We start from the raw sequence: 72089 nt of genomic DNA on the forward strand, positions 1-72089 counted from the left end.
GAAAGCAGTGGAAGATGGCCTAAGTTTATTTCTTAAGTTGTTTTTTTTTTTTTTTTTAAGATTTATTTAATTATTTTAAGGGCAGAGTTACACAGAGAGTTAGAGATTTAGAGAGAGGGAGGAGGGGAGAGAGGGAAAGAGGGATCTTCTATCCTCTGGTTTACTCCCCAAATGGCTGCAAGAGCCAGAGCTGGGCCATCACTTCTTCTGGGTATCCCACATGGGTACAGGGGCCCAGGTACTTGGAGCATCCTTTGCTGCTTTCCCAGGTGCATTAGCAGGGAGTTGGATCAGAAATAGAGCAAATTGGACTGGATCTTGTGCCCATACAGATGCCAGCACTGCAGAAGGCAGCTTTACCCACTATGCCACAGCACTGGCCCCAAGTTTTCAAACTGAACAATTTTTAACATTCTGCTACATAAACCACAAATGTAGACATCATGTATATAAGGTTGTCATTTTTTTAAAAGTTATTTTTCAGCCGGCGCCGCTGCTCACTAGGCTAATCCTCCACCTTGCGGCGCCGGCACACTGGGTTCTAGTCCCGGTCGGGGCACCGGATTCTGTCCTGGTTGCCCCTCTACCAGGCCAGCTCTCTGCTGTGGCCAGGAAGTGCAGTGGAGGACGGCCCAAGTGCTTGGGCCCTGCACCCCATGGGAGACCAGGAGAAGCACCTGGCTCCTGCCATCGGATCAGCGCGGTGCGCTGGCCGCAGCGCACCAACTGTGTGGCCATTGGAGGGTGAACCAACGGCAAAAGGAAGACCTTTCTCTCTGTCTCTCTCACTGTCCACTCTGCCTGTCAAAAAATAAAAAAAAATTTAAAAAAAGTTATTTTTCTAGGAGGCCAAGGAAAAGAGTGTGAGAGGCTTAGAGAGGACTCCCACTTGCTGGTTCACTCTCCAAATCCTTATAATCAGAATTAGGCTGGGCCAAAAACATGGGCCAGGAACTCAATTCAGGTCTTTCACATGAGTAGCTGGAACCTAAAAACTTGGGCCATCACTGCTGCCTCCCAGGGTCTACTTTAGCAGGAAGCAGGAAATAAGAAGCCAGAGGTATATATTGAATTCAGGCATTCTGCCGTGTGGTAATGGAGGCTTAACTGGGGTCTTAACCCCTAGGCCAAATGTGTGTCCTTACAAGGTTACTGTTTTAAGATGAGGAGCAACTTATTTACATTTTATATCTGGGGTATAAAAATGTAAGTGTCAATGAAAGGCACAATGAGAGAGCAAAAAGGAGCACCTGTACCTTGTGACCTAAACAACTCCTTGTCCTTCCTGTTATAGTATATGCTGTCTGTACAGCAGAAATAAAACAAATGACTTGAATTTTTAAAACATGAGTCCAATTGATTGTTCACAGTAGAAATCAAGAGCTTGCCACCTTAATGTTTAGTTCTCTTCTTCTCACTTGTAAAATCAATAAGGGCAAGTAACATAAACAGGCCAGTGATACTCCTGACTTTGCAAGATAATTAACACAGCAGGAAACGCATTCTGGGGCAGACAGTTCCAAGAAGAGTAGGTGGAATCTTCGTGGGAGACTAAGGATGAGTAAGCAAGTTAGTGATTCCAGACCTTATATAGCTCTCACATCATTAAAGTCGCCAAGCTATTTTTAAGTAGCTAAGAACCTGAAGAGGAATTTTTACCTTTTCTTTAGTTTCATCAGTAGCATACACTTCCATTATTGTTGTTTTGTCTGGTAGTGTTGTTTACACAGACTTTCTAAAATTGTCTAAAAGACAAACTAATTGTTAGCCTTGTATAGCTTCCAAGGCATTATTTAAGCAATAATGACCTTCAGATTAGATATGTTTGTGGCATTAATGATCAGTTTGAAAGCATTGGTGTTCTCAGGTGAAGCTAGGGGCCTTTAATGGAGCCTGCTGTTAAGGGGCAGAAAATGCCTAACTGGAAGGTCATTAGTGTGATTATACATCATAACAATGTAAATAAAAAAAGCAAAGTGTTCAAAATTTACAAGCTGAACATCAAGTTGCCATGGAGACTGTATTTTCGTAGATATAGCAACCCAGACAACTAAGCAAGGGAAGACAGTTCTCAATTCTTACAATTCTATTTAGGATTGTAATTGCTATTTGTATACAAATATTGATCGATCGGAGTATCTGACACACCAACATTCTTGCTGTAGTAAAGAAAGAATTTTTGGATTTTAAGGGACCAAAGGAGCTTTTCCATTCTAATTTCTACACTATAATTATGGTAAGGTAAATTTCTTTAATGACTTCTTATGCTTAAGATAACCAAGCAAGGAAAACACATATGTCCTAAGTAGGGACAGATCCAGTTGTTTAGCCTGAAGCTCACATAATTTTGGAATCCTTTACAATAATATGAATATAAAATGTCTGTCTCTTAAGTGATCCTGAAATTGGAGAAGACCCCCTCAATTACACTAAAATGTGGCCCCTTAAATTTCCCTAGAAATGCTATCCGGGGTGCCACATGTACTACCGGAATTTGGGGTGCCTTACGATTTCACCACGGGCTTATTACTAAATCCCCAACATTAATAAGCCCAAGATGGTTCTTGCCTAATATTTAGAGAAGAATTCTAAATACTGGCACAGATAAATGAGGCAGCATGGTACGTTTTAAGCTTTTATTTAGTGAGAAAGAGGCATAGGAGAGTGAGAGCTTTATTTAAGAGAGAGAGGTAAATAGGGGTTCATACTGAGCACCGGGAACCAGCCACGTGGAAGAGCATCTAGACCAGGAAGCCTAGAGCACATGGCCCGAAGGCCATGCGCCCTGGAGGCGCAGGGCTACTGTAAGCCCCTTACTAGCAAGAGGCCAGGGAAAAAGAGCCCACTGGGCCATACTGTGGCCCGGCTTTTAACCCACTTCCAAAGGGGAGTAGTTAATTACCTGATTGGCTGGTGGGCACCCAGGTGTGGCTAGGTAGAGGAATGAGGCCACTCAGGGGCATGTCAAAGGCATCAGGTAGGGGCATGAGGTCACACAGGGGCGTGGCAAAGGCGTGGTCTTCCAGTTCACAAATTTAACAATTTTAACCTGTATTTCTGCCTTCTTCAATCCCAACATTAGGGAAAATGCACAAAAGACATCTATTCTACTGAACACAATTAAAATAACTTACTTTGGGAAAGTATGCAAGTATAGAATGTGTTGAAAGGTCCTCCCCTATGGAAAAGATGAAAGATTTTCTCAAATTTATTCTTGATTCATCTGATTTCCCTCCAAGAATCCTGGAAGTTTAGATAAGGAAAGAGATCAAAAAATAACTCAGGGTAACACCCTAAATTGTATATGAGAACTTTGAAACTCATAATACTGAAGGAGGCTAAGACAACCCAAGTGCCCTATCTCACACTTTTCCAAGCCTCATTCAAATTCTTTAATCTTACTGGCTTTCTGCTAGGGAGAAACTGGCTGGACCTAAAGTGATATTTTGTGGGGAAGTTTTGATGGTCCAGTGATACAGATCCAAAGGGAGTATGGTTGCACAGAGCTTCCTTAGGGAATAAAACATCCTAGGAAAAGAGTCTTAATTTATAAAAAGAAAATTGTATGGGGCCTGTTCTGTGGCACAATAGGTTAATATTCCATATGGTATGCCATATGAGCACCAGTTCTAATCCTGGCTGCTCTGCTTCCGAGCCAGCTCTCTGCTGTAGCCTGGGAGAGCAGTGGAAGATAGCCCAAGTCCTTGGGCCCTGTGCCTGCATGGGAGACCTAAAAGAAGCTCCTGGATCCTAGCTTCAGATTGGCCCAGCTCGGGCCATTATGTCCATTTGTGGAGTTACCAGCTGATGGAAGGCCTTTCTCTCTGTCTCTCCCTCTCACTGTTTGTAACTCTACCTCTCAAATAAAGAAATGAATATCTTAAAAAAGAAAAGAGTATTGTATAGTTGAAACCTCTAGTTGTTAAATCTTCTCCCTTTCTTTTACAGTAAATGAACTATGGCAGGAGCATCATTACATAGTTTTCAGCTCCCTCTTACCTCCGGATATTATTGTGATTTCTGAGAGTCAATGACAAAGCAGAGAAAAACAATTTCTGTATTTCCATATTCTAAACAAGTGACTTACATATTTGAAAGGACAGAGCTAGGGCACTTCTTATACAAAGTATGTAAAGATTATTTTTTGTTTAAAACTGCCAATCAATAGATGTTTCCCTAGACCATTTCAGAGTATACTAGTAAGTGATTGAAATATAGAGTAGGTCAATTGCAAAGGGATGAGTATCCAATAAAAAGTAACCTGTAAGACTAAGGTGTTCAGTATAGTGGTGAAGATGCCCACATGCCACATTGGGAACCCGAGACTGCTACATGCCTCTAGCTATTCACGCCAGCTTCCAGGTAATGTAGTCCCTGGAAGGAGGCACAGATGGCTCAAGTAATTGGGTTCCTGCCAACAACATGAGACACCTAGATTGCACTGTTGGTTCCCAGCTTTATTCCAGGCCCAGCTGTAGTTGCAGGCATTTGGAAAGGGAAACAATCAATGGAAGACTCTCTCTGACTCTCTCTCTCTCCCTCCTGCCTTTCAAATAAATAAAAATAAATAAATGAACTTTAAAGAGGATAAAAGAAACCTGTGATACTACATATTATTTATTAAATCTTAATTCATTAATGCTTTGAATATCTTAGTTTTAATTTTTAGATGGACATATTGGTCCTGTTACAATTTATTAATTAAAGGAGCAATTGACAAAGAAATATTTCCAAATAACATTATCCAATTATCCCTTTTTCCCCAGTCAAGTGTGTCAAATATATTCATTTGTGTAACAAGTTCACTATAATCCCCAAATTATTTTATCATAAAAAACTTATATGATACTTGTATACAAAGATAATACATTCATGAAAATGAACTAAAAGTTAAGTTGATCTTGGTGTAACATTTTTTGAAATACTTTCATGTGAGACATCTTCAAAAAGTTCATGAAAATGTGTATTATGAATAAAGTTATGTATGGATTTCAGATTTTTTGTACCAAAATAAATTTAGTTTTTAATTCTAGTTTCCATAAGAAGTACCCTTGTATATATTAATACACTAATATATCGATTTTTACTATTTAGTCAAAACTAATTTGTATGACTTGCATTTCTTGTTTGAAGACATTTTGATATTGACCTCAAGGAAAGAAAGTCAATAACTGCATAATACACCTCCAACTATAGAAACCACATATTCAGATTTCTGTTAGCATCATATCATGACTAGCATGGATGCCCATGAAATTTACAGCTCTGCATGGCTTATCTGATGGGGAAAGAGTTATAAAGATTTATAAAAAATCAGGAAAAATGAAAATTAAAGAGTGAAAGCTGATTCTCATATGTCTGAGTATATCTCTTAATGGCTAAAGAAATGGAAAAGTCATTTTCAAAAGGGAGGATTGCCACAAATATTTCTGCTCCCTTCTCTTCTGTAGCCTGATTCTTGTCCTTTCAAAACTGGACAGTTTTTGAATGTGACTTTTCCTGAGAATAGATTTTAGAGAAATTATTACCTTGTACCTTTGCAGTTCTACATTCCAATCTAATTCATTATCTATTCCACCAGCTCTTTCAGATATAAGGTAACAACCACTGAACTCAGATCAAAAGGAATATTTTTTTACCCACAAATTCATCAGACTTAAAAGTCAAATCTTGTACAAAATAGTTCCCTTTGAACATGATGTTCTTTACTTATTTTGGATTAGTGTAAAAACTAGAACTGGCTCCTGGTGATATGAAATAGTCACTTTTGATCACTGTTTCTTAAATTGCAATGACATTTCTAAAGTTCTAACACCAAGGGCACTAACCTGCAGCTGATGGGTTCTATCTAAGAAAGCACAATATAGGACATCGATAGAAGTAAACACACAGGGGCTAGTTAATGCAGAGGGTAAAACAGAAGCCTTGACACCCTACGGATCCAGATTTATAACCAGCTGAGCTCATTGCTTTAAGGAGTTTAAGGTCAGACCCTCTCTGTCTCCTACACACTGAAAACCATACCACTATTCAGCATAACTAACAAGTTACTCATCCAAGGAGGCTGTGAACTAAAATAAAACTTCTCCATCATTTTTCAAAAAAAATCAATATCCAAATACTAATATAATTTCAATAGGTTTTGGGTGTTGATTGTATGGTAAAGTCTCAGAAAATTCTTTCAAGTATGGCATGGCTTTTGAGACTTTTACACAACATGCAAAATAGAAATACTCTTTGCATGTTTATGCTTTTGCATCTGATGATGCTTGAACACTTTTATACACTATAATATTTTATCATTTTGAATCCCAAAGAATTGATCATAAACATAACAAGGATATTGAAAAACTAAAAAATATCTTTTGGTTTGTGCAATCTGGAACTTTATTTGCGTTACTAGTACTTGATAATTAATAAACATAATATCTGTATGAAGCTAACAATAAAATATCTGGAAAACAGTAAAAATAATATACTCCAAAACAATAAGCCGGGGCTGGCGCTGAAGCATAGCGGGTAAAGCCGCTGCCTGCAGTGCCGGCATCTCATATGGCCGCCGGTTCTAGTCCCGGCTGTTCCTCTTCCGATCCAGCTCTCCGCTATGGCCCAGGAAAGCAGTAGAAGATGGTCCAAGTCCTTGGGATCCTGCACCTGCATAGGGGACCTGGAGGAAACTCGTGGCTCCTGGCTTCAGATTGGCTCAGCTCCAGCAGTTGCGGCCAACTGGGGGGTGAACCAGAGGATGGAAGACCTCTTTCTCTCTGCATCTCCTTCTCTCTCTGTGTAACTCTGACTTTCAAATTAAAAAAAAAAAGCCATAACATAGATGTCCAGACAAGAAGAATCTTGAAGCCTCATTTGAAAATATGATAATGAACCAAGCCAGTTTTCTATAGTGCTAACTTCCTATATTATATTTTTCTAAATAGCATCTTTGCTTGGGAGTTTGGGGAGAAGGGTACCCTCTACATGTTGTATTAGACTCATACCTAAACAACTTGTTTTTTTTGGGGGGAGTGTTCCTTTAATGACATTATTTTGTTTCTAGTACTTCATAAGCTGCCTTCAATTTCTTATGAAGTACTCAATTTCTTATGAAAATTTTTATTACTACTATTATTTCTTGAAAATTTCCCTTTAGAACCTATTTTTCCACCTTCATTTCAACTTGGAAGTAAGCTCAAACAGTACAATACATAATATGGCCTCAATATAGAGCAGATCTAAATTAGGCTTCTTGTAATTTTCACAACATGACATGCTACCTCACTTTTACGTAACTTAGAAAGCGTTTCTTAAACTTGGCACAGCTGATCTTTTGGTAGTCCAATTTGTTGTAAGGAGCTGGTCTGAGCATTGTAGGAGGTTTAGCAGTATCCCTGGACTGTATCCACTAGAAGCCAGTCTACTTTGTTGTAACAACTTCCAACAACCAGAAGTGTCCTGATATTGACAGATGTTCCTTGTGGCCAAGATTTCTCATGGCTAGCATACACTGTTCTTTGTGTGAAGAATGACTTGTCATTACCCCTGCCCAGTTATATATTATTGTCTATACATTCTGCAATCATCTTGAAGTGTCACCCTCACTATGAAGCCTTAATTGAGTCACCCAGCAGAAGTAGAGACTTATTTATCCCGCTTATATAAGTTGTTTCTATCTCTGCTAAAATTCTTAACAGAATATATTATACTTTTCTGCTTCTAAGATATCCTTATTACATGTTTGTTATGATACTTGAATGAAAAATTAAGGGTAGGTATGTTTCCTTTTCTATGGCATACGGGGCCACAGAAAAGGAAGAGACGATGAATTCTCTATTTTTGAGACAAGAGATTCTCCCTTTCATGCTCTCGGAGATCAGAGCTCCTAGTTCTCAGGACTTTGAAATCTAGGACTTACTTGAAAACCCTCAAGAACACTCTCAGATCCACTCTATCAATTTCCTGGGGTTTTGGACTCAGAGTTACATAATTGGTTTCCTTGGTTCTCAGGCCTTCAAATTCAGCTGAGCTACTACCAGCCTTCTTGGTTCTTTGTTTTGTAAGTTGTATACTGTGGAGCCTCTTGGCTTCTTTAACTGCATGAGCCAATTCCCATGATAATTATTCTCTTACATATTTATAAATTTCTTTTGAGGACCCTGCCTAATACAATATCTATCTGGTTACATATTGGTACTTGCATATTGAATATATGTTGCCTTGCGTACCTAATATACATGTCAAACTTAACATACTGAAACTGAGCTCTTGATTTTATAGCTTTCTCCAATTTTCCTAGCATAGTAACTATGTTCCACTAAAGAACTGTATTTTGTTGGGGCCAGTGCCGTGGTGCAGTAGGTTAATCCTCTGCCTGTAGTGCCAGCATCCCATATGGGCACCAGTTCTAGTCCCAGCTGCTCCTCTTCCAATCCAGCTCTCTGGTATGGCCTGGGAGAGCAGTAGAAGATGGCCCAAATCCTTGGGCCCCTGTACCCATGTGGGAGACTGGGAAGAAGCTCCAGGCTCCTGGCTTCGGATTGGCACAGCTCCGGCTATTGCAGCCATCTGGGGAGTGAACCAACGAAAGGAAGACCTTTCTCCCTATCTTTCCCTCTCACTATCTGTAACTCTACCTCTCAAATAAAATCTTTAAAAAAATTGTATTTTCCTAAATTTTTTCTTTCATTTGTTGCCACATCAAATTTGTCATAAAATCTTGCTGTTCTACTTTCCAATTATTCCACAATAAAACAAAAGCCATTTAACCATCATATATAATTTGAAGTATTTAGAGTTCTCTTTGAGCTCAAGAGCAAGATAATATTTCTTGTTAAAACCATTTCCATCCTTAGCCAGCTCATTAAGTCAAGATCAAGAAATAAGAGGAAAGAGAATGGTACATTATTTTCTTATATACATAGAAACTCTTAAATAAACTGGTAAGAAATTACCAGAATTTACAAGAAGGTTATGTTGCTAGGTTCACACTCTATTCCTACATGTTAGGAACAAGTAACAAAAAATAACCTATTTATACAAAAAGTAAGTAATATCTAAGAGTAAATCAAACAAAAGATATGTACATTCTCTTTATAAAAAATTATAAAAGCTTATTAGATACAATAATGAATATTCAACATCCAACATTATAGATACTTTCCATTTCAATACATAGAAACATTTAAACATCACATGAAATCCTGAGGAATATAAAAAAAAAAAAACGGATTAGTCCATAGATAATTTTAAATTAAAAAAAGTCTTCTAGATATTAGTACTTATTAAAAACTTATTTTTCAGACAGATTGGCATAGATGAAACCCCTTTCACATGTGCATTGAGATTAACAGAAAAGATTTTTTAGCAATATTTCTGGAATAGCTGAACATTATCCAAGTGTATTTCACCTCTAGAATAGAGGATAATTCTTCATGTTCATGAAATGGTATATAACCTTGAGCAAAATTAACCCCCAGAACGTGAAAGTATAGCACATAAACATATTTCTGTCGCCACTGAATCTAATTTCCACAAGGTTAGTGGCTTAAAACAATGAATGTGATACCGTTATCATTTCTGAAGTGGTACGTCTGTAATCAGTTTCATTTGGCTCCAATCAAAGTTGGCTTTACTGGTCTTTCCCATCTTCTAGAGTCTAGCATCATTAGTTCAAGGCTCCTTTTTCTCTACTCAAAGCCAGTGGCTTTGAAAATAGAAATCTATTTGCTTTAATTACCATGTTTCTATCTTTCTCTTCTGCTGCCCTCTTATCAAACCTCCTTGATTATACTGAACTCAACTGGTTAATCCAGAATAATCTTCCCATCTCAAAATCCTTAACTTAATCCAATCTATAAAGTCTTCTTTTCCATGTAAAGTAATATATTCACAGGTTCTAGAGATTAAGACATGCACATTTGGGGATTGGAGGCATTATTTATTCTACCAAAATGATGTACTAGAAAGCACTGACTACAAAAACACTTAAATGCTCTCATATTGAAGAGGAATATTTGCTTCAAAGTAGTTGATCAATGACTATGTGCTAATAGCAAGAATACTATTTTTGTTCAAAATTTGCATTTCATCACTAGCAAATATTAATTAGCACTTCAGGATTGTTGAAGAAAGGAACTAGTTGTAAGCTTATGTCAGCTACCAATGTCTTCTGTGTAAGTGATAATCCCATTAAACAACACTTCAGGAAATTTGAGATATATATATATATATATATATATATATATATATATATGATTCCTTTTTAACTTACAAATCTTTTAATGAGTTTTATACTCCTACACTCAAGGTCTACCTGGTAAATTTCTATATTTTTGACTATTCTTATTTGTTCACTTATTTTATCATTTCCCTTAAATATCTATCACGTCTATTATTATATACTAGGAATTGTGGTAGAATATGAGGATATGTCATAGAACAAGAAACATTCCTACCCTTAATTTTTCACTCTAGTAACATAACAATAAGGAATGAGGATACATTTAGAAGTAGAAAAGGATAATCCATTATATTAAGAATGTAACAGAAATACAAACAAATTTTGCTGTAAACATGATAAGTAAGTCATTACCTCTTCTGAGTGATTCAATTCAGGCTTTATAGTGAGGATGACAGTTCAAAATGATTCCAGAATGTATGGACAATAATATTTAACACACAAGGCCAGTGGCAAGTCATCCTTAACACAAAGAACAGTGTATGCTAGCCATGAGAAATCTTGGCCACAAGGAAAGTTTGACAATGTCTAGATACAGTTCTGGATATTTCAAGTTATTTGAGGAGGGTGAACTGTCTTCTAAGGAGTACAGATCATTTATGCCTACACATAAAATGTATTCATAAAGAACAAGAAGACAAAGTTGTCATTTCTAGTCATGGGATTGGACTTGGGATTTATGACTACCTTCTTCTATTATCTATTCTGTATACCATGGTGTTTTATTCCAGAAGGGTATGCAATACTTGTAGTCCTGGCCTGACAGCTTGTTGTAGTTTTCTATGAGCCTTAGTTACAGGACATGACAATCCTAAGAGATACTGTAAGGGCCCTTGCACTGTTACTATAAGATACTATAATTTATCTATAACTGTGACTGAGTCTAAATTGCCATTGTACAATATTAAATGAACTCTTTGGGATGGTAGAGAACACAGTGAGGCCAGTGAATTCCTTGGACACAGGCCAATTGCTGTACCTCCTTAGCTATCAATGAGTTCCTTGGTCAGAAGCAATGCTACATGGAATATAATAATAGTCAAGAAGGCATTCTTTAAATCCATGGATTCTAGTTTTGTCAAAAGCATTCCGTGCACAGAAAACTAATCTTTTTACAGAGTAGGTGTCTACTGCAGTGAGTACAAAATGCTACCTCTTCCTTGGTGCAAGTGGCCAAAAGTTATCAATCTGTCACCAGGTAGCTGATTCATAAACCTAGAGAAAACTGCTATATCAAAGCAAGAGCTTAGTTTGAGTCTCTGTTTCTGGAAGATGGAGCACTCAAAAGCAGCCATAGCCAAACCAGACATCAAAAGTAGAAATTTTTGTTGCTGAGCCCCTGTTGAACCTCATCACTTCCACTATGTTCCCTTTGTTCATGAGCACACTGGGTAGTGATAGAGGTACCTGAGGGAAGAGGCTAATTGTTATGCACAGAATTGTTGATCCTATTTACCTGAATATTAAAATCCTCTCCTGATAAGGTCACCCTTGTGCATAGACACAAATATCTTCCCTCTTTTGTCCATTCTAAGAGGTCTATACACATACTTCTTCCCTCAATTTATTTTTCACCAGTTTTTCTATTATGCAACTTCTAAGTACCTGACCGTCCAGCCAAATCATAGGCTATATAACACAGATTGGCATACAAGCACATATCTGGCCATTTCTCCTCCAAGTCTGGGTACACTGCCCTAAGTTATGCTTAATAGGAATATTTCCCTTCACTACTATTCATCATGGATGTCCTACAGAAGAGCTGTCATCCCTGAAGATGCCCACTAAGGGTGGTACATTCACACCATGCAGAACTACTTGCAAACCAGGCATGAGTCTTTTCCTCTGTCAGACATTTGTATGGAACTCCCAGTAGAACTGGAAACCATGAGCATTAGGGCTGCTTCTTTATGTATCTTTTGCCTTTGGAACATGATCAAACACACATACTATTTTTACTTGATGGTGGAGCGCTGTAGTGCACAGACAATTTTATGGATCAATAGGTCAAGTAACACCCAGTTTAAGCCAAGTATCCTAGGTTACATGGTAACTTAGTAGCTCAAGGTTAAGCATTCAGGAGCAGGCAGAGATGTCTCTTAACTGCCAACCCAGAATATTATATCCTGCAAAGCTCTCATTTGTGAATGAAGGTGAAATAAAGTCCTTTCACAGCAAACAGAAATTGAAAGAATTTGTCGCCACTTGTCTAGCCCTGCAATCGATGCTTAACATGTGTTACACACAGAAACACAGAAACAAGGTCATCAATATGAAAGAAGGTAAAGGAAGGAAATCTCACAGCAAAAGATCACAGGAAGTTCAAAGCATATATTAGAAAATATCTTTGGGAAATGGCAGGGCAAAGTTACTACTTTTTTTTTTTTTAATTTTTGACAGGCAGAGTGGACAGTGAGAGAGAGAGATAGAGAGAAAGGTCTTCCTTTTGCCGTTGGTTCACCCTCCAATGGCCGCCGCGGTAGCGCGCTGCGGCCGGCGCACCGCGCTGTTCCAATGGCAGGAGCCAGGTGCTTCTCCTGGTCTCCCATGGGGTGCAGGGCCCAAGCACTTGGGCCATCCTCCACTGCACTCCCTGGCCACAGCAGAGAGCTGGCCTGGAAGAGGGGCAACCGGGACAGGATCGGTGCCCCGACCGGGACTAGAACCCGGTGTGCCGGCGCCGCAAGGCGGAGGATTAGCCTAGTGAGCCGCGGCGCCGGCCCAAAGTTACTACTTATCAATAGTCATATTGAACGTTAGGCCTCAATGTCCAGTTAAAAGACACAGATTGGCTGATTGGGATAAGGAACAAAACCCATCTATTTGCTGCTTACAAGAAACACATCTTTTCGGGAGCCAAGATGGCGGAAGAGTGAGGGCGCGCACCAACAGTCCGGGAAAAGATAGTTTAACAAAAGTGGAGTAACTGTACCCTCAGGAAGAGACTCAGAAAAAAAACTGCAGATGAAACTCTTCCGGATCTAGTGGATGTGACACAGAAGACCTACGGGGAGAGCAAGGTTGCCCACTGCCGTGCTGAGCCATGCCACGGGAGAGGAGCCGCGAAAATGGGGAACCGAGGGAGCCCAGCCACAGAAGCCCAGCCACAGAATTTGAGCCCCAGGGCTGGAAGGATAGGTAACCCGAAACATTGGCAGGGAAGGTCAGAACGTGGTCTGAGGTCCCACTAGGGAAAGTACACCAAGCTGACTGGAGGAGAGGAAAAAAAGCTAATAAATAGGGGGAACCAGCAGGGTCACTAGCCTCTCTTTCCACTCACCTTACAAAGCTGAGCAAGACAAAGAGCAGGCACCATTTTACATATGTAAAACAAACTCCTAGGCAACCTGGTGAGCTGTGTGGAATTTCTTCCCAACTGAGTCTAAAAAAATAAAAACAAAAATAAAAAGAGAGAGCAAGAGAGCAATCCAGAGAACAATCTGGGTGAATCACCTTGGGCACACCCTTAACCCAGAAGAACCAAACAGAGCTCTCTGGCCACACCCATCATAGCCTCTAAGAATCCATCAAAAGCAGACAGTCCACTTAAGCTAGAGTCATATTATAACGAGAAAAAACACCACAGCGAAGGAAACAAAGAACACCTCCAAGATGCCAAACAAACATAGAAACCAAGGTAACAAGAGCAGGGAAGACACTATGATGCCCCCAAATGAAAAAGACACCCCAATTCAAGATTATGAAGATGATGAGATAGAAGAAATGCAAGAAGCAGATCTCAAGAAATTGGTAAGATCATTAAGAAGTTCTCAAAAACAAGTTCTTGAACTACAGAAATCCTTAATGGACAAGATAGAAAATCTCTCTCGTGAAAATGAAATATTAAGGAGGAATCAAAATGAAATGAAACAACTAGTGGAACAAGAAACTGTGATAGTGATGAGAAACCATAATGAAATTAAGAATTCAATAGATCAAATGACAAAAACATTAGAGAGCCTTAAAAACAGAATGGGCGAAGCAGAAGAGAGAATATCGGACTTAGAGAACAGGAAAGGAAACAGGCAAACCAAAGAAAAGAAGAGGAAATTAGAAATCCAAAAAAATATTGTCAGGAATCTACAGGATACTACTAAAAAACCTAACAATCGGGTTCTAGGAGTTCCTGAAGGCATGGAGAGGGAGAAAGGATTAGAAAGCCTTTTTAGTGAGATACTAACAGAAAATTTCCCAGGTTTGCAGAAGGACAGAGACATCTTAGTACAGGAAGCTCATAGAACCCCTAATAAACATGATCAAAAGAGATCCTCACCACAACACATTGTAATTAAACTCACCACAGTGAAACATAAAGAAAAGATCTTAAAATGTGCAAGAGAGAAATGTCAGACCACTCTCCGAGGATCCCCAATTAGACTCACAGCTGACTTCTCATCAGAAACCCTACAAGCTAGGAGGGAATGGCGAGACATAGCCCAGGTACTAAGAGAGAAAAACTGCCAGCCTAGAATATTATATCCTGCAAAACTCTCATTTGTGAATGAAGGTGAAATAAAGACTTTTCATAGCAAACAGAAATTGAAAGAATTTGTTGCCACTCGTCCAGAACTGCAAAAGATGCTTAAAGATGTGTTACACACAGAAGCAGAGAAACACAGTCATCAATATGAAAGAAGGTAAAGGAAGGAAACCTCACAGCAAAAGATCACAGTATTCTCAAAGCATATATTAGAAAATATCTTTGGCAAATGGTAGGACAAAGTTATTACTTATCGATAGTCACATTGAACGTTAATGGCCTGAACTGTCCAGTTAAAAGACACCGATTGGCTGACTGGGTTAAGGAACAAAACCCATCTTTTTGCTGCTTACAAGAAACTCATCTTTCCAACAATGATGCATACAGACTGAAAGTGAAAGGCTGGAAAAAGATATACCATGCCAACAGAAATGAAAAAAGAGTGGGCGTATCCATCTTAATATTGGACAACATAAACTTTACCACAAAAACTATTAGGAGAGACAAAGAGGGGCACTATATAATGATTAAGGGATCCATTCAACAGGAAGATATAATGATTATCAATGTATATGCACCTAATTACAGGGCACCGGTTTATTTAAAAGACTTGCTAAGGGACATAAAGGGAGATTTAAACCCCAATACAATAGTACTGGGGGACTTCAATACTCCACTCTCAGAGATAGACAGATCAACAGGACAGAAGATCAACAAGGAGACAGTAGATTTAAATGACACTATAGCTCAAATGGACCTAACAGATATCTACAGAACTTTTCATCCTACACAGAAAGCATTTACATTCTTCTCAGCAATGCATGGAACCTTCTCTAGGATTGACCACATACTAGGCCATAAAGCAAGTCTCAGCAAATTCAAAAGAATTAGAATCATACCATGCAGCTTCTCAGACCATAAAGGAATGAAATTGGAAATTAGCAACTCGGGAATCCCTAGAGCACGTGCAAACACATGGAGACTGAACAACATGCTCCTGAATGAACAATGGGTCATAGAAGAAATTAAAAGAGAAATCAAAAATTTTCTGGAAGTAAATGAAGATAACAGCACATAATTTCAAAACCAATGGGATACAGCAAAAGCAGTGTTAAGAGGAAAGTTTATATCAATAGGTGCCTACACCAAGAAATTGGAAAGGCATCAAATAGATGAGTTTTCATTTCATCTCAAGGACCTAGAAAATCAGCAGCAAACCAGACCAAATCTAGTAGGAGAAGAGAAATAATTAAAATCAGAGAAGAAATAAACAGGATTGAATAAAAAAAAATTACAAAAATTCAGGCAAATGAGGAGCTAGTTTTTTGAAAAAATAAAATTGACACCCCATTGGCCCAACTAACTAAAAAAAGAAAAGACCCAGATCAATAGGATCAGAGATGAAAAAGGAAACGTAACAACAGACACCACAGAAATAAAAAGAATCATCAGAAATTACTACAAGGACTTGTATGCCAGCAAACAGGGAAATCTATCAGAAATGGATAGATTCCTGGACATATACAACCTACCTAAATTGAACCAGGAGACATAGAAAACCTAAACAGACCCATAACTGAGACAGAAATTGAAACAGTAATAAAGGCCCTCCCAACAAAGAAAAGCCCACGACCAGATGGATTCACTGGTGAATTCTACCACACATAAAAAGAAGAATTAACTCCATTTCATCTCAAACTATTCAGAGCAATCGAAAAAGAGGGAATCCTCCCAAATTCTTTCTTTTTTACATGTTTTTAATTTCTAAGATATGTGCATTTTTAAATTTTTTTTATTTAATGAATATAAATTTCCAAGGTACAGCTTATGGATTACAAAGGCTTCCCCCCCGTAAATTCCCCCCCCCCGCAACCCTCCCCTTTACCACTCGCTCTCCCCTTCCATTCACATCAAGATTCATTTTCAATTCTCTTTATATACAGAAAATCAGTTTAGCATATATATAAATATTTCAACAGTTTGCCCTCACATAGCAACACAAAGTGAAAAAATACTGTTGGAGTACTAGTTATAGCATTAAATAACAGTGTACATCACATTAATGACAGAGATCCTGCATGATATTTTTTAAAAAAGATTACTTTTCTATATAATTTCCAATTTAACACCAAGGTTTTTTTTTTTTTTCATTATCAATTACCTTTATATACAGAAGATCGCTTCAGTATATACTAAGTAAAGATTTCATCAGTTTGCACCCACACATAACCACAAAGTGTAAAAATACTGTTTCAGTACTAGCTATATCATTATTTCACCTTGGACAACCCATTAAGGACAGATCCCACATGGGACGTAAGTACACAGTGACATTTGATGTTGATTTAACAATTTGACACTCTTGTTTATGGCGTCAGTAATCTCCCTAGGCTCTAGCCATGAGCTTCCAAGGCTATGGAAGCCTTTAGGGTTCGCCGACTTCGATCTTATTCCGACAGGGTCATAGTCAAATTGGAAGTTCTCTCCTCTCTTCAGAGAAAGGTACCTCCAACCTTGATGGCCCCATTCTTTCCACTGGGATCACACTTCCTGAGATCCTTCATTTAGGTCTTCTTCTTCTTTTTTTTTTTTCAGAGTGTCTTGGTTTTCCATGCCTAAAATACTCTCATAGGCTCTTCAGTCATATCCAAATGCGTTAAAGGCTGATTCTGAAGCCAGAGTGCTATTTAGGACATGTGCCATTCTATGAGTCTGCTGTGTCTCCCCCTTCCCATGCTGGATCCTTCTCTCCCTTTTTTTGGTTTTATCAGTTAGTATTAGCAGACATTAGTCTTGTTTGTGTGATCCCTTTGACTCTTAGATCTATCAGTGTGATCAATTGTGAACTGAAATTGATCACCTGGACTGGTGAGATGGCATTGGTACATGCCACCTTGATCTACCAAATTCTTTCTATGAAGCCAGCATCACCTTAATTCCTAAGCCGGAAAAAGATGCAGCATTGAAAGAGAATTACAGACCAATATCCCTGATGAACATAGATGCAAAATTCTCAATAAAATTCTGGACAATAGAATGCAACATCACATTAGGAGAAGGGTACCTCCTTCTTTGATGGCCCCATTCTTTCCACTGGGATCTCACTCACCGAGATCATTCATTTAGGTCTTTTTTTTTTTTCCATGATATCTTGGCTTTCCATGCATGCTATACTCTCATGGGCTCTTCAGGCAGGTCCGAATGCCTTGAGGGCTGATTCTGAGGCCAGAGTGTTGTTTAGGACATCTGCCATACTATGAGTCTGCTGTGTATCCCACTTCCCATGTTGGATCTTTCTCTCCCTTTTTGATTCTATCAGTTAGTATTAGCAGATACTTGTCTTGTTTGTGTGATCTCTTTGACTCTTAGACCTATCAGAGCTATCAATTGTGAGCTGAAATTGATCACTTGGACTAGTGCGATGGCATTGGTACATGCCATCTTGATGGGATTGTGTTGGAATCCCCTGGCACATTTCTATCTCCACCATTTGCGGCCAGTCCGAATGAGCATGTTCCAAATTGTTCATCTCCTCCCTCTCTTTTTCCACTCTTAGATTTAACAGGGATTACTTTTGAGTTAAAATTTAAACACCTGAGAATAATTGTGTGTTAATTACAGAGTTCAACAACTAGTACTAGAAAAACAACAACAAAAAAATACTAAAAAGGAAAAAGTATTACATTGTACATCAACAGTCAGGACAGGAGCTGATCAGTTCATTGTTGCTTATAGTGTCCATTTCACTTAACAGGTTTCCCCTTTGGCGCTCAGTTGTCACCGATCAGGGAAAACAAATGATATTTTTCTCTTTGGGACTGGCTTAATTCACTCAGCATGATGTTTTCCAGATTGCTCCATCTTGTTGCAAATGACTGGGTTTCGTTGTTTCTTACTGCTGTATAGTATTCTATGGAGTACATGTCCCATAATTTCTTTATCCAGTCTACTGTTGATGGGCATTTGGGTTGGTTCCAGGTCTTAGCTATTGTGAATTGAGCTGCAATAAACATTAATGTGCAGATGGCTTTTTTATTTGCCAAATTAATTTCCTTTGGGTAAATTCCAAGGAGTGGGATGGCTGGGTTGTATGGTAGGGTTATGTTCAGGTTTCTGAGGAATCTCCAGACAGACTTCCATAGTGGCTTAACCAGTTTGCATTCCCACCAACAGTGGGTTAGTGTCCCTTTTTCCCCACATCCTCTCCAGCATCTGTTGTTGGTAGATTTCTGAATGTGAGCCATTCTCACCGGGGTGAGATGGAACCTCATTGTGGTTTTGATTTGCATTTCTCTGATTGCTAGTGATCTTGAACATTTTTTCATGTGTCTGTTGGCCATTTGGATTTCCTCTTTCGAAAAATGTCTATTGAGGTCCTTGGCCCATCTCTTAATTAGTAATCCAATGGTAGTTTTTTCACTTGATGTTGCTATATGGGCAAAATGTTGAAATCTTTACCTAATATATACTAAACTGATCTTCTGTATACAAAGAGAATTGAAAATGAATCTTTACATGAATGGAAGGGGAAAGGGAGCGGGAAAGGGGAGGGTTGCGGGCGGGAGGGAAGTTATGGGAGGGGGGAAGCCATTGTAACCCATAAGCTATACTTTGGAAATTTATATTCATTAAATAAAAGTTTAATAAAAAAAATGGAAAAAACTTTCATGCTCCTGGATTGGAAGAATCAACATCATCAAAAGTCCATTCTTCCAAAAGCAATTTACAGATTAAATGCAATACCAATCAAGATACCAAAGACATTCTTCTCAGATCTGGAAAAAATGATGCAGAAATTCATATGGAGACACAGAAGACCTCGAATAGCTAAAGCAATCATGTACAACAGAAACAAAGCTGGAGGCATCACAATACCAGATTTCAGGACATACTACAGGGCAGTTGTTATCAAAGCAGCCTGGTACTGGTACAGAAACAGATGGATAGACCAATGGAACAGAATAGAAACACCAGAAATCAACCCAAACATCTACAGCCAACTCATATTTGATCAAGGAACCCAAACCAAACCCTGGAGTAAAAACAGTCTATTCAATAAATGGTGCTGGGAAAACTGGATTTCCACGTGCAGAATCATGAAGCAAGATTCCTACCTTTCACCTTACACAAAAATTCACTCAACATGGATTATTAAAGACTTAAATCTACGACCCGACTCCATCAAAATATTAGAGAGCATTGGAGAAACCCTGCAAGATATAGGTACTGGCAAAGACTTCTTGGAAAATACCCCAGGAGCACAGGCAGTCAAAGCCAAAATTAACTACTGGGATTACATCAAATTGAGAAGTTTCTGTACCTCAAAAGAAACAGTCAGGAAAATTAATAGGCAACCGACAGAATGGGAAATAATATTTGCAAACTATGCAACAGTTAAAGGGTTGATAACCAGAATCTACAAAGAAATCAAGAAAATCCACAACATCAAAACAAACAACACACTGAAGAGATGGGCCAAAGACCTCAACCGACATCTTTCCGAAGAGGAAATCCAAATGGCCAAAAGACACATGAAAAAATGTTCAAGATCACTAGCAATCAGAGAATTGCAAATCAAAACCACAATGAGGTTTCACCTCACCCCAGTTAGAATGGCTCACATTCAGAAATCTACCAACAATAGATGCTGGAAAGGATGTGGGGGGAAAAGGGACACTAACCCACTGTTGGTGGGAATGCAAACTGATTAAGCCACTATGGAACTCAGTCTGGAGATTCCTCAGAAACCTGAATATAACCCTACCATACACCCAGCCATCCCACTCCTTGGAATTTACCCAAAGGAAATTAATTTGGCAAACAAAAAAGGCATCTGCACATTAATGTTTATTGGAGCTCAATTCACCATAGCTAAGACCTGGAACCAACCCAAATGCCCATCAACAGTAGACTGGATAAAGAAATTATGGGACATGTACTCTATAGAATACTATAAAGCAGTCAAAAACAATGAAACCCAGTCATTTGCAACAAGATGGAGGGATCTGGAAAACATCATGCTGAGTGAATTAAGCCAGTCCCAAAGAGACAAATATATGTTCTCCCTGATCAACGACAACTAACTGAGCACTAAAGGGGAAACCTGTGGAAGTGAAATGGACACTATGAGAAACAGTGACTTGATCAGCTCCTGTGCTGACTGTTGTTGTACAATGTAATACTTTGTCCATTTTAGTATTTTTGTGTTCTAGTACTAGTGGTTGAACTCTGTAATTAACACACAATTATTCTTAGGTGTTTAAATTTTAACTGAAAAGTGATTCCTTTTAAATATAAGAGTGAGAAAAAGTGAGGTTGGAGTTGTACAATTTGGGACATGCTCAATCAGACTTGCCCCAAATGGTGGAGTTAGAAACGTGCCAGGGGATTCCATTACAATCCCATCATGGTGGCATGTACCAATGCCATCTCACTAGTCAAAGTGATCAGTTTCAGTTCACAATTGATCACACTGATAGGTCTAAGAGTCAAAGGGATCACACAAACAAGACTTGTGTCTGCTAATATTAACTGATAGAATAAAAAAGGGAGAGAACTATCCAACATGGGAAGCAGGAGAAACAGCAGACTCATAGAATGGCAGATGTCCTAAATAGCACTCTGGCCTCAGAATCAGCCCTTAAGGCATTTGGTTCTGGCTGAAGAGCCCATGAGAGTATTTTAGGCATGGAAAGCCAAGACACTCTGGCAAAACAAAACAAAACAAAACCTAAATGAAAGATCTCTGCGAGTGAGATCCCAGTGGAAAGAACTGGGCCATTAAAGAAGGAGATACCTTTCTCTGAATGGAGGAGAGAACTTCCACTTTGACTAAGACCATGTCTAAATACGATTGAAGTCAGCAAACTCAAAAGGCTTCCATAGCTGTGGCAACTCATGACTAGAGCCTAGGGAGATTACTGATGCCATAAACAAGAGTGTGAAATTGTTAAGTCAACAACAGGAGTCACTGTGTACTTACGTCTCATGTGGGATCTGTCCTTAATGTGTTGTCCAATGTGAAGTAATGATATAACTAGTACTGAAACAGTATTTTACACTTTGTGTTTCTGTGTGTGCGAACTGATGAAATCTTTAGTTAATATATACTAAATAGATCTTCTGTATATAAAGATAATTGAAAATGAATCTTGATGTGAATGGAATAGGAGAGGGAACAGGAGATGGGAGGGGTGTGAGTGGGTGGGAAGTTATGGTGGGGGAAAGCCATTGTAATCCAAACTGTACTTTTGAAATTTATATTTACTAAATAAAAGTTAAAAAAAGATTAAAAAATATTTTAAAAAAGGGAATTTTTATCTACATGGTCAGAGCATGCTCCAATAACCTAAAGTCCTGGACTGTTTTTCACATTTAGAGGCCTGGCATTGGTTCCCAGCAGCATGCCTGTGTGCTACTGAAACTTCACACACCATTGAATCCACTATATTATCTGACCCAAGTGCTAGAGCCACTTGCATAGCAGCCTGCCTAACAGCTTGCATTTGCTGTACAACTTTCTCCTATCCTGGACATCACCAATCTTTCCATTCATTTGGTAAACAGGCTGCAGTAACCCTCAAATTTTGAATATGTTGCCTATGAAATCCAAATAGGTCTACTAGCCTTTATGACTCTTCCTCGATTATAGGAGGGGCCAAAAATAACAACTTTTCCCTTATCTTTCTTTTTCAAAAATGTTCAAAAGTATCACATACAGGATTAATTGGCTCTTTCCTTCTAAAAAGAGACTGATTATGGGTATCCAGTTCAGATATTTTTGCCTATCAGTGTTCTCTTTACTATTAGGAATAGCATCATTAGCATCTTTAAGCCAATCGTATTCAAAGCCAATCCCAGACACCCCCTAAGCCAATTCATAAAATTTATCCTTGAAGTTCTGTTCTGTTAGAACAACTCTTGGTACCAAAATAATAATAAATTTTGACTTTAAAAGAAAAGAACAAGTAAAAAAAGAGAGATGAATCACTGCCATTTAAAAGCTATTTAAAGTCTTAATATGCGATGAAATATGAAGCATAAATTAGATCAAGAGAAAGTTGAAAGACATTTGGCCTGAAGCACGCCAGTATTGAGAGTATGAAGTGATAAAGTGAAACAGCAAGGCTAGAATGAGGGTCTAGAGACCTAGAAGGAAAAATAAAAACAAAAACATTGTAATTAATGAAATGTCCTTGAAACCAAGAGTAGGAAATTGTACTAGAAGGAACATTTCTCAATCTCCAATCATTAATATAAAATGATGTTTCAATAGACATTCTGATCTTCATATAGTAGGTGTCCTGTAATAGTGTTTTTGGCAGACTAAATTCCTATAAGCAGAATTTTGAGGAAAAAGCTATTGAAACTTACATTTCTGCCCTCAGTATAAGAGAATGAAGACAGAGAAATATAGAACTTGCTCCAAATAACTTTTAGTAAACTATGGGAATTTATCAAAGACAGCATCTCAACTGGCTTGCCCATTTACGAATGTAGTTGTGAAACACATTGCTTATCTTCATCTGAGCCAAAGAAATAAAGCTTCATTAAACAGTCAATTTCAAATCCCAATATGCAATCAGGCACACAGTTGGGTCTTAGTGAATGAAACTTCCTGTATTAAGCAGGAAAATGGTTATGGATTGAAATGGAGTTGGCGTCTCAAATAGGCAGACATGTAAACCCCAAAGTCCTATGGTAACAGTTAATGGATCAATGGATTTGGTTGATGGGTTAAGGTAGGAACTTGATATAAAAATGGCAGGTAGGAGCTGGGCCTGGTGGGAAATCTTTAGGTCATTGGGGACTTGAGTTTGCAGGGGAATTCTTTCCACAAAGTTGTTTATTTAATGCAAGTTAGGCCTAGGTTCTCTTTCTGCTTCCTGGCTTGCCATGTGATCATTTCTCTACAAACGCTCCACCATTGCCAGTCTCCACCAGATGCAAGACTAATGAAGTCATTTGTGAATCTCTAAACTATAAGCCAAAATAAACCTTCCATTTCTCAACAAGCTCTTCTCAGATATTTTTGTTAAGATAACAACGAGTTAATATAAGAATCATACTGGAAGTCAACTGGGAGAGGGTTATAATTCTCTAAGAGATAAGACATGATCAGGAGAGTTCTAGATAAATCATATCCACTTCAAGATTATGCTTTTCCAACCTTCAGATACTTAATTATTACTTTCAGCACTCTTATTTTATCTACATATGACCTTCTATACTTCCAATGGTTTACTTTTTAATTTTTCTTAAATTCAATTCGAATTCTATTTTGCTTACATCCACTTTAGAAGGAAAATGTATAACGTTGTTGACAATGGAGAGAAAGTACCACTCACCATTAAGGAAGGTAAGTGAAAAATAAATATGAGTATAATCAGTACAAACAATATTATTAAACTTAAGGCTGATGCTATTGATGGCCAAAGACTCTGAATTTCTACTCCATAAAAAAGAAATTACCAAGGTTTAGAGAAGAATTAAAAGTGTATTTGTTTCTACTTGGTGTACTTACAGAACTGTAAAGTCATGGATTGAAAAAGTTATTCTGAGTTATAACTTGTCTTAGCAAGTTTTATTCACAGCAGTATCTCAGTCTATTAACAGAAGAAAAATAAATCCCATCTCTTATTTTTACATTTGAATTGTAATTGCTGTTGGATATGAATGTTAGTCTATCAGATTTGAAGCAAATACCAGCATCCATCTCGTGAAAGCATAAAAATGAAAGGAATTTTTGTCTAAAAATAGCCTTAGGAGTTAACTATTTTAAATTGCTCCCTCCTTTTCCAGAAATGGTTACCCTTGTGCCATGTTATCAACGATTTCCAGAGAACATATTTCTAGAATGTATGTAAATAATTTCACAATATTTTTATTGCTGGGAAAGGAATCCAAAACTCAAGGGCAATCACTGCACCTTTCACATGAGGAAACAGTCTATGGACATCGGGGTGGATGTTGGAGGGTGGAAGAGCCACACATAATGGGGCCCGACTATAGGTCTGCTCAGAGTTAAGATTTCCTAGATATAAACATCTGTCATGTAGTATCATCCTTACCTATTTTATCTTATAACTCAGAATCTCATAACAATCTATTAGAGGTTTTATTTCTATTAAGAGACAGGACTCAAGATTATATCCTCAGATTAACTATAGTGATTGTCCTAGTGGGCAAATTTGGAAGATAGCGGCTATAACCATGTCAGAACAAGAATAACAAATGGAAGGACATGGAGAAAGGACCTAAGAATAGCTGCCTAAGAGGAAAACACTTTCCATTATGTTTAATTTAAATTGTTATTTATTTTTGAAATATATAGGAGGAGGGAGAGGAAGAGGGAGAGGGAGAGAATCTCCCATCCTTTAGGTCACTTTCCAAATGTGCAGGGGCCAGGAACTCAATCTAGATCTCTCTTTGGGTGGCAGTGACCCTTAAGGCATCACTCATTGCCTACCAGAGTGTAAAGCAGCATGAAGTTGGAATCAAGAACAGAGCCAGAACTCAGGCACTCCAATATGGGATGAGGGCATCCCAAGAGTCACCTTAACTGCTAGGTAAAATGCCCACCCACTAGTCTCTGTTTTCTCTCTCTCTCTCTCTCTCTCTCTCTCACACACACACACACACACACATATATATTCTTTGTCACACCCTAATACATGGGCTTATTGTTTTATAAGCAGATGGCCATGTTTATGCTAACTCCATTGACTAGATATGAAAAACGTTCTTATTAAAAGATATTAATTATCGCATAGAACAAGTTCGTACTGTATGCTTACTATGTCCTGAGCACTCTTTTGAGACCCGAGTAAGCTCTGCATTTCACTGATAAACCAGAAATATCATTAATAAATGTTGCCAATTAATTTCAAAATTTGGTGAGTTGTCAAAACCACCAGTATTATTTATAGTCAGTAAGTGAATTGGTCCATGCTCATTTTGCCAATGATGCTTAGAGGGTAAGTAACTGAAAAGACATAAAAAGTTTAATGAAAGGCTCACAACATGCGTATTTTATACTACAGTTTATGGTTTGCTTTACCTTAACCTTATCCCCAATTGAGAAACAGTTTTTGCTAAGAAGAAGTTCCATCAGCCATGATGACTTCTACCTCTAGCTAGTCCCATAAATCTTTCAAATTTCACATGTAGTAAATGCAGCTAAAACAACGACTGTAAACAAAACAAAGCCCATGAGAAGTGTTTGTTTTGTAACTTTTAGCATAAAAATGTTTCTTTTGAAACTTGACCTACTTTTCACAAGGGCAAGAACATGGGGTCCTTACATTAATAAGGCAAACAAAGGTCAACTTTTGCTTCCCGGATAGAATCTGCTTTTAACATTGATGAAGCTTTGAACTGAGGTACAACCTCCTTCTCACTCCCCTGTCTGGATGCTATTTGTGTTGTACATACAGTTGCACTATCTATTCAATGTGAGTAGTTTTTCTCGAGAAAATAACTCAGGAGGAACAAAATAAAAGATTGCATTGTTTTCCTCTCACAAATATATATAATTTTTATCACTTTTCTTTAAATAAAAAGTCAATTTATATGTTGAAATTTAAAGTTTTTAGTAAATTTCTTTCTGAAGGAAACAGGACAGAGCATCCCAATTGAACTGTTAAGTCATATAGATAACAGCCATGATACAAAATAAACATCTGTTTAGTTTAACAAAAATGACCACAGATAAATCAACTTTGATTTATACTGATTTATTTGATTTATATCTGACAGAAATCATCTTTCTAGAGTGTGTGTTAACACTTTGTAACTTCAATACCTTTGATCATTCACTCCCAGAAACATGTTAATCCTCTGACATTTGTGACACTGCTGTTTTCCATTGTTCACAGTTGTGCTTCAGTGACTCTACTGGTTAGATGGTAGCTCCTTGGGTGTTTGTTCTTCGTCCTTTCCTTTTTTCCTTCCTATTTCTCTCTTCCTAGGACAACTCATCCTCTTTGAGTTGCCAATACGTTTCCTATCTTCTTCTGTGGTTCATGCTATCTTAGCTCTCAACCTTTTTACTTTGAAATCACATAGGAATCCCAAAAGAACATTTCTAATACTCACATCTTCTGCAACTCTATCCACCTAATTGCTCAAAATGCAAATCATTAGTTTCCTTGTCCTCTTTGTACAATAAGCAAAAATCAGATTAATTTGATACTGATTCCTGAAGAATCTTTAATCTGCTCACTTTTCCTGTCCTCATTGCCATCTGTTTAGTACCAACTTCAATAGTTTCTTTCCTAAGCTGCACAAATAGACTTCAAAATTGTCTCTTCACATCTACTCATTTTTTTGTGTGTGAATGATTCTCAAGGATCACAAATAGTCTCCTTAATAATATAAAATTATATTTTAAAGTTGCAGAATTTTATTTTAATTCTCCTCATACAAACAGAAAAATAACTTCTCATTGCCTCGAAATAAATTTCAAAATTTTGACATAGATTGTAATATTTTGTTTGGTAGACTCTTCCTTCTTCTCCAGTATCATTTCCTTTTTTTTTTTTTAACAGGCAGAGTTAGACAGTGAGAGAGAGAAACAGAGAGAAAGGTCTTCTTTCTGTTGGTTCACCTCCCAAACGGCCACTACGGCCGGCACGCTGTGCCCATCTGAAGCCAGGGGCCAAGTGCTTCCTCCTAGTCTCCCATGTGGGTGCAGGATCCAAGCACTTGGGCCATCCTCCACTGCCTTCCCGGGCTACAGCAGAGAGCTGGACTGGAAGAGGAGCAACGAGGACAGAATCTGGCTCCCCACCTGGGTCCAGAACCTGGGGTGCCGGTGCCACAGGTGGAGGATTAGCTTAGTGAGCCACTGCGCTGGCCCTCCAGTATCATTTCCTAATATTCTCTATATTGCTGTCTACCTCAGCTCTATTGGCCATCTCAGGTTCTTGAAAACACTAGATTCTTTCAAGATACTAGGCTTTTATACCTACAGACTTACACTCCCAGAGTATGCTTGTCTATATTTAACTAACTCATTCTCTTTCAATAGAGCTCAATTCGAGTATTTATTTACTTTCTCATGCAAAAATTGTTGATCAATTGACCTGTCAGGCACTGTAACAGACACTGAGAAAATAGGGTGGAGCAAAGAAAACAAAGTATCTTTTCTTAATTCATAAGGCCAAGTTATAACAGCCAGTTTCATGAAATGTTATGGTTGTCCACAGCAACTGATGCTTAAAATAATTTTATCTATTATATTTTAATTATTTATCATTTGGTGTTTCCAGTCACAACTAAATGGTGAGTCCCATGGAGCGAGAGATAAACTCTGTAAACTTTGTTTACAGAATAGTATTAATAATAAAGAAATATCACCAGGAGAATATCCAAACATCTTGCTATTAAAACTAAAGCTACTGGGGCTGTTGCTGTGGCGTATTAGGTTAATCCTCCACTTACGGCACCAGTATCCCATATGGGTACTGGTTCTAGTCTTGGCTGCTCCTCTTCCTATCCAGCTCTCTGCTGATGGCCTGGAAAAGCAGTAGAAGATGGCCCAAGTGCTTAGACCGCTGCACTTGCATAGGAGACCTCAAGAAGGCTTCTGGCTCCTGGCTTCAGATCAGCCCAGTTTCAGCCATTGCTGCCATTTGGGGAGTGAATCAGTAGATGGAAAACCTTTGTCTCTCCCTCTCACCATCTGTAACCGTACTTGTAAAATAAATAATTAAAATTTTTTTTAAAAATCTAAAGCTGCTAAAGTCTCAACAATAATTTCTCACCTCTCTACTATGTCCTTCCTGCGTTCTACTTATAGAAAATTTTGTTTAATTTCTTAAACTGACTTTATTTTATTTAATGAAATACACAAATGATTTTATCTATCTTGAGGACCCCTTCACAACTTAGTTGCCTATACTTTTCTTTCTGTCTCAAATTCATCAATAAATTCACAGAACAACTCTTGAATGAGAAATCTAAATTGTCAGAGGACCTACAAATGTGGGTGATATTACTGATTTGACTACAAGAGAAGGAAACAAGGAATAAAGACCGATATGCTAATATTTGTACAATATTCTAGTTCATTGTAGACAAAGACTGTGGAGGTTGCATTGAGTGATATCCAATATGGTGCTAGCTAATGCCAAAGAGGAATGTGAAGATGGTACTCAGTCCTTGTAGAATTCATTACTATAGTGTAAGAGACAGTGACTAATAAGTTCTATTGTAGTCATTTTTTTTGGGGGGGGGGGGACAGGCAGAGTGGATAGTGAGAGAGAGACAGACAGAGAGAAAGGTCTTCCTTTTTGCCATTGGTTCACCCTCCAATGGCCGCTGCAGACAGCGCACTGCGGCTGGTGCACTGCGCTAATCTGAAGCCAGGAGCCAGGTGCTTCTCCTGGTCTCCCATGCGGGTGCAGGGCCCAAGCACTTGGGCCATCCTCCACTGCACTCCCGGGCCATAGCAGAGAGCTGGCCTGGAAGAGATGCAACCGGGATAGAATCCAGCACCCCAACTGGTACCAGAACCCAGTGTGCCGGTGCCACAAGGTGGAGGATTAGCCTGTTAAGCCATGGCGCTGGCCAAGAGTAAATTTAAATGAACAGGAAATAGAATCATGTTTTAAAAAGTACATGGTAAAAGAAACATGGTACAAAATAACTGAAACATGTAAATTTTTCTGGTTTATTAAATAAAATTTCATAATAGTACACTGTGTAAATATCTTTCAAATAAAGTATGTGTATATATATGTGTGTGTGTGTATATATATATATATATATATATATATATATATACACACACACACAGAGAGAGCGAGAGAGAATAGGAGGCTAGAAATTATGCTGGAAGGTAGAATATGCACCATACAGAATGTATGTGTTACTACCTTGGGAAACTCCTGGGTACTTTTTTCTAGTATTTCCTACCCTACCCTAACAGGGGCAATAACTGTTCTCATTTTGTTCCTTACAGTTTATTCTGTTCCTGGTATTAGGGACAAAGAATTTGAAATCTATATTTTTATATGAATTATCTAATTTCAAAAGTTGTTAAATAACACAAATGACATAGAAAGCGTTTTGGGTTATGCAGACATGTGCATGTGTCAGAGATCATTAAATGGTACACTTAGAATGTACACATTTCACTCTATGTGTATTTAACCTTCAAAAAATGGGGCCAATGGGCTAAGCAGAAATAAATATTGAACACTAGTAAATGGTAGGCCTACTGAAATGTAGAGGAGTAAAGTGTGCTGATACCTGCAACCTACTTTGAAATACATAAAAAATAAAATGGACTGGGGCTGGCACTGTGGTTAATGCCCTGGCCTGAAGCGCTGGCATCCCATATGGGCACCGGTTCTAGTCCCGGCTGTTCCACTTCCGATCCAGTTCTCTGCTATGGCCTGGGAAAGCAGTAGAAGATGGCCCAAGTCCTTGGGCTCCTGCACTCACATGGGAGACCCGGAAGAAGCTCCTGGCTCCTGGTTTTGGATCGGCGCAGCTCCAGCCATTGCAACCAATTGGGGAGCGAACCATCTGATGGAAGACTTCTCTCTCTCTGCCTCTTCTCTGTCTGTGTAACTATGATTTGCAAACAAATAAATAAATCTTTAAAAGAAGAAAAGAAAAAATAAAATGGACTGATGCATAGAACAGAAGCGAAAAAAAAAGAATGCATGTGAGAGCAGGATTTAAAGAATAGGGAGAAGGCAAAATATGGCCACCAGTGACTTGAGGTTGAGTGAAGTTAGAGGGAGGCAATATCTACAAGTTGTATAATTGTAGAATAGGTGTCTTCTTTGATTCAGTTGGGCAGGAGAAAGACAGACTCCCTGCAAGTTTTGACATCACCACTCAGGAGCTGTATTTCCTGCTTTCATGGAGTAGGAGTTCAAGGCTAGGCTAAAATGATTGTGTTCCCCTTCCCTTACTGAAACTGTGGAGTGGGACCAGTGTTTCCATTCATCTTTGCATAAAATAGAAAAGGTATTCAACAAATGTTTTGTGTTCTGTAGGGCCACTCTTTTCCTGGTGCACTGATTAGGATGAAAAGAGCTTTTTCTGGATTTGTTTCCCTGTCTTTTTTGTGCCTATTGTTGGTTGTATTGGAGTCTCCTGTAGGACCCTGACTATGGTATACCAGAGGCAATAATGAGACCCAGGGAAGTCACTACCATTTCACAGGTGAAACCCTGGAGGGTTTCTCACACAGGCTTCTTTCCTCTTTCTCCCTTCAAGAGTCTTACTCTATTTGTTTTTGCTACGTCCAGAGTTTTTTAGTAAGAGAAAATATACCTGGAAAAAATGGAGCTATCTTATATTTATTATAACCAAAGTCCTCCAAATATTTTTAATATTAGAAAACATTCGCATGGTTAGTATATACTATAATAGTATATATTTAATGTTTTTTTTTAATTTTTTACATAAATGGTTCACAATTGTATTTCTCTTTACAGGAAAGTAGAAATTTGAAAGTAGTAGTCTGCTAAATCCTTGTTTAAAAACTGGTAAACAGTTTATGCTTAGGACTAATAATTAAAATTGTAATTTTATTATAACTTCCACATGTTCAACTTCTATATGATTCCTCTGAGACATGCAAATATATATGACAATTTTAAATTTATATTACTTGGATGTTTCACAACATAAGATAAAATCATATGTTCAGAAGTATAGACTTCAGGGTGTGTATTTGGCTTATTAGTTAAGGCACCTCTTGGCAGGTCCATATCCCATATCAAAGTGCCTGTATCAAGTTCTGGTTATGGTGCTATTTCCAACCTTCTGCCAATAAATACCCTGGGAGGCAGCAGGTAGGCAGGCTCAAGTAGTTGGGTTCTTGCTACTCCCATGAGAGACTCAGATTGTGTTTCCTACATCCAACCACAGCCATCTGCATTTTAGGGACTGTGGAATGGACAAGAAGATGGAAGCACTCTCTGCCTGTCAGTCTCTAAAATCATAATTGAAAAGGTCATAGATTTCATCTGAGCATTGATTTTTTTTATGTATTGCAAATTGCTTCCTTTTTCATTTTTATTTGAAATCAATTGGGAGAAACTACATTATGCTTACAAATGGGAATATTTGATTATTCAATATTGGCATTTTAAATATGTAGGTTCATTTGCCCATTTTAAATTTTATGTTTACAACATATTCTGAAAATTTCTAAACTTTGAAATAAATGTGTACCATGATATATTCCTCTGTGTAAGATTGTGAATATATGCATCTGTCATATATTTGCTTTTTTCAGTAGTTGTTGCTGTATCTATAGGACATTACAATTAGAATTGGAAATTCTTAGTCTTTATAATCTCAATGATAAATCTATAATGATGCTATTATATAAAAATAAAAATTATCTATATTAGTAAACTTGAAATCGTTACAAATTCACCATGCAATTCTTATGGTTTAAGTAACATTCCAGGTAAGATTCTGGATCCTAGGCTGGCTTCCTATGCATTCCTTATCTTCTAACTACAAGTTATTAAAGTTTAAATATACTTAAATCTTCTATCAAACAAGTTTCCTAATTTCTTGAGACTGTGGAAAATAAGCTTTTTCAATAGAAGTGTTTTATCACCAATGGGGAAAAAAAATAGTACATAATAAAGAACAGTAGATGTGGGGCAAGTTTCCAGAACCTTATTATCTCTCACCCCTTTGTGATTGTTGTTTATTCCTTATTCCCATCTTTGAAAGAGCACAGGTCTCATTGGTTTCTCCATTATATCCCAATGGACCACATTTGCTTTACTTGTTCCTCTACTAAGCCCCTCACAACTTTAATTCTCTTTCCTCTAATACAACCAAAAGTTACTGCAGAAATCTACTGATGTATCACTTTGCTTGGTCCTAGCTAGAACTACAGAAGTTTAGCATTCTAAATATAATTAATTATTAAGCAATTCAATAAAGAAAGAATAGCTATTTTAAATAGAGGAGTATTAGAAAACCAGAGGCTGAAATTCCAGAATTCAAATCAAACTTCAGGCCTTAATTCAAAATTGGTCATAGACCTAAATATCAAACCATAAAACTTGACAAAAAATAATTTTAGAGTGTCTTTTTTTGAGCTAAATATAGGGGAAGAGATTCTAAGCTTCACAACAAAACCAAGATCCATTTGCTGGCGCCATGGCTCAACAGGTTAATCCTCCGCCTAGCGGAGCTGGCACACTGGGTTCTAGTCCTGGTCGGGGCACCGGATTCTGTCCCGGTTGCCCCTCTTCCAGGCCAGCTCTCTGCTGTGGCCCGGGAGTGCAGTGGAGGATGGCCCAAGTGCTTGGGCCCTGCACCCGCATGGGAGACCAGGATAAGCACCTGGCTCCGGCCGCGGTGGCCATTGGAGGGTGAACCAACGGCAAAAGAAGACCTTTCTCTCTGTCTCTCTCTCTCTCTCACTATCCATTCTGCCTGTCCAAAAAAAAAAAAAATCCATTAAAGAAAATGATATTTGATCTCATCAAAATTTTAAAAAGAATCTTTTGTAGAAGATCTTGCGAAGAAGATGAAAAGACAAAATTACACACTAGAAGGAAATATTTCTGAACCATTATCTAACAAAGTTATAGTACATAGAATAGGTAAAGGACTTTCAAAAATCAACAGTAGAGAAAATCCCATTAGAAAATGAGTAATACATAAATAATAACTCACTAAAATGGTGAGTAAATGGATAATAAGCACAAGAAAGCATGTTGGCACTTAGAAAAATACAAACCAAAGCCACAACGTTATTGTACCTCTATTAAAAAGACTAAAATAAAAAGCGTTGAATGTGGGGAAATTAGTTACATGAAGCAATTCAAAGATGGTGCCCAGAGGAAGTAAGATGGGTGGAACCCAAAGTTGTTTACCACCAAAACTAATTGGCTATGCAACATCAGGGGAAGTGACGACAACTGATGACGTGTATATAGACATGTGGCTAGTCCTGTAAAAATCGCCCCGTAAAATGACCATTTAAGTGATTGGTTGTTCCTTAGCCCTACCCCAATGACTCTGCAGTTTTGTGCTATAAAAGGCTCTGTTATGCACGGAATAAAGGAGCTCTTGGTAGACTTGGCTCCCCGCTGTGTCTGATTGTCTCTGGGATTGGGAGGCTAGGGAATGGGCAAGCAGCACACTTACCTTTCCTGAGGCCCAGTCCATCCTGTATGGCTGGACTAAGACCCTGCAGTTGATAATACCAAATCCTGGTAAAGATGTGGATGAGTTGAACTACTCATACATTAATTGGATTAAAAAATGATATAGAAATTTTGGTTAATATAATAATGACTTCTTTCAAAACTATTTTCTTTTCTTTTTCTTTTTTTGACAAGCAGAGTTAGACAATGAGAGAGAGAAACAGAGGGAAAGGTCTTCCTTCCATTGGTTCACCCCCCCCAAATGGCCTCTATGGCCAGCACGCTGCACCCATCTGAAGCCAGGAGCCAGGTGATTCTTCCTGGTCTCCCATGCAGGTGCAGGGCCCAAGCACTTGGGCCATCCTCCTCTGCCTTCCCCGGCTACAGCAGATAGCTGGACTGGAAGAGGAGCAACTGGGACATAATCTGGCACCCCAACCAGGACTAGAACCCGGAGTGCCAGCACCGCAGGCAGAGGATTAGCCAAGTGAGCTGCGGCGCCGGCCAAAACTATTTTCTTATGACTATGCAATTACGCGTGTGGGCATTTTTCCCAGAAAAATCAAATTTTATGTTTAAATAAATACTTCTACCATACATATATCAGTTTTATCTGTGATATTCCAATTATGTCAATAACCCAGATGTTTTTAATGAAGTAATGGTTTTACAGACCATGGTATATCCATGCCATGGAATACTGAATAGTATTAAGCAATAGAACAAAAAACCATTCACATATATAACTTCTTGGATGAGTCTCCGGGAGTTATTCTGAATGATTAAAAAAAAAAAAAAAACAAGTGAAACACCATATGATGCAATTTATATGAAAATTTAAGTTACAAAATTATTTATATTCAGAACAGATTAGTGTTTGGCTAGGAGGGAAAGAAGTAGCTGCAGCTATTAAACTACAACATGAAGAATGCTGTTCTCTTTCATGACCATTATAAATATACAAATTTATGCAATTATAAAGAATTAAAGATGCATGTATGCACACAGACATACACACAAAAATGGATGTACAACTGGAGAAATGAATATTGGTAGCTTGCATGAATATTAATTTCCTGATTTTGATATTATACTCCAGTTATATAAGATGTTACATTTGTGGGAAACTGAGTTAAGCCTATATAGAATCTTTCTGCATAATTTTTTAAAAGTTTTATCAGTATGAAAGACAACAGATATCATAGGTGCAATTCTAGGAAGACAACCATACTTTCCTCCTTGCATTTTCTCTTTTCCAAAAAAAAAGTCAGCTCCTTCTCTCTATTATTTTACTTTCATTCATTTTTGTAAGATATAAATTTCATCCACTCTATATAAAATTTTGTAATTTTCACTGTAGAGACCTTTCAGCTCCTTGCTTAAATTTATTCCAAGGTATTTAAATTTATTAGTGGCTCTTCTGAGTGGGACTGATTATACAAGTTCTTTCTCAGCCATGACATTGTCTTGTATACAAAGGCTATTAATTTTAGTGTGTTGACTAATAAAGTTGATCCTGCAGTTTTATTTAACTCTTATATACATACATATACACATATGAAGTATATATGTATATATATATATTATATATATATATATATATATATATATGCAGACAGGGATAATTTGACTTGCTCCTTTCCAATTTGTATCCCTTTGATTTCTTTTTCTTGTCTAATGGCTCTGGCTAAAACCTCCAGGACTATATTGAATAGCAATATTTAGAGTGTGTATCCTTGTCTGGTTCAGGTCTTAATGGAAATGCTTGTAAATTTTCCTTATTCAATGTAATGCTGGCTATGTGTTTGTCAGGTATTGTTTGGATTGTACTGAGGAATGTTCCTTCTATACCCAATTTGCTTAAAGTTTTTTTTTTTAATCATGAAAGGATATTGTATTTTAAATGTTTATGGTTTTTGTCTTCAATTTGTTAATGTGATGTATCACATTGATTGATTTGAACTATCTCTGCATTCTAAGAGTAAGTCCCACTTGGTCTGGGTGACTGATCTATTTGATGTGTTGTTGGATTTGATTACCTAGTATTTTGTTGATGATTTTGCACCTTTGTACATCAGGGATATTAGTCTTTAGTTCTCTTCCTCTATTGTATATTTTTCTGGTTTTGGAATTAAGGTGATGTTGACCTTATAGAAGGAGTTTGGGAGGATCCCATACATTTCAATTGTCTTGAATAATTTGAGAAGAATTAGAATTAGTTCTCTTTAATGTCTGGTAGAATTCAGCAGTGATGCCATCTAGTCCTGGGTTTTTGTTTGTTGGGAGATTCTTTATTACTAATTCAAATTCCGTCTTTGTTATTGGCCTATTTAGATTTTCTATGTTGTTGTAACTCAATTTCAGTAGACTGTATGTGTCCAGTAATCTATCCCTTTGATATTTTCCAATTTGTTGGCATATAGCTATTTGTATTAATTCTTGGTGATTCTTTTATTTCTACTATATCATTGTAACATCTTTTTAATTCCTGATTTTATTAATGTGGGTCTTTTCCCTTTCTTTTTTGGTTGGTTGTGCCAACAGCAAATCAATTTTGTTCATTTTACAAAAAAGTAGCTCTTCATTTCACTGATCTTTTGTAGTTTTTTGTTTTCAATTTTCGTTATTTCTTTAATTATTTATTTCCTCCTACTTATTTTGGATTTGTTCTTATTTTTCTAGCTCCTTAACATGCATTGTTGGATCATTTATTTGATGCCCTTTCAGTTTTTTGATGTAGGCACTAATTGCTATAAACTTCCCTCTTAACATTGTTTTTGCCATATCCCATAAATTTTGATATGCTGTGTTGTCAAATTCATTCATTCATTTCTAGGAATTATTTTGTTTTTCCCTTTGATTTTTTCTATGTCCAATGTTCATTCATGAGCATGTTGTTCAGTCTTCATGTATTTGCATATTTTCTAGAGTTTCTTAAGTTGTGAATTTCCAGCTTCATTCCATTGTGGCTAGAACAGAACCATGGTATAATTTCAAGTTTTTAAAATGTGTTTAGACTTACATTATAGCCTACCATATGGTCTATCCTAGAAAGAGTTCCATGCACTGATGAAAATAATGTGTATTCTGCATCTGCGGGATGAAATGTTCTGTAGATGTCAGTTAGGTCCCTTTGGTCCACAGTGCAGATTAGTTCTGTTGTTTCGTTTCTGATTTTTTTGTGTAGTTGATCTGTCCACTGATGAGAGTGGAGTGTTGCAGTCCTGGCACAGATTAAATCACCCACTTGCAATGTCCATTTCCCATATTGGCATGTCTGGTTCTAGTTCTGCTTACTCCACTCATCCAGCTTCTTGCTACTGTAATGTGTCCAGGTGGCAGCAGATGATGGCACAAATGCTTGGTTTCTTGACACTCAAGTGGGAGACCTTGATGGGATTCCTGGCCTTGCCTTTGGCCTGGCCTATCCTGGCTATTGGAGGCATTTGGGGAATAAAAAGAGTATGGAAGACCTCTTTCACTTAGTTTCTTCCACTCTCTCAATCTGCTTTTCAAATACATAAATAAATAAATAAATGCATATCCATACAGAATTGATAAAATTAAACTTCTCCTAGGTATTGTTTACAAAAGTCAGTCCCAGATGTATTGTAGACCTAATTGTGAAAGGCAATATTTAAAAACAGATAGAAATCAATACAGGAAAATATCTTCATTTCTTTAGATTAACAAGGAATTTTTATCAGACCTGATAAAAGTAATATAAATATTAACATAAGGGAAATATATGGGTCAGTCTAATGGAGTGGGTTTAAATTGGTGCATACTTTGAGTTTGTCTTAATGTAGTTAAGTTAATGATGGGCATATTATATGAATTAACATTTATATTTGTGAATATTGCCTTACCCCTTGATCCTTGTACAAAGTTTTCATAGCAGTGAAAATTATTATCACAGCAGTGATGATATAAATCATTAAATTTAAAGTTGTTATCAAAATTCTAGAACAGTTTCTGTTAAGAATGAAACATTTTGCTGTTTAAGACATAATATACAAGCAGGCATTTACTATGGATGTGTGGTATGTGCAATCTTCAGCAGCTACATTCTACCACTGCTTGACTATTATAGGCACATATAGAACACCACACAGTGACCTAAAAACTCAGAGGAGTATAAGCCTTTGAGAAAAGTTGTGCTTCCTAGGCACTCCCAAGTATTAATTGTTTTATTATTTTCTTGTATCTATATCATACCCCAGGCTACTGTAGCCTAGGGATGTACTTAATATAGTAACTTTAGGCAAATAAGTGCAAGCCTTGCTTTTTTCTATGCAGTATTTAGCTAATTCATTTCTCTATCCATAATAATGGAAATATTGTTTTTTGCAAACCACCTAATGCATTATTTTTAACTTTAATAACATTTACTGTATTCTACATGGGGAATAACATGCTCAGTAAAGAAAAATAGGACAATAGGGAAGCACAGAAAGCACACAAACCACAAAGTAGTTCCCACATCCATGTTATTAATCATGTTGTGTGTAATCCATATGTCACTTTTATTTCTATATTATTATTATGTAAAATAATCTCTGTATGAAACTTCCAACTAGTTGGTATTCATACTGCAAACAACTTTCCTGACTTATGACTGGCCATTAACTTGCATAGTGTTTTTCAATGAAACTTCTAAAAGTAGCATTTTTATGTCACCACTGACTTCAGAGTTTCTAATTTTTATTCATTCTCATATAATTATGTAATTGTTATATTATTATTTAATAATAAAATTATTATCATCACTATCATTGGTGGCATGTTTTCAGAGCCTTTACCAACTCTAACTTATAAACCTGCCTATAATTTTGTCTGGTTTATATGTTGATGAACTTATTTTTGTTTATTTTTATGAAAGTATATACTTTTTATAAGCTAAAAATAGTGACCAGTTATCCCAGCACCATTATATAAGTAAGCTTTCCATTTGTCATACATTTCAGATTTGCTATTTATTATCATATGTATGTGCATATTTCTACTTATATGTTTGTGTTACATTTATACATTTCTATTCATAAAATTAGTGTGTAATCTATATATTATTCTTACTTGAGTACAATTTTTTAAAGTTTTTTATTAATATAAGCAGATTTCATGTATTTCATAGACAGACTTTTAAGGCAATTACTATAGTTCCCTTCCACCTTCTTTCTCTCTCTCAATCCCCTCTCCATTTTTTCTTTAATTTTTATAATAACATAATTTCCATTTAGTTTATAATCAAAGATTTAATACTACACTAAAATAATGTTCAACAATAAAAATTAGGAAGACCAGAGTTCCATAGGATTGTAGACAACGACTATAAACAAAATTCAATTAGCTAGATGTTAGTTTCATTCTTAAACATTTTTTTTCTGTATTCTATATCAACTACCATATATCAGAGAAAGCATGATATTTGTCTCTTTGGGACTGCTTATTTCATTCAGTAGAGTGGTTTCCAGTTGCATCAATTATCTTGTAAAATATAGGATTTCATTCTTTAATGTTCCCTTAAAATGTTTTCTATTCTGTTACATGTATCACACATACAACACAATTTATTATATTTTGAATGTATTAGTTTTCAGTAAATATATTGCCTTTTATTAACAATTTTCTATATTTAGCATCTTCCGAATCTTATGTCATACCATTTATTTTTCCCTATCTCTACCTCTCCATCTCTACCTGTCAAGTGAATAAAATAAATAAATACAAATTTAAAAACATTTCAACAATTTAATGAACCACTTATTTGTCTCCCTACTTTTTAAATTCTCTGCAGTCTGGCTTCTACCTACTGTGCTCCATCAAAACTGGCCTCTTCGAAGTACAGTGAGCACCCTGCTCCTAAGTTTTATGGATGTTTTCTCTATCTTACTGTTCCTCTCAGATGTCAGCATCATTTGAATTTGAACATTTTCAACCTTCTTGAATGCCATTGCTATTATTATTATTATTATTATTATTATTATTGTCATTTCTCTGAAAGTCTGTTTTCAATTTTCTTTCTTTCTTTATGAGTATTCCATAAGTCTATTTAGCTTTTTCTTTCTTTGTAACTAAGATGTCAGCTTTGTCTAGTCCAGATTTTATCCAGAGAACAGATAGTGAGCTTGCATGAAATACTTTAATTTGGGGAGTAATCTCAATGAATAGAAATGAGAGTAATGGGGAAAAAGAGAAACCAAATATATGGTACTGTACTGAGCTGTTTAGCACCGTGAGAGACCTTGCTGGATCCTTGAAAGTGCCTCAAAATGGTAATTGCCAGGTTGTGAAAGAGAGGACTATCTGTCTATTACCTCTCTTGTTGACCACAGCTTGCATGGGGGTGAGGTAAATTTTCAATATTTTTAAGTGTACCTTTAATAGACAAAGAACAAGTGCATATATTGATGGGATGCAATGTGATGCTTTAATGTGTAAGTATATATTATGGAGTGATTAAATCAAGTGACATCTATTGCTGTATATGCTTATTTCTTTGTGGTGTAAAAATTTAAAATATATTGTCAGAAATTTTGAAAGACATGTTACATTGTTTTTAACTATAGACATGTTGCTGTACAAAAGATTTTGAAACCTTATTCCTCCTGAAACCTTGTATACTTTGGTACTCATTTACCCATCCCCATCCCCCAGGCCTCTTTCTGGTACCTATTGTTCTATTATCGTATGACAAACTTTGGTTTTGTACCTTTAGGTACCTAAGTGCTGAGCATTTCCACAGGCAGTCTCTCGCTTTCAGCGGAAAAGTCCCAAGGCAGAAAGGAAGAGATGACAGTGTAATAAGCTGAAGGGCTGTCAGGTTATACCTTCTAGAGCTGGCTGTGGCAGCAGCAATGACTGTAGTAAAAAGAAGATTGAGCACATGTGAAGTAGGGACATGGAAATGCATATAGAATATTCCAGTGCTCTTTCCATTCTTCTTCTACTCACTCTCCTTTGGAAACTAGATTGATCCCTTGCCAATTAATACCTTTATCTCTACTTTCAGAAAATTCAGAACTGTATCTCCCACTTGCTATGTCTGCTCATGGCTATGTTTATATATAATATTCAAAACAAAATCATAATAAATTAATTGACTACAAAGTACCAAGGTCAGTCCTAGATTTTCATAAAGGACAGATGAATAAAATAGACCCAATTTTTTTCTGCCTGAAAAAATAATACTTTAGTATAAATAGAATAAATTTATATAGTAATTAAAGTGTAAAGGTTCAAAATGTTAGGATAATCAGGGGAGCATGTGGGTTGAAACAGACTAGAATGTTTTATATTGAAAGAAAAGAATCTGTGTGGACCACCATCAACATTGAAACTATTGAAATTTCCAATAGGTTAATTTTAGTGTTGGTACTGGGTAGAAAACTAGATGGATATGACAGTTAATAGAAGCTACTTAGTGATATGAGAAAAGTTTCAACAAAAATCAATGGCATAAATTTCCATGTAAGGTAATTCTCACGAGTAAATCAACATATATCACTAACTTGCACTTTTCCCCCATTGTTCTCAGAAGAAAGTATGAACAACTTATGTCTGTGAAGTCTACATATGATCTGGCCATTGCTTATTCCTTTTTTAGCTTAACATTTTCTTATCATGATAATGCATATATTCTTTGAATGATAATTACAATTGAACTTTAGGCACATAACCTGTAACCACTTTTGTAAAAACATACAAATCCATATGTTTTTATGTTATTTAAATGAAGCATTAATTTAATAATATTTTATATGAAATGCTTATTAAAATCTTTAAAATATACTTTTGCTATTATATAATTTGATATCCCATAAACTGTGTAATTTATACCTCCATCTTTATTACAGGTTTATTCGTGCCATTGCCTTAGTTTAAAGCCTTAGCAATCTATCTTTGAAAAAGAGATGTGATGGCTTTCTTTCTCATCTCCCTGTTTTAATTATTGCACCTAAATTACGGTTTTAATACCGCTTTAACATGTTATTCACTCTTATATAACGATGACACACAGAATTCTTGTGCATGACATTCAAGGTTTCAAATTTTCAATCTCACTTCCTGCAATCTAGACTCTTCATAAGAAAATGGTCATCCTTCAAAAATGTGTCTTTGTTTTCTGCCTCAAGGACTTCACATATTTTTCCTTTACTTAGAGCTCCTGTGTATCATTTTTAACTTGTACAGTTCTACTCATCTGGTATTCAGGGGTGAAAAATAATCATTCTCTTCTCTTTCCATCAGTCATTTTGCATACATCGATGCCAAACCATATCATGATTGTTCACTTTGTCCTGACTCCCCACTCTGCTCTGACTTTCTGAAATATAGAAATTTATTTTGTTTATAATTATGTTTTTACTGACACAGTTCAAATGTTTGTTGAATAAATCCTTTATAGAAAAAATAGAGTCATTTTATTATTTTGTCATTTCATAGCTTATTGGTGTATATTTGGAACAGATGAAATTCTACACATTTAAAGTATAATTTTATATAGAAATTGATGATATTATCATAATCAAGACAATGAACATTTCACCCCTGAAATTTGCTCATGCCCCTTTCTGATTCCTACCCACTCAATTTTCTCTACCTGTTTTATCTATTGTGCCTCTTATAAATAATTCATTAAATAAAATATTTGATATTAAAACAATTGCATGCAAATTTTAAACAGCATGTAAGTCATACATATATATATACATATATATATATATATATATATATACACACATATATCTTTTGTGGTATTAATTTTGTATTTCCTCAAAATTCTTATGTCGAAATCCTAAGCTCCTAGATGTGGTATTAGGAGGAGAATCTGGGGAGTGATTAAACATAGCCTCCATGGATTGCATAGTGTCATTTTAAGGTGGCCTGAGAAAGTTCCCTTGTCTTTTCTGGTATGTGGATATATAGATAAAATAGGGTCATCTATGAAGCAGAAAACAATAACTCAATAGACACTGAATCTGCTTGTGTCTTCATCTCTGATTTCTTAACTTTTAGAACTGTTAGAAATAAATTTCTGTTATTTGGAAGATACCCACTTTATCATATTTTGTTAGGGTAACCTGAATAAACTAATACATAATTGTTTATAGTAAAATGGAATGAGAGAAATGACTTAAATACATTAGAACTTAAAAATTGAAAATGTTTCAGCCTATCCACATTAAAATAAAATGAAAAAGCTTATTTGGAAGAGAACATGAAGGTTGTGAACAAATTTAGTAAAGATATTAATATGCTTTGGTGATATCAATGCAAGCTAAGAGCTTTTCATCAAGACAACTGGAGATTAGTCTTTCCTCTAAACAGGAGCTAGAACCTATTGTCCAAAACAATGAGAGAATGGTTCAGAAGAGATTTTTTGAGGACATCAGCACTACCCTTCCTATCACAGGCTCAGAATACAAGAACTTAGGTCAAAGGGGCAGAATGATTTCAAGGGAGGGAACATCACTGTCCACAAGACCTCAATGAAAGCTTCCTGGCACTATATAAATGCTGCACTCTCCAGATTCCTATGCTGCATGCTACTACGCTGCCCCAGATATGGACTAGATACCCTCTAGTCCAGGGTATGTGTAACTTTGGTGTTATGTCACTGTGCCCAGCAAAGAACGTGACTGTCTTCACTTCGATTTAAAAGGATACATTGGGCAGTCACTGTGTCCAGACAAATAACTGCTCCAAGGGCAGGGCCTCTGTAGAAAAACCCATGGCAGAAGGGCCAGCGCTGCTTGCAAAACTGGCCAAGCCACCAGTATTCTGTTCCAGCCCACTTAGAGAGTGTTAAAGGATATATGACTCCAATGTATAAGAGCTTTGAAGTGGGCTTTCTGGCCAGAGCTGAGAAGACATGATTCTTTCCCTAGTGTTTCCAAAAGTGACATCTCCACTGCAGTGCATCTACAGGTCAGAAGCAAAGATAATTATTCTTCAGCCTTAAGATTTTAGATTTTTCACTTTGGAATTGGAAAACTTATTCTTTGCTTGTCCCATCATTAAGTTTTGGAAGTACATCCCATATTGAGTTTCACAGATTCAGAGCTGGAGAGTAATTTTTCTTTGGATGAATTGAAACCTGAGTTTCACCTATATCTGATTTAGATGATATTTCGATGAGAATTTAGACTTTAGAATTTTAAGTTGATGTTGGAATAAATAGAGACTTCGGAGGTTGTTGGGATAAAATGAATGTATTTTTCATGAGAAAGAAAATGAATTTTGGAAGCCCAAGGGAGGGGTACTATGAGCTGAATGAATATTCCTGTCACCTAGGTAATGGCATTAGAAAGTAAGATCCTTTTGTAGGTGACTAAGTCATTGAGTTGGAGTTCTCATCCATGTTATTAGTGCCTTTAAGAAAAAGAGGCTTGAGAGACTTCCTTTGTCTTTTTCTTCATAAAAGGACACAGTAAGAAGGCACTGTCTATGAGGAAGTGAGTTTTCATTAGACACTGAATATATGAATGCCTTCACCTTGGACTTTCTAGCCACCAGTACTACAAATTTTTTTTTTTACTATATGCTTTTTAGGCTGGCTTTCAACCTCCACATTACTTTGTCTATGCAGACTCTAGAAAACTCCACTAGTATGAAAAGAAATCTATAGTTTTAACACCAGTGCCCCAAGCCCGCATACCTTCAGTTTAACTCTGTGTATTTTCAAAGCATGCCCCAAAATTAAAGAGTAAATTTTTTTTTTGACAGGCAGAGTGGACAGTGAGAGAGAGACAGACAGAGAGAAAGGTCTTCCTTTTGCCATTGGTTCACACTCCAATGGCCGCCGCGGCCAGCGCGCTGCTGCCAGCGCACAGTGCTGATCCGAAGGCAGGAGCCAGGTGCTTCTCCTGGTCTCCCATGGGGTGCAGGGCCCAAGCACTTGGGCCATCCTCCACTGTACTCCCTGGCCACAGCAGAGAGCTGGACTGGAAGAGGGGCAACCAGGACAGAACCTGGTGCCCCGACCGGGACTAGAACCTGGTGTGCCGGCCCCATAAGGCGGAACATTAGCCTATTGAGCTGCAGCACTGGCCAAGAGTAAATTTAAATGAACAGGAAATAGAATCATTCTCTGGTGGAAGTACTGTAGCCAAAAGGACTGTGAATAGAGCATACAAAGAGACACAGTCAAGAATGTTTAGGAAACTCTACCATGATATAGGGCATGCAGCTGTGTTTGGAGCTCATAGCAGAAATCACACCTAATCTTTATCATTTTTGTCAAGTGAAGGAGGATGTGTTAAATATTTTACTTTAATAGCATAAAATTTTTAGTTTTGATGCCTTAACTGCCAAATTAATATTTGATATATTTTTTAAATTAAACTTCTTTTTGAAGACTGCCTATTAAAGGTGTTATGAAGAGGCTAGTGCCAAATCCTATCCATCCTTATGCAAATATACAAGCAAAGGCAAAATGCTCAAGAAGAACTAAGATCTATGGAGCTGAGAACATTTATTCAAGTAAATTTCTGAGAAGTGGACCAGAAGAAATACATCTTAAACCAAATTGAATTAAAGGAATTTAGAATTTAAACTATTTGGATAAGCTTTTCATATTGGAATTGTATAGGCATTTTTGGTTGCTTTTGTATGTTTATTTATTTATTTTCTTTTACTTTCAAGCAGGAGTCTAATACCCTGAAGCAAGTAAAGTCTCTCAAGCTAAGTATGATGGACTTTAATTTTCTCCCAAAATACTGAGAGCCTTGAGCTGACATACCTACTTGTTTAAGTTAAAATGTTGCATACAAAGGAGATTCATACACTTCATTTATTCTAAGGATAAGCTTTTGAACCAGAACCAAATTTAAAACCTTTGGAGATATGCCCATCTATACAAAAGGCAGAAATATTGGCATATAGAAGATAAAAATTTGCAAGATGGCATGATGCCTAGAGAAAAATAGAAAAATCTGGGCACATCCCCAACTCCATTGCTGACTTTCTGCATAACCTTGACGTTTGTAATTTAATTTTTTCAAAATCTTGTTTTTTCCCAACTATATGATATGATCCTTAAGAAATCAATTATTTTATCCATACATACTACATATACATAGAATATCTTTTTGCCCAGATTCCCTAGAACATGGTAACATTGGGTACTTCTAAGGAGGTTGTCCTGATTGGTGAGTTATAGGGACATATAGGAGACATATTTTTCATTTTATTTTTTTTTTTGTCCTTTTGCACTATATGTCCTATGCATGAGTTAGCAAGTGAGGCGGGAGAAAGAGAGTGGGAAAAGAGAGAAGATAGAAGAAAGGAGAGAGGGAGAGAGGGAGGAAAGGGGAGAAGAAAGGGGGGAGGCATGGAGGGAGGAGGAAATAAAAGAGGGAATTTGAACCCATTTACATTTATAGCTAATTCCAAGGCTTTAGCTAACTGGCATTCCATTCATATTTTTGGAAAAAAAAAGATGTTTATATTATGATAATTTATCTTTAATATAATTGGGTATGACTTCATCTTACATTTAAATAGTGTCTTGCTTGTTTTATTAATGTATTTTTTTTCTTCTTATCATTTACTTTTAACTGGGAAACCTGGGTTAGGGGGTTAGGAGGTGTATAGTATGTTATGAAATTATCACTGAAATGAATAGTAATGATGTTGGATTGTCTCTTGTCCATTATTCCATAAGCTGTTAGCTGTTAATACGATGTAAGGGGATTCTTTAGAATTCACAAACTTGAGTAGGGAAACATCCTTCATTTCTGGGTCCTATCATTCCACTTTTGATGGCAAACTAACTCAAGTCAACTATTTTAAGGGCAGAACAAAAGAATGGATGAACTTGAGAGTCATTTAAAAATTAAAATTTGATGAAATACAATAAATTAAAGTAAATCAGCAAATGCTGCATAGCCCAGATGCTGGTAACAATGAGAAAATTTGAAGACATTTTATTTAGGTTACTGATTCAGCCTGAGCCTTGAAATTCCCCTGGCTATGAGAGATGTATGGTTACTCGGAAGGAAAGATTTCAAGAAAAGAAGTCTTTAGAGGCAAGAATTTTAATGTGTACAAGCCATACTATACTTCAAAGACAAGTACCAAATTTGCAGTGTTGCTGCAGTAAGGTTCACTTGTGGCTGTGAGATACAAGCTCAGTCCTCTTCAAGCTTTTGAAGAGGAAGCAACAGGGGGCAAATCAGGAAACACATCAAAGTGCCTTCCTGAGTTTCCAGGGAAAGGTGAACTTGTGAGTGGCTCTGTTAGTAGTGCTCTGTGCACTGAGAGGACAGCCAGTGGATTCCTTGGAACACAAAAGGGCTCTTCTCATTAATTTTTTGCTTCTCCTTTTGAAATGTCCCAGTGGACAACAGAATACTGCGAATGATTCTGCACCCTTATCCCCTAACTGAGAACCATTGGCTGTGCAGTGACTGCAATCTCCCATATTGAAGTCTTACTAGGAGGAAACATGTTGTTAACGGGTTTGTTTTTTTTTTTCTCATGAACTCTAAGAAATTTTCAAGATGTTTTATATAACTCTTGCATCATATGTCCTCAAAAAAACTCCAAACCCAATGTTCTCCAACTATAATGCAAGGTCATTGTAATGGACCATATAATATTGTTATTTCCACATGCATTACACATTTACAAGTGAACTTTACTATAGCATCTGGTTACATGGCCATTTTAGCAGATTTGGAACATTAAGTATTTAATAAAGATTTCATAGAGGATAACCAGTGGGCATTTCCTGAATATCTACTATGTGGTTCTCATCTCACTGTCCTACTTATTGCAGACACACTAATGAGTATAAACATAGTTTCTTCCCTCAAAGAATTTAGAGAATTCGGATCAGGCATTCTCTGCTTCCCAGTCATTCCATGTTGACAGAAGGTTGCACGTTTCCTAAATAACTCAAAGCTTTGCATATCATTTCCCTATTCTATGTATCTTTAATCTGTATCTCCATTCATCTACTTCATCAAACCCCTAAATTAAATTTCTTACACGTTCATGATCATATTGTACTCGTAGAACCAAAAAGACGATCAATAAGTCCTCACTGACTTTAATAAAAAGTTGTAAAACTTTTACATTTGTCTAAAAGCGAGATAGGTTTATGATTTTGAACCAGGATGTTCAAACCAGGAAGTTTTCTCCCAGGAACATATAGAAACAATGAGATATTTTGTTTAATCCTTACTCATTTCCTGAGCTAGTTTGGCATTTTCTGAAAGGACCTTCCCTATATTTATCCTTTTGAAAATCCAACAAAAAAACCTAAATGACCCTAATGTTCAGATGACCCATTGGTACAGGACCAATTTCCTTATCCTTTCCTCTTTATGGCTTTCCAAATACTTTTCTCATCCCCCTTTTGTTCCTGTATGTGTATACTTATTACACTTGAAAATAAAAAGCCACAAAAATGTTCTATAAATGTTTATTTTCCTTCAAGTGTTAATCTTTATTTTCCTGGTAACCACCTTATAGTCATAGTCACAACATCTTATTTCTGCTTATAAGATACAAATATATATTCAAATACTTAAATAAGATTGTGCTTTAATGATTGTAACTTTATATAAAATTCAGTCAAGACCATTACAAATTTGGCTGGCATTGTAGCACAGTGGGTTAAACCTCTGACTGCAATGATGGCGTTCAGTCATATAAGCACTAGTTTGTATCCTAGCTGCTCCACTTCTGATGCAGATCCCTGCAAGTTTGCCTGAGAAAGCAGTGGAAGATGATCCAAGTGCTTGGCCCCTGCACCCATGTGGGAGATCTGGATGAAGCTCTGAGCTCCTAGCTTCAGCCTGGCCCAGTCCTTACTGTTGCAGCCATTTGAGGAATGAACCAGTAGATGGAAGATATTCTCTCTCTCTCTTTCTCTCTCCCCCCTTTTCCCTCATTCCCTCTCTCCCCTTCTCCCCTGCCCAGTAATTCTACCTTTCTTATAAATAAATAAATCTTTAAAGAAAACCAATTATAAATTATCTCCAAAATACGTAAGCTTTACTATTAGCAAGGGGTATAATATATATAGGAGGAAATAGTATAAACCAATGTATTTAAGAAGCCATTTTACAAAACACAATGTGCATTTATTTGCTGAAAGAGAATCTATTTCTTAAATGTTGCAACCACTCCTCTACCTCAAGAAAAAATGGATGAAATTATCAGCAAAGAATTCCTAATTCTAGCACTGAAGCACAGATCAGGTTGGCCTAAAGGACTGGTCATCAAGAGATGGTAGACATGCATCATGGGACTAGATGGAACTGGTTGGGACTTAACCACCTACATTGCTTTACTCTCCTTGTGTTCTGCCTTGCTATGTAAAACTTACGAACATCATTCCTCTAGAAATAAATAAAATAGCCTTCCTATATAAATGCATCAATTAAAATTCAACATAAAATTGATTTTCTCTATTGTCCCTGTTATTTACAGCAGGAACTTCTGAACCGTTTACCATATCACCAGGTGAATATAATTATATAATTTATATGTGGTTCCTTTTAAATAAGAGTTTGTTTAAAGTATATTAATCTGTATCTACTCAATTGTCAGTTACCTACAGTGATACAACTTATAGTCTTAACACTCAATATAAAAATTATATAATATTCTTAATTTTATGTAAAACATGTATAAATTTGGATACACCTGTTTTCTTGAAGAGGATGGATTATAAATATTAAAGAGTGGCAAGATATGTACTATTTAAAAAATTTTCTTCAATGTTATCCACATTAAGTGGAATATTATTATTATAATTGGTCTGAAGTTGAATATACTATATCCTTTACTACCAGTAATCAATGTTATTGATTACTTAATCTTCGGTGATTTCAAATAATTCAGAAAAAAGGAAAATCTCTCTAGAATTTTTAGTGTTGCTTAGTGACCCTATATCAAATAAAGCTTTCAGTACATTACAGGGAGTAAAAATACAGGAAGTGTTTGAATATGCGCTTGTGATGAAAAGAGAAAATAACTGTTAATGGGTAACCCTCACTATCCATTTTCACATGTTCCTATTCAATTTTCTGCATTTTATTTCCATCTATGCCATATCAATCTTGATGAATGTCAATGAGATGATGAGATATTTTCAAGTCATTCATGCTCATTTTTGAGGGAAGTGTTTGTAAAAAGCTGCCAGCCCACACTTTTTAAAAAATATATTCTTTGTAGTTTGGGTCATCCATTTGCCATATTTTGATAGTAACCATGACTACACTGTGTGAATTAGATTGTCCAATATCTGTTTATCTCATCTCATTCTATTCCTATTTACTTTGAGATGCAAAATTCCATTTTGCTATAACAGTGAAAATGACAAAATAGTATAGTAACAGAGATTATAAAAATTAAGGGCACTCTTCAAATATGTGTATCCTAGAAATTATTTGAAGGATAATAAAATCTCATGGCTTTCAGAAATGACATAAAATACTAGCATAAGAAATAGATGCAATAGGATAGTACCTAAACCAAATGATGAGTAAGTTGACACATTTAAAGAACACATAAAATTAAGAGATAAATGAAAAAAAAAAGCAACCAATTAGAAAACAAACTCATATCATTTTTAGCAGATAAACACTCTTCTGGAACCAACAAGTTGACTAATTTTTTTTTAAAGCATAAAACAATAAAAATAACAAACAGAAGCAGACTTTAAATAATTCCAGTATAATAAAGACTCAATTTCCCAGAGAGAGCTCCTCAAGGAATCATGCTTTTTAACAGAGTTCCTGCACATCTTATAGTTCAATTTAAACACTAAAAGTGAAGTCAAAGTAGCGTCAAGTTTAATAACCATTCTGTAATAGGTTCAACCACTGCATATCCTGAATGACCTCACACCTGCTTTCACAGACCTGGAAATATCAAAAACCACTAGACAGTTTAGTGTCCTGAAAACATTATTCATTATCCTACTGTGTTAAATTCTATGACTTTCATTGGTTCTATTGACTGTAGGTACTTGCTTTTAGCTTTTTTTTTTTTTTTTTTTTTTTTGCCTGTTTCTGGGTCGTGGTAGCTCTCTATATGTTCTATATATCTCGAATTTTAAAAGTGTGACTCAGTTCAGGATGGTATAAAATATTTTATTTGACTCATCTTACTTTTTTCAAGCAATTAGAAAAGATAAAGATTTGTCCATTAAATGCAAAGGAAGGAAGGAGGAAGGGAGGGAGGCAGGGAGGGAGGGAGGGAAGGATAAAAGGAGGAAAATAAACATACTTAGATTTTCAGTTGCCAGATTTAACAAATAAATTATAGGATGCTAAATTGTATTTGAACTTAATGTGAATAGTGAGTAATTTGTTTAGTACAAGTATATTTCAGTTATTATATAAGTCTCCCTAGACTAGCCTAAATGGTCTGAAGCTATGTGTATAGTGACTACCGTTTTCTGAAGCATGTCATATAGATGATGTCCATGCCCAAGGAACAGAAATGAATAAAACATTCTGGTAATAGAAAGGTCAGATTTATTTAACATAGAGAGGGAAAAAGGACTAAAAATTAACAAACCGAAAACATCCATATTAAAATTGGCCTTTGGGGTAGATAACTATTGTGGTTAAGACACTGCTTCAGATGCCTTGCATTTCATATCAGAATGCCTGAATTCAAATTCTGCCTCTGCTTTCTCTTCCATATTCCTGCTAAGGTGTAACATGGACGAAAAGGGTGATGACTCAAGTACTTCTGCCCATGCCATTCAACAGGGAGATTGGATTTCACTCCCAGCTATGGACATCTGATAATGGTAGGCATTTGGGGAGAGCCACAATAGATAGAAGCACTATGTCTGTCTCTCTGCTTCCCAAATTAGAGAAAATTAATAAATAAAAATTTAAAAATAAAATAAAATCTGTCTCCAATGTATAGCAAATGGAGAAATATAACGTTAAAATAAAAATACCACAATATGACAAAAATAGTTGGCTTATGAATTCTATAAAATACAGTTAATTCATGAAGTGCATATATATTTGTATATATATATATCACAGGTCTTCAAAATTAATAAATATTTGTATTATGAAAAATAAAAAATACAGATAATTCAGTTTAGCAACCAAAAATTCTAAAATTTTGGAATAAGTATATTTGCTAAGTGTATACACACTATATGTACTCATACATAAACTCATTAAAAAGGCATAGGAAAGTATCAAGTAAAATGTAAATAAAATAAAAATAGATAAAATAGATACTTAAAGAGCTCAATTAGCAGCTTTATTGACTCATAATTGGCAAGTAAAAATTATATGTATCAAGGCATACAATGTGATTAATTTGGATTCATATATAGTGACATGATTGCCACCATTAAGTTAATCAACATCTCCACCACCAACTTTTCTCTGTATGTAAGTGTATTTGTGTGTTGTAAGGACACTTAAAATTTACTATCAGAAAAGTCCAAGTAGACAATACATTATTATTAACCATAATCATCATGCTCTGCATTAGATTTCCAAAATGTATCTTATAAATTGACCATGTCCCAAATTGTACATCTCCTCCCTCTCTTTTTCCCACTCTTATATTTAACAGGGATCACTTTTCAGTTAAATTTAAACACCTAAGAATAATTGTGTGTTAATTACAGAGTTCAACCACTAGTACTAGAACAACAACAAAAAAATACTAAAAAGGAAAAAGTAATACATTGTACATCAACAGTCAGGACAAGAGCTGATCAGGTCATTGTTTCTTATAGTGTCCATTTCACTTCAACAGGTTTCCCCTTTGGTGCTCAGTTAGTTGTCACCGATCAGGGAGAACATATGATATTTGTCTCTTTGGGACTGGCTTAATTCACTCAGCATGATGTTTTCCAGATTCCTCCACCTTGTTGCAAATGACCGGGTTTCATTGTTTTTACTGCTGTATAGTATTATATAGAGTGCATGTCCCATAGTTTCTTTATCTAGTCTATTGTTGATGGGCATTTGGGTTGATTCCAGGTTTTAGCTATTGTGCATTGAGCTGCAATAAACATTAATGTGCAGACGGCTTTTTTGTTTGCCAATTTAATTTCCTTTGGGTAAATTCCAAGGAGTGGGATGGCTGGGTGTATGGTAGGGTTATATTCAGGTTTCTGAGGAATCTCCAGACTGACTTCCATAGTGGCTTAACCAGTTTACATTCCCACCAACAGTGGGTTAGTGTCCCTTTCTCCCCACATCCTCTCCAGCATCTATTGTTGGTAGATTATTGAATGTGAGCCATTCTAACTGGGGTGAGGTGAAACCTCATTGTGGTTTTGATTTGCATTTCTCTGATTGCTAGTGATCTTAAAAATTTTTTTCATGTGTCTGTTGGCCATTTGGATTTCTTCTTTTGAAAAATGTCTCTTGAGGCCCTTGGCCCATCTCTTAAGTGGGTTGTTTGTTTTGTTGTTGTGGATTTCCTTGATTTCTTTGTAGATTCTGGTTATCAACCCTTTATCTGTTGCATAGTTTGCAAATATTTTTTCCCATTCTGTCGGTTGCCTCTTCACTTTCCTGACTTCTCAATCGGACTTGCCCCAAATGGTGGAGTTAGAAACGTGCCAGGGGAGTCCAATACAATCCCATCAAGGTGGCATATACCAACGCCATCTCACTAGTCCAAGTGATCAATTTCAGTTCACAATTGATGACTCTGATAGGTCTAAGAGTCAAAGGGATCACACAAACAAGACTAGTCTGCTAATACTAACTGATAGAATCAAAAAGGGAGAGAACGATCCAACATGGGAAGCGGGATACACAGCAGACTCATAGAATGGCAGATGTCCTAAATAGCACTCTGGACTCAGAATCAGCCCTTAAGGCATTCAGATCTGGCTCAAGAACCCATGAGAGCATTGTAGGCATGGAAAACCAAGACACTCTGAAAAAAAAAAAAAGAAGAAGAAGAAGACCTAAATGAAAGATCTTTGCTAGTGAGATCCCAGTGGAAAAAACAGGGCCATCAAAGAAGGATGTACCATTCTCCGTAGGGAGGAGAGAACTTCCACTTTGACTATGACCCTATCGGAATAAGATCAAAGTCGGCGAACCCTAAAGGCTTCCATAGCCTTGGCAACTCATGACTAGAGCCTAGGGAGATTGCTGACGCCATAAACAAGAGTGTCAAATTGTTAAGTCAACAACAGGAGTCACTGTTTACTTACATCTCACGTGATATCTGTCCTTAATGTGTTGTCTAATGTGAAGTGATGCTATAACTAGTACTGAAACAGTATTTTTATACTTTGTGTTTCTGTGTGGGTGCAAACTGATGAAATCTTTACTTAGTATATACTGAATCAATCTTCTGTATATAAAGATAATTGAAAATGAAAAAACTGGTGTTAAATTGGAAATTGCATAGAAAATTAAATTTTAAAAAATATCATGTAGGATCTCTGTCTTTAATGTGTTGTACACTGTTATTTAATGCTATATCTAGTACTCCAACAGTATTTTTTCACTTTGTGTTGCTATGTGGGGGTAAACTGTTGAAATCTTTACTTAATATATACTAAACTGATCTTCTGTATATAAAGAGAATTGAAAATAAATCTTGATGTGAATGGAAGTGGAGAGGGAGCGGGAAAGAGGAGGGTTGTGGGTGGGAGGGAAGTTATAGGGGGGAAGCCATTGTAATCTATAAGCTGTACTTTGGAAATTTATATTCATTAAATAAAAGTTAAAAAAAAACAAAAAACAAACAAAATGTATGTTATAAATTAATATTTGGATTGTAGACAAAGATTTCCCAGTTTCTTTGCCTGTGACTATCCTGTCAACTATCCCTCTGCTCTCCAATTCACTTTTTCAAATTTCACATGGATATGAGATCAGAAAATATTTGTTTTTCTCTGTCTGGCTACTTTTCCTTATCTTAATATCCTACACATTCATTCACGTTGTCACAAACAGCAAGATTTCTTCAAGAAAGAAACCATTAAAATGTACTAAATGAACAAATTGTGTGGCATGTAAATTGTATGTTAATAAAGCTGTTAATAAGCAAAATTAAGAATCTTCCAATGGGCCGGTGCTGTGACCCAGCGGGTTAAAGCCCCAGCCTGCAGTGCTGGCATTCCATATGGGTGCTGGTTCAATTCCTGGCTGCTCCACTTCCAATCCAGCTGTCTGCTATGGCCCAGGAATGGCCCAAATCATTAGAGTGCTACACCCAGAAGCTCCAGGCTCTTGGCCCATATCAGCACAGCTCCAGCCATTGCAGCCATTTGGGAGTGAACCAGTAAATGAAAGACCTCTCTTTTTCTCTCTCTCCGTCTCTCTCTCTGTAACTGTCTTCCAATAAATAAAATAAATCTTTAAAAAAAACTTTCAAAATATCTGGAAGATTATATATAATGTAAATATTGTATATATGTGTGGTCCATATATATATACACACACACACATACACATTATACAGTAGAGAAAAATACATGAAATTTTCTACATAAATATTTGTGTGAATGATGAGTATACAAATTTTAGAAGAATGTAGTATATACATATATACATCATCTTATGTTAATGTAGTAGAGATTTAAGTGGTATTTGCTGAATATCTTTGCATTGATTTAGAATTCTTGAATGTCTTAACTATAATTTTCTTGACAAAGATTTAAAATTTTATAACATTTATTCAATGGTTTTGTTGCTATTGAAATATGCATTATACTTTTTATTCTATCAATATCTTTTATATTGTATGCTATCGTTATAGTGAAAACTAGAAATAAGAGAGCAATTTAAGTACAATAATAAAAAATTAAATTATAGAACAGTAAAAGACATCAAACAATAAGAAAAAAGTGTAAGTATTCAGATTTTTTGAAATTTTTTGAAGATTTATTTATTTATTTATTTATTTAAAGGCAAAGTTATGGGGGGGGGGGCAGAGAGACATCTTTCATCGCTGGTTCTCTTCCCAAATAGCTACAACAGTCAGAGACCAGTAATTCCATCTGATTCTCCCACATACGTGGCAGTGTCCAAACAGTTGGGGCATCGTCTGCTTCCTTCTCAGGCACATCAATAGGGAACTGGATCAGAAGTGGAGCAGACAGGATTTGAACCATCACCCATATGGGGTGCTGGCATTGCAGGAAGCAGCTTAATTCACTGTGATACAACATTAGCCCCCAAATCATCCATTTAAAATAATAATACAATAAACAAAAGATGAATTTTTAATCCAAATAAGTGAATATAAATATGTAGAAGATCAAAGGTGATTAAATTAGAAGATAGAATGAAGTGTTCTGGAAAATACATCTGTGCATACAGCTACAATACAGATGGATCCAGTTGTGTACAGTGAAGATTAAATTACCACAAGTATTTTTCTGTTGATAATATTTTTTAAATTTTTTAAAATTTTTGTTTAGCTTTTAACAGATGCAATGTGATATGTAGTAAGATTCTAAGAACATACTGATATTCCTTTGTCCTTTCAATCTTTCTTCCTTCTCCCCCTTTTTCTTCTTTTAGCTTTTGAGACAAAGTGTTTTAAATTTACATTACACTAGAAAGGCTTAATACTGAAGAATCAAAAGCTAGTTCCTAGAGAACAATAATGAAGTTGATGGACCTCTAACCAGGTCTATAAAGCTTTAAAGTGACACAAGTTGCCATTATCCAGAGTAATGATAAGGGGCCGGTGCTGTGGTGTAGTAGGCTATGCCTCCATCTGTGACACCTGTGGCATAACATATGGGTGCCACTTTGTGTCCAGGCTACTTTTCTTCAGATCCCGCTCTGCTTATGGCCTGGGAAAGCAGTAGAAGATGGCCAAACAGTTTGGGCCTCTGCACCCAGATGGGAGACCTGTAAGAAGCTCCTGGCTTCAGATAGGATCAGCTCAGCTCTGGCCATTGCAGTGATTTGAGGAGTGAACCAGAACCAGTAGATGGAAGACCTTTCTCTCTCTCTCTCTCTCTCTCTCTCTCTCTCTCTGTAACTCTACCTCTCAAAAAAATTAATAATTTTTTCAAAAAAAGAGTAATGGTAAAGGTACAATAAAAACAGTGTAGCAATGTCATCAGGATATTCAAATACATCAACTGAAGACAACAGAGAATTCAGAAATAGACCTGCAGTATGATCAACTAACTTTCAATAACAATGTAAATACATTCAATGGGGGAAAAGCTCCTTTTTTTCAACAGATAGTGATAGAGCAATTGAGTATCAATATTGAAAACATACATATTTATATGTACCTTGTACAATATACAAAAATAACACGGCTAAACATGTAAAACTATAACTTTTAGAGGAAATAGAGATGAATATCTCTGTGACATTTAGTTAGGCAAAAAGTTTTAGATATAATACCCAAAGGAGATCCAAAAAGAAGATATTTTTAAATGGTCTTCATGGTAATTAATCTTTGCATAGCAGGTATTTTAAAAACTAGAGGGGGGGCTGAGCATTTGGTTCAGGAGTTAAGTCTCTGCCTGCAAGACTCACATCCCATATTGGAGTGCTAGGGTTGAGTCTTGGATCTGATTCTGATCCAGCTTCTTTCTAATGCACATAATCAGAGGTAGCGCCAGGTGGCAAAATACTTGGATTGCTGCCAGTAGGTGGGAGATCTGGATGGAATTCCATGCTCTTGGCATCAGCCTAACCCAGTCTTGGCTATTGGAAACAAAATGAATCGGTGACCCAAAATATAAGAGCTAAAACTATTTAAGGGATCTTCAAAATACTTTTGAAAAAATGCAGATTGTGAAAAACTATGGATGTATTTAATAATTCCATTCTCCATTAACTTTTAAAAAAACTTTATAAAACTTTTTGAGGAAAATATAGTAATAAATCTTTATGGCTTTGAATTTTTCAACTAATTCATGGATTTGACAATAAGATGTTCTTTTGAGATGATAAAAATATTTAAATTAGGAAGAGGCTATATTTCTAAAACATTGTGAACTTAATTGTATACTTTTAATTTGTGTTTTGTGGCTTTCAACTGAATAAAACGAAGGAAGAGTGGTGGGCATTTGTTACAATAGGTTGTGTTTTGGCACACCTGCATCCCTTATCTTAGTGCCTGGCTCAAGTCCTCGAAACTTTGCTTCCAACCCAACCTCTTGCTAATGTATATCATGTGAGGCAGCTGATGTTGGCTCAAGTTTTTATGATCTTGCCAATCTCTAGGGAGGCCCAAATAGAGTTCCTGGCTCCTGGCTTCAGCCTGACCCAATCTCTGCTGATGTGGGAATTTGGAAAGTGAACCAACAGATTGAGATCCTTTCCCTGTTTCCCTGATTTTCAAATTAAACTTTTACAAATTTAGAAATGAAAAGATATCCAATGCAAATCATGGCAAAAATAGTATCTTTTGATATCAAACCTTTTTAAGACACAAGCTATTATTAGAGATAAATACAAATCTGCAATAATTTAAATAGCATGTTAGTGGCATTAAAACAGATCCATAAACCAAAATAGTTGAGACTCCATAAGTAAAACAACACATTATAGGCAAATGATCTGTGAGAAAGACATTAGGAAAACACTTGGAAGTAAGAATAGTCTTTTTGAAAAATGCTGCTAGGAAAACTGGACATCCACAGTCAGGAGAATGAAACTAGACCCCATCTCTTACTGTTCACATTTTGTAATAAATGTTTAAATCCAATAGGAAAATATGCCAATTATAAATATATATGCATATAACAGAGCCACAAAATACATGAAGCAAAAAATTGAAAGGGAAAATTGACAATTCACTGGTAATATGAGCGTGCTTCAAAAAGCTCATGGCAAAAGGAATTTAAAAGTTAAATTTAGGTCCAGGCATTGTAGTGCAGCAGATTAAGTCCTGCTTGTGACATCTGCTTCCCAATCTGTGATTAAGTGTTTGAGCCCTGGATCTTAAACTTCTGATCCAGCTACCTGCTAATGCTTTCTGGGAGGCAGTGGATGATGGCTCAAGTGCTTGTGTTCATACCTCTGATATGGGAGACCTGGATGGAATTCCTAGCTTTTGGCTTCAGTCTGCCCTAGCCCTTGCTATTATGGGCATTTGGGGAGAGAACCAGCATATTGAAGAGCCTGATTTCTCTCTCTCTCTCTCTCTCTCTCTCTCTCTCCCTCCCTCCCTCCCTCCCTCCCTCTCCCTCTCCCTCTCCCTCTCCCTCTCTCTAAATCACTCACTATTGCTCTGCCTTTAAAGTATATAACAAATAAATATAAACTTTTTTATAAAGATAAAATGTGATGTAAAAATTTTTGAAATTCATGATTTATTCATAACATGCATTTTCCATGAATTTTTTTCAACTTTTATTTAATAAATATAAATATCCAAAGTAGAACTTCTGGATTATAGTGGCTTTCCCCCCCCATAATCTCCCTCCCACCCGCAACCATCCTATCTCCCACTCCCTCTCCCATCCCATTCTTCATCAAGATTCATTTGCAATTATCTTTATATATAGAAAATCAACTTAGTATATACTAAGTAAAGATTTAAGGCTCTTTGTATCTATAAACTTCAATAATACACTATTAATATTAGTACAAATATGTAGAGGATCAATAATAGAAGACATTAAGAAAGCTATAATCTAAGCACCACAAATAAATACAGAAGACTCTGAGAAATGGCAGAATGCACATTTTTCTCATATGCACAATGAACATTCTTCATAACAGGCCATCTCTTAGGTCATAAAGACTGCCTCAGCAAATGTAAAAGCTTTGGATTCATGCTAAGTATATTCTTTGAACATGATAGACTTAGAAACTTAGGAATTAAGAAACACAATCAACAACAAAAAATGTTGGTAAGAGTTTTGAAGACACCTCTTCAGAGAAGTTATAGAAATTTCAAATGAGGTCAAGAAAAGCTATTAAATATCATTGATCATCAGGAAAATACAAATTAAAACCACAATAAAAAAATCACTACACAACAGTTAGAATGTCTTAAATATACAGGATTGTCTATATCAAGTGTCGGTGGAAACTGGGTGAACTGCAACTCTCATCCACAACTGTTGTGAATGTGAAATGTTACAACCATTTTGTAAAATATTTTTTAAAAAGTTTTATTTATTTTGCTTGAAAGTCACAGTTACACAGAGAGAGAAGGAGAGACAGAGAGAGAGAGAGGTCTTCCATCCATGTGGTTCACTCCCCAATTGGCTGCAATGGCCGGAGCTGTGCTGATCCAAAGCCAGGAGCCAGGAGATTCCTCTGGGTCTCCCAAGCAGGTACAGGAGCCCAAAGACTTGAGCCATCCTCCACTGTATTCCCAGGCCACAGCAGAGAGCTGGATCAGAAGTGGAGCAGCCGGGTCTCAAACTGGCGCCCACATGGGATGCCGGTACCATAGGCGGCAGCCTTACCTGCTACGCCACAGCACCAGCCCAGTAAAATATTTTTAATTTTCTCTAAAAAATAAACATATTCTTGTCATATGAGCCGGCAAATCTATCCTTACATATTTTCTCCAGGGAAATTAATTGATATATTCAATAAAATATGGAAGTGGTGCTTATATAAATATTTGTAGTTTCCAAAGTTTTAAATCTCAAATTTCCAACAATTTGGAATAAATAGCTTGTATTATTTCCATACTGGGAACTAGTACTCAGCAATCAAAAAGAATGGACTACATATTTATACAATTATGAGAATGAAAATAAAATTAACTATGCTGAGTGAAGAGTCAAACCAAACCAAGAGTATATATTCTATTATTCTATTCATATACAGTTTTAGACCCTGATTAAATGAAAAATATGACAAAAAATAAAATAAAACTATGGTTATAAATTCAAGAAATTCAGGTAATTTAGTGACTTATGGCAGAATGTGGACAATATTCCTAACAAACATCACAATAGGAACCTTATATTAGAGTACCTAAAATGTAATGTAGTGGAGTGAAATGGACATTCTGAGATTCGATGATTGTTATAGCCCTTGTCTCTTCTGTTGAGGAACAACTTTTTTTTTTTCTTTCTTTATACTGTTTGTTGAATTCTTCACTTAGTATAGGGTTAACCTTACAATCATTAAGTAAACAAAGTTTATCTTTGTAAAAATTAAGAATGGCAATGGGAGAGGGAGGTGGAAGAAGGGTTGGAGTGTGGGTGGGAGGGAGAGAAGAGGGGGATAGCACTATGTTCCTTAATCTGTATATATGAAACACATGACATTTGTAAAACTCAAATAAAAATTTTAAAAATGTATGTATGGATTCCAGACCTCCTCATCTTCTAAAGCATTAGAGGAATATCTATGAAAAATAAGTTGAGCCTGACAGATAAATGGGTGGACGATTCCAGCAAGAGTCAAAGAAAACCTGATACATTAATGAGAGGAGACATGAAAGAGAAGTTTTTTCTTTAACAGCTTATAATTTCACTATATTACTAACAGCCATAGTCATGTTGATTGAAGTCTGTGTGGTAGATTTTCACAATGGAGTTGAGAGTTAATAGAAATGATAAAATGTTGAACATGGTTGAAAAGTACTTACAGTCATCTGTTAGTATGTGAGGATAGATGAGTTTCTAGGATCCCCATGGATACCAATCTAAGCATACTGAAATTCATTGTATAAAATGGTTTAGTGTTTGTATACAATCTGCATATATCCTTTTGTATACTCAAACCATCTCCAGATTTTTATAATAATCATTACAATGCAGATGCTATAGAGTGTTGTTACCATTTTGTTTAGGGACTAATGACAAGGGGAAAAGTCTATACATGTTCAATATAAACATAATTTTAAAATATTAATTTTATTTATTTGAAATATTTGCAGATAGAAAAAGGAAGGGAGGCAGAAAGGGAGGGTGAGAGAGTCTTCTATGCACTGATTCACTCCTCAAATGGCCTCAATGCCTGGGGCTGGGCCAGGCCAAATCCAGGAGCCAGGAGCTTCATCCATGTCTCCCACATGAGTGCAGGGGCCCAATCACTTGTACCATCTTTATCTGCTTTCCCAGACACATTAGCAGGGAGCTGGAATGGAAGTGGAACAGCCCATAAGGGGTGTTGCAGGCAGTGGCTTAACTCCTTAGCCAAATGCCATCCCTCAAACCACAATGCTGTCCCCCAAGTACAAACATATCTTTTAAGATTTAATTAATCTATTTATTTATTTATTTATTATTTGAAAGGCAGAGCTACAGAGAGGCAGAGGCAGAGGCAAAGAGAGAGGTCTTCTATCTACTGATACACTCTCCAAATGGCAGCAACAGCCAGAGCTGAGATGATCGAATCCAGAAGACAGGAGTTTTCTTCCAGGTTTCCCATGTGGGTGCAGGGGTCGAAGGATTTGGGCCATCTTCCACTGCTTTCCCAGGCCATAGCAGAGAGTTTGATCGAAAGCAAAGCAGCCAGGACTTGAACCAGTGCCCATATGGGGGGCCGGCACTGTAGGCTGTGACTTTACCCATTATGATACAGTGCCAGCCCCAAACATAATTTTTAAGAAGATTTTCAATCCGTAGAATCAGAACACATGGAAGAGACTAATAATACTCACTGCCTTCATCTACATGCCACTTTCTATTTCTTCTCTGTAAGTTCAAACATAAACTCTTACTATAGGGAAGCAAACTGGTATCAATAGTAATGGATTTGTTGCACTTAAATTTGTCTATTATAGGGATTAATCTTTCTCATCTCCTTGAATTCACCAAGACTGAAGTTAACTGGGATTTGGCCAACAGTTCTTGTTATTAGGCATTATCAAACAAAGCGACTTATATAACAATAAGCCTAAACTGTTAGACATCTGACTTCAAACATGGTCAAAGAAAAGGTAAATTAGAGATAGGTATTTAATGCAGTGGTTAAGATGCCACTTGGGATATCTGGATCCCATATAGAGTGCCTGGGTTCTAGTACAAACTCTGCTTTGGATTCCAGGTTCCTGCTAACACACACACAAGGAGGCAGCAGGTGATGGCTCAAGTAGTTGGATCCCCGATGACTACATGGGAGACTCTCATTGATTGCCAGCTTCCTGGCTGGGGCCTGGTACAGTCACAGCTGCTGTTAACAAAAACAATCTAGTTGACTTAAGGAATTTGGAATTTTCAAGTATCATTATATCATGTTATAATATATAACAACCAATGGAATAGAATCCAAACAAAACTGGCCATGTTACTAAGTAATTGCAAGACACTGAAGAAGTTCTTAAAAATTGGATAGGCTGTTCTTTAGGATATAATATTTATATAACACTGTATTGTTTAACTTTCAAGTAAAGTATGCCTGCGTAACGTTTCTGCTCACAAATTTGTTGCTCACAAATGTTCTTCAGCTATAAGCATGTATATATACATACACATACAAAAGCTATTTTACTATTTAATACAAATTTATATACAAACTACTTTGATTAAAATACTTTGTATTTTAATATTATTAAATTTGTAGTACTTTCTGCCATTATGCTTTTACTCTGTCAATATCATAAGGATTAATTTATAATAATGTTTAATACCATTATAACTGATTTTTCCTTATTGAAAATTTGGGAACCACATGCTAGAATATGATAACCATTGATCACAGTAATCACAAAATTGTTATATAATGTGTGAAATTATGAATTTGCTATTAACACATAATCCATTAATCATTAATACATAATTCTTTTGTCTGTATAGTGTATAAAATATTTTCCCATATGCTCTGTCATTGAATTTTAACATAATTTGGTAAATTGCAGAAAATAAAATGCAGAAAATAAAATTCATAGAGATTAAATGGCTTTTAAAAGATCAATATAGGGGCTGGTGCTGTGGCATAGCAGGTAAAGCTGCCACCTGCAATGCCAGCATCCCATATGGGCACCGGTTCAAGTCCTCACTGTTCCACTTCTGATCCAGCTCTCTGCTATGGCCTGGGAAAGCAGTAGAGGATGGCCCAAGTTCTTGGGCCCCTACACATGCATGGGAGACCTGGAAGAGAAGCTCCTGGTTCTGAGTAAGCACAGCTCCGGCCATTGCAGCCAATTGGGGTGTAAACCAGTGAATGGAAGACCTCTTTCTCTTTCTCTCTCTGCCTCTCCTTCTCTCTCTGTATAACTTTGACTTTCAAATAAATAAATCTTTTTTTTTTTAAATATCAACATATGCTCTAAGTCTCTGATTTCAAGTCAGTGTCCAAAACTAGACTTTAGGCCTAAAAAGGTACTTTTCTTCTTTTATGCTGTGCTTCTATAGTGAAGAAATTGAATGAATTTTTAAATTTTATTTTCTGAAAGATTATCATTTTGTCATGTCAAGATATTCAGACCTTTTAAATTCTGTTCTAACCCAAAAATGGGGTTGCAGAGAGTAAGTTAGATTGGTTGATATTGATGATGTGGTCTCATCATTTTGTAATTTTAACAATCACCATTAGTTCTTGTTCTCTCTTGCTGTTTTTTTCCCCACACTAAAATATCCCAAGCTCTTGAGTTGTAGTCAAATTTAAATGTGGGGAGAACATTGATTTGTGTATGTGTGTCTGATTCACAATGATCTATATAAAAATGGCCTTAATAAAAGAGAATGTTTTCACATCAATACAATAAAATGGGATATTTATGCAAATATTTCCATTGAGTGTTTCCATTATCAGACTATTATTCATTGATTCATGAAACAACAATATGAACTTGATACCATAATGACTCAAAAGGAGCTTTTCTAAAGTATGCTTCTCCTAGAACAAACAGAAATCAGTGAATAGCTTTATTACAACAAAATACTACTGAGCCCTCTGATGTCTTCAGCAGCTTCCATTCATAAAAAGGTAAACAAGATATGAGGTAGGGAAGATAGAGTGATTTTCTCACCTTCTTAAGTATGATATGTCATTAGAATAAGTACATGAAGTTTTTGTTCAACAGTCGACATAAACATCAGGACAATTATTTTATTAAGAAATTATTCTGCTCTTCATAGATTCACTTTACATCATTTGTTTAGATGTAAGACACTGTGGGTATAAAGGCTTTATCAGATATTGAAAATAGCTTAAGTAAATGACTTGATTATGGTTTGTAAATCTTAAAATAAAACATGATATGGCACAAAATATATGATGATCTAGTGAGTTACTTGAGGTGTGGAAATTGGTCACTTTCTCAAAGAAGGAAATATATGGGCTGTGTAGTGAAAGGTCAGAAACAAGTAGCATTAGCTTGGAGGCAATGATGTGAAAAACATAACCTAAGTGGAGTGTGTTGTGAGAATTTGACACATTCAGTGATTGTACAGAAAACGTATGACCAAATTTCTTCCACTCAATTTAATTTTTTTCAATGTCTCCTTTTATAATAGCTGGAAATGATAAACAAGGTAAGTCATGGATTTCCAAAACTGACTTCACATTAGAATCACTTTTACTACTAAGAAGTGGAAATGATAAGAAAGAGTTCTAAAACAGGACATATGAGGTCTGGAGTTGTGATACAGCAGGTTAAGTATCACCAGTATCCCATATAAAGAGTACTGTGCTTCTGATTCAGCTTCCTTCTAAAGTGCCTTGGAAGGCAATGGAAGGAGGCACAAATACTCGGGTTCCAGTCATCCATGTGGGAGACTGGGTTGGAAGTCCTGGTTTCTGGCTTACGCCTGCCTAGCCCTGACTATTGTGGCCATTTGGGGAATGAACCAGTAGATGGAAGATATGTCTTTCTCTATCTCCTTCTATTACTCTGCCTTTTGAATGAATGAATGAATGAATGTCTGAATGCCTGAATGCATGGATGAATATTTAAAAAAGGAACAGAGGAGGAGCTTTCAAAAATCTCATAGAAACCTGTATTTAAAAATAAAAGTATTTCAGAGACCAGCGCTGTGGTTAGTGGGAAAAGCCGCCACCTGTGGTGCTGGCATCCCATATGGATGCTGGTTCCTGTCCAGGCTGCTCCTCTTCTGATCCAGCTCTCTGCTGTGGCCTGGTAAAGCAGTAGAGGACAGCCCAAAGTCCTTGGGCCCCTGTGCTTCTGTGGCGGACCCAGTGGAATTCCCTAGCTCCTGGCTTTGGATCAGCACAGCTCCAGCCGTTGCAGCCGATTGGGGAGTGAACCAGAGGATGGAAGACCTCTCTCTCTCCCTCTCTCCCTCTCTCCCTCTCTCCCTCTCTCCCTCTCTCCCTCTCTCCCTCTCTCCCTCTCTCCCTCTCTCCCTCTCTCCCTCTCTCCCTCCCTCTCTCCCTCTCTCCCTCTCTCTCTCTCCCTCTCTCCCTCTCTCCCTCTCTCCCTCTCTCCCTCTCTCTCTCTCCCTCTCTCTCTCTCTCCCTCTCTCCCTCTCTCCCTCTCTCCCTCCCTCTCTCCCTCTCTCCCTCTCTCTCTCTCCCTCTCTCCCTCTCTCCCTCTCTCCCTCTCTCTCTCTCCCTCTCTCTCTCTCTCTCCCACCCCTCCTTCTCTCTATGTAACTCTGACTTTCATATAAATAAATATTATTAAAAAATATTTCAGTTTCACTTCAAAATAAACATTTTTAAGTTATATTTTCCACAAACTTTTTGAAGTATGCTGGTATAATCAGGAGTTGGACTTGATTTTAAAATCTTTAATAATTAATTTTCCAGTTTTGTTGGAATTTTAATATTATTATTTCCACAAAAGGACATTCAGTGCAGGATGTTTGGCCTTGCAATTAAGCTGTCGTTTAGATGAAATATCTGGATCATAGTGCCTACATCAGATCTGATGCTGGCCTCTCAGCTCCTTGTTTTTTTTTTGTTTGTTTGTTTGTTTTTGTTTTTTTGTTTTTCAGATTAGTTTATTGATTTGAAAGTCAGAGTTACAGAGAGAAGAGACTGAGAGGGAGATCTTCCATCCCCAAGTATCCCTAATGACCAGGGCTTAGCCAGGCTAAAACCAGGAGCCAGAAGCTTCTTCTGGGTCTCCCACATGGGTGGCATGGGCCCAACTACTTGGGCCATCTTCTCTGCTTCCCAGACCATTATTAGGAACCTGGATTGGTAGTGAATCAGCTGGGACATGAACCAGTGCCCATATCAGATGCTGGCATCCCATGGCAGTTTTACCCATGACACCACTATGCCAGCTCCAATCCCTGCACTCCTGAGTCCAGCTTTCTGCTGATGCAGACCCTGGGAGTCATAATGATGATGCAAGTGAATGGGTTCCTGCCATCCCTTTGAGAGACCTGAATTCAGTTCTCAGTTCCTACCCCTTGGCCATTGTAAGCATTGGAGGAGTGAATCAGTGAATGGCAGCTTCACACCGCCCCCCTTCATCTACATGTCTTGCTGTCTCACTCTTAAATGATTTTTTTTAAATTCAAAGGAAAGTGTATGCAGGCTTATATGCTAGTTTAATACTTTGCTGCTATATTTCTTAAATTATTTCAATGTTAGATAATTAATATTTATTGAAAAGCACATAAATTATAGGAAATATTTTTTTAACTAAGGGAAGGCATCATGTTAAGTTTAAAGTACCAGACATCGAAGTGCTTTATTATTGGGCACTTTCCCTGTTGGAACACAGAGAATGTATTAGATACCACTATTTCACTTTGTCCTTAGTTGCTACATTTTTGTTTTAGCATTGACATCTGTTATTCTGTCCTTATTGATAAAGTACATTTCTACAAATTACCTTGTTTCCATTTTTAACCTCACTTGGTTCTCATCTATAGTACTTTGTGTTGGAAGCTGTGGACGGTAACAAGTAGATGCCATAGCTTCCTTTGTTTCCAGCATGGGTGATGCATATGCTCAGGAGACTTCTTCCATGGAAAGCCTAATCTGTTCTAACATTCATCCAGTTAAGGTGTTTCAATCATAAAGCCCTGGATTGTAATATGCTGTCAATATGCCTTGAAGGAAATAGACATATTCTCCTCTGAGCATTTGTACTAGCCCCTATCCATCTGAAAAAAGGATCTACTCACCCTTCATCATTCACCAAGTCTGCTTTCTCAATGAAAGTCAGACAGGGGCTAGTGCTATGGCATAGTGGGTAAAGCCATCGCCTGCAGTGCCATGATACCATATGGGTGCCAGTTTGAGACTGGACTGCTCCATTTCCGATCCAGCTCTCTATTATGGCCTGGGAAAGCAGTAGAAGATGGCCCAAGTCCTTGGGCCCCTGCACCTACGTAGGAGACGCAGAGGAAGCTCCCGGCTCCTGGGCACAGATCAGTGCAGCTATGGTCATTGCGGCCAAACAGGAGATGGAAGACCTTTCTCTCTGTCTCTCTCTCTCTCTCTCTCTGTCTCTGTTTCTCTCTCCCTGCCTCTCCTCCTCTCTGTGTAACTCTGACTTTCAAATAAACAAATAAATCTTTTTTTAAAAAAGTCAGTCACAGACAATTATGAAAAACTCAATGTTGTTTGCAGATTCAATTCAGTTTTGGAGTGAATATTAAAGTTGAAGCCATTGTTTTTTAACAAAGAGAGAAATGAAATGGGATATTATTAATGAACTATTATGTTCCTATCATATTAAAATGCTGAATATTGCTATTGTCTTCATATTGTCATGGAAATATATATTTTTTTTATTTCTAAAATTGCACAAACAATAAAGCTGTGGGATTTAAGCTGGCCCAACTATAAAGCCATGCTCTTTCATCTGTGTGGAAGCTCTGTGTATATACTAGCTCAGTGAACTATGTCCTATTACTTATTTTCTTCCAGTTTCCATCTCCAAATATTCTTAGATCATCTCCCTCCAACATTTCAATCATGAACTTCTCAACCTGAGATTTCAAACAATCTTCAACATGTCAGTTGACATTCTATCTTGGTACAAACTGCAATCCCTTTGAACTGGCTTTCTAATTATTATACCTTCTGGAAGAGTATGGTATTGGGAAATGATGTCATAGTTATTGCATTATCACTCATAATCCTGTAAGAGCCCCACAACCTCCTGCTCCTCTGACTCAGTACCTTTTCTGCTGATATCTTGGGAAGGTGACACTACATTACAATCTGTATACCAACCATCCACTGTCAGCTATCTTAGGCAATACCAAAGACAAAAGAAATATGAAGCCTTGAACACAAAAGTGTTTTCATAAACTAATTCAAATTAATGGTGCACTGTTAATTAACTAGCTTCTCATAACTTTGAAAAATAAATCTACTTCAGAGACTTATTAGTCTTATACTCCTCAAGCAACTTACTCTATTAGTCCTCCTATAATAAAATATGTGAAATTGGTTATTTGTGAAGAATAGAAATTTATTTTATCACAGTTCTTGTGATGGATGGAAGACTGAAATCTAGATAGCGGCAGGTTCAGTGTCTGGTGAAAGCTCCATATCTGCTTCTGCTTCCATGATGGTGTCTGGTTGCTGTGTTCTCGGAGAGTGAAAGACAGGAGGGCAAAAGGAATTCAATTCACTCTCTGAAGGTCTTTTATCAACCTGCTAATCTCATTGATGAAGGCAAAACCCTCATGGACTAATCACCAGCTCCGAAGAACCCTACCTCTTACTACTGCTGTGCTGGTTATAAGTTCCAACACAAATTTTGGAGGAAACACAGATATTCAGACCATAAAATCATATCCATGGACTCTTCGCACCTCACATACAAAATACATTCATTGCATCCTGATAGTCCCAAAGGTCTTAACTTGTTCCAGCAGCAATTCAAAAGCCTACAGCCTAAAGTCTCATCTAAATATCATCTAAGTCATATGTTGGTGAGACTCAAGGTATGATTCATCCTGAATCAAATTCCTCTCCAGCTGTGAGCCTGTGAAATCCAAAGTTCTGTGTTTCCAAAATGTGCTGGCAGAATATGCATAGGATAAGCCTAATCCAAAAGAAAAAAAAATAAGAAAGAAAAGAAGAATAACAAGTCCTAAGTGAATTCAAAATGCAAGGAGACAAAAATTAAACTGTGAGGACTGAGAAAATATATATATATATATATATATATATTTAATTTTGACATCACATACTCCACGTTCTTTAAATATTGGTGCAAATATTTGATCTTCAAGACCCCAGGGTGGGGATGGTGCTAGGCCTATGTTTTATTTAGCCAGAGACAGCCCACATAGCTGCTCTTAAGAGTTCAAATCGGGTGCTTATGTCTCTCCCATTGCATGCTCGAGGTTATATAGTTATTAGGTTTTATCGATGATTCCCCTTACAGCCTCACTAGGCATTGCTCTCGCAGGGATGCTCTGTAGTGGACCCAGCCACATGGCTATGACTTATTTGGGGCTGTTTTTGGTAGCTCTGTCCCTGTGATATTTCTCTACTTGATTCCTGAGGGATTCTTTGAGGTCTAGGTAGAGGTAGTTATGCTTTTATAGCTTATGTAGTCTGCATGTCTGAATACTCAATACCATGTGTATACACCCAAGGTTTACTCCTATGACTTCTGGAGCAGTGGCTTGAACCTCACTTGGACGACACTGTAGGCTTTTTCAAATTGGGAGAAAGGACATGGGAGCATCCATTCCAAGAGCACACCGCTGGTTAGCTCTGTGCTCCCACTTTTGTTTAGAGGGTAGCAGCATATCTATAAGCCAGCAGGCACATAGGCAAGGTTATACATCAACCTTTGGGAAAAGGAATTTGATATGGTAGTCTCACATAGGGATTAGAGCTGTATTGTAAATCTTCAGAGACAGGCCCATTTAGAAGCTCCTGCAAATTCACAAATTCCCGAAAATATTCTATGTACCAATTCCCATCCATTAGCCCCCTGCTGCTCCTGTTGCCACATTCCTTTGGAGGGGCATGCCCATCCCCAGCCTGTTTGGGGGTGAGCAGAAACTGCAGCCTTGACTCTAATTTCAGGGGGTGCACCCCCCTCAGAGGCATTCATACGGCATCTCTACATCACACAAGAGACAAGCAAGAAGCACTGGGCCAGTGTATTGGACAGATACTTGTGGCAGCCTTGGGCAGTATATTGCGAAGCTGCTTGGGTGGCCTGCACCCTTCCCTTGAAACTATTTTACTCTTAGGACTTTGGCATTTGAGAAGATAATTAAAATGTATTTAGGTTTATTCTTCCCTTGTTCTAATTAACAGCATCTGGGTTTCTTGTTTTAATACTAATTTCCTTATTAAATGTTTGGTGGGCCACATCCTTATTGTTTTTCCCCCTAATACATTTTTTTATTACTTATAATCTAACCAGGATAATTTTTCCAAATATTCAAGTTCTGTTTCTCTTTTAATGAAAAATTCCATCGGTAGACCATTTCTCTTTTCTTGTATTTTACTTTAAGTGATCAAGAGAAACCAAGTAGCTCCTTCAACAGTTTGGTTAGATATTCCTTCCATCACATGTACTAATTCATTGCTTTCACATGTTTCCGCAATGCAGTAGGACACAAACAATTTACCCAAACTCTTTGTTACTTGTAACAAGGATGACCTTTATTCTAGTTTCCAATAATTTAAGTAATGTCTAAGAAAATTCAGGCTTTCCTCCTAATTCTCCTTTGCTTCTAATCTATCAACAGATCAGCTCTTTATGATCCAGTCCCTGCTAACTATTCAGTTCCAAAGCCATGGCCAAATGCTCAGATATTTCTTATAGCAACATCCCACTTCTCAGTGCCAATTTCTGTGTCAGTCTGTTTGTGACTGCCATAAAGAAAATCTAAAACTAGGTAGTTTATCAGTAATATACATTTATTTCTCAGAATCTATAGGCTAAGTCTAAGGTTATTTGTTGCAGACTCGGTGTTTAAAGGCCTGATCTCTGTTTCCAAGATGGTGCACTTAATGCACTTTCACAGGGGAGAAAGTACAAATACTGTATTTTCACATGGCAGAAGGCAGAAAGGTAAATAGGTGGGACTTACTCTATCAAACTTTCTTATTAAGGAATTAATTCCATCTGTGAGAAAGAGATATCACATGGCCTATTCTCTTCCTAAAGGCCATACTTTCTAATATTTTGCAGAGGAGTTTAAGTTTCAACATGAATTTTGGAGAGGACACAAACATGCAAACTATAGATTCAAGAAATATAGTTTATTTATTATTTTCCAAAAGAATATGAGAATATATATATATATATATCTGTTGAATTTACTTTTAATTTATCCATTTTTAAATCTAAGTAACATTTTGTTGAATGCAATGAATTGAAGTTTACATAGGATAAACTCAAGAGTTAATGAAACAAATTGTCGATCACTTGTACTCCACTGAAAATCTGCATGATCTTCAGGGATTTGCAAATTCTCTAAGGATCCAGGAGAGTCTTGATTAATGTACTTAATAAA

The sequence above is a fragment of the Lepus europaeus genome, chromosome 12 (genome assembly GCF_033115175.1).
Source record: "Lepus europaeus isolate LE1 chromosome 12, mLepTim1.pri, whole genome shotgun sequence".
NCBI classification, from domain to species: Eukaryota; Metazoa; Chordata; class Mammalia; order Lagomorpha; family Leporidae; genus Lepus; species Lepus europaeus.